General features: G+C 48.5%; 4 protein-coding genes across 4 annotated transcripts; 3 read left to right on the top strand and 1 right to left on the bottom strand.

Annotated features, from left to right (window-relative positions):
* Positions 1–12,956: 12,956 nt before the first annotated feature.
* LOC109731738 (uncharacterized) lies at positions 12,957–13,331 on the top strand. Its single transcript, XM_020290910.1, has one exon. The coding sequence runs from the start codon at positions 12,957–12,959 to the stop codon at positions 13,329–13,331; it is 375 nt and encodes a 124-aa protein (XP_020146499.1).
* A 17,518-nt stretch (positions 13,332–30,849) lies between these two features.
* Positions 30,850–32,657, top strand: LOC141020848 (uncharacterized). The gene is made up of 3 exons (XM_073495797.1): positions 30,850–31,551; positions 31,718–32,321; positions 32,416–32,657. The coding sequence occupies exons 1-3, from the start codon at positions 30,850–30,852 to the stop codon at positions 32,655–32,657; spliced, it is 1,548 nt and encodes a 515-aa protein (XP_073351898.1).
* A 6,813-nt stretch (positions 32,658–39,470) lies between these two features.
* On the bottom strand, positions 39,471–41,423 carry LOC109731730 (uncharacterized). Its single transcript, XM_020290902.2, has 2 exons — positions 41,163–41,423; positions 39,471–40,136 (listed from the first exon to the last, which is right to left on the bottom strand). The coding sequence occupies exons 1-2, from the start codon at positions 41,421–41,423 to the stop codon at positions 39,471–39,473; spliced, it is 927 nt and encodes a 308-aa protein (XP_020146491.1).
* A 14,994-nt stretch (positions 41,424–56,417) lies between these two features.
* LOC109731731 (protein FAR1-RELATED SEQUENCE 4-like) lies at positions 56,418–57,029 on the top strand. Its single transcript, XM_020290903.1, has one exon. The coding sequence runs from the start codon at positions 56,418–56,420 to the stop codon at positions 57,027–57,029; it is 612 nt and encodes a 203-aa protein (XP_020146492.1).
* Positions 57,030–72,089: the final 15,060 nt, after the last annotated feature.

Here is a 72,089-nt window from a genome sequence, read left to right as displayed (position 1 = left end):
ATACAGCCGGAGACTTTCATACTTTCCACGCGGGCGCGGGGGGGGGGGGGGGGTAGGGGAGGGAAAGGTACATGTCTGCGGATTGCTCGCCAGCGTTGATGGGCGTCACCGGCAGCTTGACGGAGGGAGGCGCTGTAGTGCCCCCCCCGGGGGGGGGGGGGGACTTCGGCTGGCCGGCGCGCCGTAGCGGATCCCCAGAACCCTGGTGGCAGGAGCAGGTCAAAACTAGGGAGGCGGGCCGTTGGTGCTCGCCCTCAATCGGGGCCGCCTTGGGATCTCTTGATCGGAGCGGCAAAAAGGGCGGCGACGGCGGCTATGCGACGAGAAACACAATGATGTGCGTGGGGGACGGGGGAGCTAATTCTCCTGTAGAACAGATCGGAGGAACTTTACTATTCTACCCTTTTGACCAAAAAATAATTCTTTAACTAATTTCCCAGATCTGACGGTCAGAAAAAATTGGAGGTGGAGTTACATGAAATTACGAGTTGTAACTCGCCAATCACCCTAAAAGAGCTCATATAATTTTACCTAGAAATATGTGTGGGATGGGGCCGGGGGGGGGGGGGGGTGGTGTTAGATTCTCATATCAATTTTACAAAAGAAGTTGTCAGATGCGTTTGTCACCATAAATATCGTAGATCAGTCTAATAACAATAACTACTTGAAAATTCTAATCAGAAACTAATTGAAGTGTTTAAATTGGTATACTGAATTCCAATTACATGGCTAGTCGAACAATACAAGAATATGAAACACATTCATCGCTTTGAAATCAGTTTTTAAATTCTGCATAGGAAAAAAGACATGAACCTCGAAAATATGTGTTGGGGAACTTAGCATGCAATTTCAAATTTTCCTACGCTCATGCAAGATCTATCTAGGAGATGCATAGCAATGAGAGGGGGAGAGTGTGTCCATGTACCCTCATAGACAGAAAGCGGAAGCGTTAGCATAACGCGGTTGATGTAGTCGAACGTCTTCTCGATCCAACCGATCAAGCACCGAACGTACGACACCTCCGAGTTCTACACACGTTCAGCTCGATGACGTCCCTCGAACTCTTGATCCAACAAAGTGTCGAGGGAGAGTTTCGTCAGCACGATGGCGTGGTGACGGTGATGGTGAAGTAATCCGCGCAGGGATTCGCCTAAGCACTACGACAATATGACCGGAGGAGTAAACGATGGAGGGGGGCACCGCACACGGCTAAGAACAATCGATGTCCTGTGGGGTGCCCCCGCCCCCGTATATAAAGGAGGAGAGGGGAGGAGGCCGGCCTAGGGCGCGCCCCAAGTGGGGGGAGTCCTACTAGGACTCCTAGTCCTATTCGCCCCCCTTTCCTTTTATCGGAGGGGAAAGGGGGAAGGAGAGGGTGAGGGAGAAGGAAAGGGGGCCGCGCCCCCGCCCCTTGTCCAATTCGGAATCCCCATATGGGGGGGGAGCGCGCCACCCCTTGCGGGCTGCCTTGCCTCTCCCCTATGCCCCATGTGGCCCATTACTTCCCCCGGGGGTTCCAGTAACCTCCCGGTACTCCGAAAAATATCCGAAACGCTCCGGAACCATTCCGATGTCCGAATACTATCATACAATATATCAATATTTACCTCTCGACCATTTCGAGACTCCTCGTCATGTCCGTGATCTCATCCGGGACTCCGAACAACCTTCGGTCACCAAAACACATAACTCGTAATACAAATCGTCATCGAACGTTAAGCGTGCGGACCCTACGGGTTCGAGAACTATGTAGACATGACCGAGACACCTCTCCGGTCAATAACCAATAGCGGAACCTGGATGCTCTTAATCGGTCGAACCGTTATGACAACATACATCATTCCCTTTGTCATCGGTATGTTAATTGCCCGAGATTCAATCGTCAGTATCCTCATACCTAGTTCAATCTCGTTACTGACAAGTCTCTTTTCTCATTCCTTAATGCATCATCCCGTAACTAACTCATAAGTCACATTGCTTGCAAGGCTTATTATGATGTGCATTTCCGAGAGGGCCCAGAGGTACCTTTCCGATACTCGGAGTGACAAATCCTAATCTCGATCTATGCCAACCCAACAAAACACCTTAGGAGATACCTGTAGAGCATCTTTATAATCACCCATTTACGTTGTGACGTTTGATAGCACACAAGGTATTCCTTCGGTATTTGGGAGTTGCATAATCTAATAGTCAAAGGAACATGTATAAGTCATGAAGAAAGCAATAGCAATAAAACTTAACGAACATTATGCTAAGCTAACGGATGGGTCTTGTCCATCACATCATTCTCCTAATGATGTGATCCCGTTCATCAAATGACAAGACATGTCTATGGTTAGGAAACTTAACCATCTTTGATTAACGAGCTAGTCTAGTAGAGGCTTACTAGGGACACTGTGTTTTGTCTATGTATCCACACATGTATCAAGTTTCTGGTTAATACAGTTCTAGCATGAATAATAAACATTTATCATGATATAATGAAATATAAAATAACAACTTTATTATTGCCTCTAGCGCATATTTCCTTCAGTCTCCCACTTGCACTAGAGTCAATAATCTAGTTCACATCGTCATGTGATTTAACACCAATAGTTCACATCTTTATGTGATTAACACCAATAGTTCACATCGCCATGTGAGCAACACACAAAGGGTTTACTAGAGTCAATAATCTAGTTCACATCATTATGTGATCAACACCCAAAGAGTACCAAGGTGTGATCATGTTTTGCTTGTGAGAGAGGTTTAGTCAACGGGTCTCACACATTTAGATCCGTATGTATTCTGCAAATTTCTATGTCTACAATGCTCTGCATGGAGCTACTCTAGCTAATTGCTCCCACTTTCAATATGTATCCAGAATGAGACTCAAAGTCATCTTGATCGGTGTGAAAGCTTGCATCGACGTAACTCTTTAAGACGAACTCTTTATCACCTCCATAACCGAAAAATATTTCCTTAGTCCTGGATAATTTTGACCGCTATCTAGTGATCTACTCCTGGATCACTATTGTACCCCCTTTCCAAAGTTATGTCAAGGTTCACAACAGGTTTGTTACACAGCATGGCATACTTTATAGAACCTATAGCTGAGGCATAGGGAATGACTTTCTTTCTCTCTCTATCTTTTGCCCTCGTCGGGCTTAGAGTCTTACTCAACTTCACACCTTACAATACAGGCTAGAACTCCTTCTTTGACTGATCCATTTTGAACTCCTTCAAAGTCTTGTCAAGGTATGTACTCATTGAAAAATCTTATCAAGCGTCTTGATCTATCTCTATAGATCTTGATACCCAATATGTAAACTGCTTCACCGAGGTCTTTCATTGAAAAACTTGTATTCAAGTATCCTTTTATGCTATCCAGAAATTCTATATTATTTCTAATCAACAATATGTCATCCACATATAATATTAGAAATACTATAGAGCTTCCACTCACTTTCTTGTAAATACAGGCTTCTCCGAAAGTCTGTATAAAACCATATGCTTTGATCACCTCATCAAAGCATATATTCCAACTCCGACATGCTTGCACCACTCCATAAATGGATCGCTGGAGCTTGCACACTTTGTTAGCACTTTTAGGATCGATAAAACCTTCTGGTTGCATCATATACAACTGTTCTTTAAGAAATCCATTAAGGAATGCAGTTTTGACGTCCATTTGCCAGATTTCATAATCATAAAATGCAGCAATTGTTAACATGATTTGGACAGACTTAAGCATCACTACGGGTGAGAAGGTCTCATCGTAGTCAACTCCTTGAACTTGTCAAAAACCTTTCGCGACAAGTCGAGATTTGTAGACAGTAACATTACCATCAATGCCAGTCTTCTTCTTAAAGATCCATTTATTCCCTATGGCTTGTCGATCATCGGGCAAGTCCACCAAAGTCCATACTTTGTTCTCATACATGGATCCCATCTCAGATTTCATGGTCTCACGCCATTTTGCGGAATCTGGGCTCATCATCGCTTCCTCATAGTTCGTAGGTTTGTCATGGTCTAGTAACATGACTTCAAGAACAGGATTACCGTACCACTGTGGTGCGGAATGTGCTCTGGTTGACCTACGAGGTTCGTTAGTAACTCGATCTAAAGTTTGATGATCATTATCATTAGCTTCCTCACTAATTGGTGTAGGCATCACTGGAACTGATTTCTGTAATGAACTACTTTCCAATTCAAGAGAAGGTACAATTACCTCATCAAGTTCTACTTTCCTCCCACTCACTTCTTTTGAGAGAAACTCCTTCTCTAGAAAGGATCCATTCTTAGCAACAAATATCTTACATTCGGATCTGTGATAGAAGGTGTACCCAACCGTTTCTTTTGATTATCCTATGAAGACGCACTTCTCTGATTTGGGTTCGAGCTTATCAGGTTGAAGCTTTTTCACATAAGCATCGCAACCCCAAACTTTAAGAAATGACAGCTTAGGTTTCTTGGCAAACCACAGTTCATACAGTGTCGTCTCAAAGGATTTAGACGGTGCCCTATTTAAAGTGAATGCAGCTGTCTCTAATCCATAACCCCAAAACGATAGTGGTAAATCGATAAGAGACATCATAGATCGCACCATATCTAATAAAGTACGGTTACGACGTTCGGACACACCATTACGCTTTGGTGTTCCAGGTGGCGTGAGTAGTGAAACTATTCCACATTGTTTTAAATGAAGGCCAAACTCGTAACTCAAATATTCACCTCCGCGATCAAATCGTAGAAACTTTTATCTTCTTGTTACGATGATTCTTCACTTCACTCTGAAATTACTTGAACTTTTAAAACGTTTCAGACTTGTGTTTCGTTATGTAGATATACCCATATCTGCTCAAGTCATCTGTGAAGGTCAGAAAATAACGATACTCGCCAATTGCCTCAATACTCATCGGACGGCATACATCGGTATGTATTATTTCCAATAAGTCATTAGCTCGCTCCATTGTTCCGGAGAACGGAGTTTTAGTCATCTTGCGCATGAGGCATGGTTCGCAAGTATCAAATGATTCATAATCTAGTGATTCCAAAAGCCCATCTGCATTGAGTTTCTTCATGCGCTTTACACCAATATGACTTAAACGGTAGTGCCACAAGTATGTTGCACTATCATTATCAACTTTGCATGTTTTGGCATAAATATTATGAATATGTGTATTACTACAATCGAGATTCAATAAACCATTTACATTGGATGTATGACCATAGAAGGTTTTATTCATGTAAACAGAACTACAATTATTCTCTGACTTAAATGAATAACCGTATTGCAATAAACATGATCAAATCATATTCATACTCAACGCAAACACCAAATAACATTTATTTAGGTTCAGCACTAATCCCGAAAGTAAATGGAGTGTGCGATGATGACCATATCAATCTTGGAACCACTTCCAACACACATCGCCACTTCATCCTTAACTAGTCTCTGTTCATTCTGCAACTCCTGTTTCGAGTAACTAATCTTAGCAACTGAACCAGTATCAAATACCCTGGGGTTCCTACGAACACTAGTAAAGTACACAATAATAATCTGTATATCAAATATACCTTTGTTCTCTTTGCCATCCTTCGTATCTGCCAAGTATTTGGAGTAGTTCCGCTTTCGGTGACCATTTCTTTGCAGTAGAAGCACTCAGTTTCAGGCTTAGGTCTAGCTTTGGGATTCTTCATGGGAGTGGCAACTTGCTTGTCATTCTTCTTGAAGTTCCATTTCTTTCCCTTTGCCCTCTTCTTGAAACTAGTGGTCTTGTTAACCATCAACAATTGATGTTCTTTCTTAATTTCTACCTTCGTCGATTTTAGCATCACGTAGAGCTCGGGAATCGTTTTTGTCATCCCTTGCATATTATAGTTCATCACGAAGTTCCAGTAACTTGGTGATAGTGACTAGATAACTTTGTCAATCACTGTCTTATCTGGAAGGTTTACTCCCACTTGATTCAAGCGATTGTAGTACTCAGACATTCTGAGCACATGCTCACTGGTTGAGCTATTCTCCTCCATTTTGTAGGCAAAGCACTTGTCAGAGGTCTCATACCTCTTGACTCGGGCATTAGTCTGAAATACGAATTTCAGCCCTTGGAACATCTCATATGCTCCGTGGCGTTCAAAACGTTTTTGAAGTGCCGGTTCTAAGCCATAAAGCATGGTGCACTAAACTATCAAGTAGTCATCATATCGAGCTTTCCAAACGTTCATAACGTCTGTATCTGCTCCTTCAATAGGTATGTCACCTAGAGGTGCATTAAGGACATAATTCTTCTATGTAGCGAAGAGGATAATCCTCAGATCATGGACCCAGTCTGTGTCATTGCTACTATCATCTTTCAACTTAGTTTTCTCTAGGAACATAACAAAAAACATAGGGGAGCTACAACACGAGCTATTGATCTACAACATAATTTGCAAATACTATCAGGACTAAGTTCATGATAAATTAAAGTTCAATTCATCAAATTACTTAAGAACTCCCACTTAGATGGACATCCCTCGAGTCATCTAAATGATCACGTGATCCAAATCAACTAAACCATGTCCGGTCATCACGTGAGATGGAGTAGTCTTCAATGGTGAACATCTCTATGTTGATCATATCTACTATATGATTCACGTTCGACCTTTCCGTCTCCAATGTTCCGAAACCATGTCTGTATATGCTAGGCTCGTCAAGTTTAACCCGAGTATTCCGCATGTGCAAAACTGTCTTGCACCCATTGTATGTGAACGTAGAGCCTATCACACCCGATCATCACGTGGTGTCTCAGCACGAAGAACTTCCGCAACGGTGCATACTCAGGGAGAACACTTATACCTTGAAATTTTATTAAGGGATCATCTTATAATGCTACCGCCGTACTAAGCAAAATAAGATGCATAAAAGATAAACATCACATGCAATCAAAATATGTGACATGATATGGCCATTATCATCTTGTGCCTTTGATCTCCATCTCCAAAGCACCGTCATGATCTCCATCGTCACCGGCTTGACACCTTGATCTCCATCGTAGCGTCGTGGTCGTCTCGCCAACTATTGCTTCTACAACTATCGCTAACGCATAGTGATAAAGCAAAGCAATTACATGACATGTGCATCTCATACAATAAAGCGACAACCATAAGGCTCCTGCCAGTTGCCGTTAACTTTTACAAAACATGATCATCTCATACAACAATGTATATCACATCATGTCTTGACCATATCACATCACAACATGCTCTGCAAAAACAAGTTAGACGTCCTCTACTTTGTTGTTGCAAGTTTTACGTGGCTGCTACGGGCTTCTAGCAAGAACCGTTCTTACCTACGCATCAAAACCACAACGGTATTTCGTCAATTTTGCTGTTTTAACCTTCAACAAGGACCGGCCGTAGTCAAATTCGATTCAACTAAAGTTGGAGAAGCAGACACCCGCCAGCCACCTTTATGCAAAACAAGTTATATGTCTGTCGGTAGAACCGGTCTCATGAACGCGGTCATGTAAGGATGGTCCGGGCCGCTTCATCCAACAATACAGCCGAATCAAAATAAGACGTTGGTGGTAAGAAGTATGACTATCATCGCCCACAACTCTTTGTGTTCTACTCATGCATATCATCAATGCATAGACCTGGCTCTGATACAACTGTTGGGGAACGTAGCATGCAATTTAAAAAATTTCCTACGCTCATGCAAGATCTATCTAGGAGATGCATAGCAACGAGAGGGGGAGAGTGTGTCCATTTACCCTCGTAGACCGAAAGCGGAAGCATTAGCTTAACACGCTTGATGTAGTCGAACGTCTTCTCGATCCAACCGATCAAGCACCGAACATACGGCACCTCCGAGTTCTGCACACGTTCAGCTCGATGACATCCCTCGAACTCTTGATCCAGCAAAGTGTCGAGGGAGAGTTTCGTCAGCACGACGGCGTGGTGACGGCGATGGTGAAGTAATCTGCGCAGGGCTTCGCCTAAGCAGTACGACAATATGACCGGAGGAGTAAACGGTGGAGGGGGCACCGCACACGGCTAAGAACAATATATGTCCTTTGGGGTGCCCCCCCCGCCCCCGTATATAAAGGAGGAGAGGGGAGGAGGCCGGCCTAGGGCGCGCCCCAAGTGGGGGGGAGTCCTAATAGGACTCCTAGTCCGATTCGGCCCCCCTTCCCTTTTATCGGAGGGGGAAAGAGGGAAGGAGAGGGAGAGGGAGAAGGAAAGGGGGGGGGCGCCCCCTCCCCTTGTCCAATTCGGACTCCCCATGGGGGGGGGGGGTGGCATGCGAACCCCCTTGCGGGCTGCCTTGCCTCTCCCCTATGGCCCATGTGGCCCATTACTTCCCCTCTCGGGGTTCCGATAACCTCCCGGTACTCTGATAAATATCCGAAACGCTCAGAAACCATTCCGATGTCCGAGAATACTATCGTCCAATATATCAATCTTTACCTCTCTACCATTTCGAGACTCCTCGTCATGTCCGTGATCTCATCCGGGACTCCGAACAATCTTCGGTCACCAAAACACGTAACTCATAATACAAATGGTCATTGAACGTTAAGCGTGCAAACCCTATGGGTTTGAGAAATATGTAGACATGACCGAGACACCTCTCCGGTCTCATATTGGTTCCCTCATATTCTACGAAGATCTTTATCGGTCGAACCGTTATGACAACATACGTTATTCCCTTTGTCATTGGTATGTTACTTGCCCGAGATTCGATCATCGGTATCCTCATACCTAGTTCAATCTCGTTACCGGCAAGTCTCTTTACTCGTTCCGTAATGCATCATCCCGTAACTAAATCATTAGTCACATTGCTTCCAAGGCTTATTATGATGTGCATTACCGAGAGGGCCTAGAGATACCTCTCCGATACTCGGAGTGACAAATCCTAATTTTGATCTATGCCAACCCAACAAAACACCTTCGGAGATACCTGTAGAGCATCTTTATAATCACCCATCTACGTTGTGACATTTGATAGCACACAAGGTATCCCTCCGGTATTTGGGAGTTGCATAATCTCATAGTCAAAGGAACATGTACAAGTCACGAAAAAAGCAATAGCAATAAAACTTAACGATCATTATGCTAAGCTAACGGATGGGTCTTGTCCATCACATCATTCTCCTAATGATGTGATCCCGTTCATCAAATGACAACACATGTCTATGGTTAGGAAACGTAACCATTTTTGATTAACGAGCTAGTCTAGTAGAGGCTTACTAGGGACACTGTGTTTTGTCTATGTATCCACACATGTATCAAGTTTCCGGTTAATAAAATTCTAGCATGAATAATAAACACTTATCATGATATAAGGAAATATAAAATAACAACTTTATTATTGCCTCTAGGGCATATTTCCTTCAATATGTGCTACCTGCTGAAAGAGAAAAGAGAAAAAAGATAGAAGTTATATTCACACTCTTAGAGAAAACATTGCACGACATTCGATTCCTCCAAAACATGGAGGAGAAAAATTATATCCTATGATGTTCGTGAAATACAATTTCCGATTGCAATCCCCCATTTCTCATTCAAAAGTCCCTTACTCCCTACAGGGCCTTGAGTTTTGGTATTCCTAACAACCTGCTTTCTACAAGTAGTGTTTTTACAAGACAAAGTCATCTAATTATTTTAGATGCTAGACCGGGCTCTAGCATGGGCTGATGACTAGTTTTCTTAATTAAAAGATGATCTCTTAGTAACAATATCTCTCACCACATATTTAGGCATGTCTAGTTATTAATGACAAGACTAGCAGATAGCTTATTTTGCATGATACTTTATTCTCACTACTAGATAGCGTTTCAGGCTTAGGATAAGACTATCTTATGAGCCGTCCTACTAGAGGAGATGGAGCACACAAGACACAACCATCTATGCAGGTACAACTTGTCATAGATATTCATGGAGGAACACGGGAGAGCTAGCAGTGTAACAAAAGAAGCCACCATGCTGACTAATGAAAAAGGAAGGAAAGTAATGGTGGAGCTCCACCCATGCCGACAACGGCGATAGCCGCCGTGCACGGACGGGAGCTCCGACAACTAACAACAGCATAGACATGCCACGTTTAGGGGGAAAGAGAAAGGCAGAGGTGGCAAAAAGGCGATTTAGAGATCACCCATTCCGAGGTCCCTTTTGAGGCAGTTGGGACACGGGCCAAGCTCGCGGTGGAGCAGCACCTTGAGCTCGGAGGACGCCTCCTCCCTGCTGCGGTCGTCGGCGCCGCCGTCCATCGCCTTCTTGACGGCCGTAAAGATGGGTTTCCACCGGTGGGGGTTGGCCTCCACCTCATGGAGTCATGGTTCAGCACCGCGAGCGCCTGCTTCACTTGCTTCACCGCCTCGGAGTTGGTGCTGGCCAGGTCGAAACGGGCGACCGCCCCGAGGGGCTGTACCATTGGCCTCCTTCCGCAGCTGCGCGTCGTCGTCCGTAGCGGCCACTGTGCTGATGCTGTTGCTGACGGCGAACGCAAGCACAAGGAAGAAGAGGTGGAAGGCAGCCATGGCAGTTAAGTACAGTGTACATCGATCCATCTCTTGAACAAGGACGCTAAGAATATATGGTGTGGTGGCAGTGACAACGCGGATCGCATTGCACACCTCAAAGCGACGTGAGTGGCAGAAGAAATCATGTGAGTGGGCGGCTTTTTGACTGCTTGATCTCGCCCATGTTCAAACTTGCTGCAGCAGGCGCGTGGAGAGAAGACGTGCAGGATGCGATGTGACTATGTGAGTACTACGTACGTGATAAAGTGGTCCGAATGGCGAAAATTACAAATGCTGCAGGAGAGGATAGAGAGGAGACACAGCTATCCTCGCATTGCTTGTTTCACTCACTTGTACTCCCTCCATCCTATAATGTAACGGTTGTATGAATTATAGTGCAGGAGAGGATAGATAGGAGACACAGCTAGCCTCACATTGCTTGTTTCACTAGCTTGTACTCCCTCGTACCACAATGTAAGACGTTTTCTGCAAGCTAGTCTTACATTTTGGGACGGAGGAAGTATATTTTAAAACTGTTTGAAGATCACTCATCACCCCTGTCGTACATAAACCAGACATGATGGTAGATATCCTAGCTATGAAGTACGTGGTGGAATAAAGTTTCATCCAAATAATTTTGGGCTGACACTAATAAATCACTAATAAACCAGACATGATGGTAGAAACCGCGTCAAAGAATTATGTCGGTCGGTTGGCAATTAAAACCGACAATAGTTTCATTGCAGCTGTTGTTCACCGAGACCGACAGCATGACCACAGTTGATCCCGCCAACTTACTGGTTGAAATAATCCAGGCCAAAAAGGCCAATTAACTGACTCTATGTTATTCTCCTCAGTGGGAACCCTAATCTCTCCCTTACAATCTCCCACCTCCTACTCCCGCTTGACACAATGACGTAGGTGCCCAACATAAGCAAAATCACCCCTTGCCCGGGCCTGGCCATGTGAGGTCGGTCGGTAGCCAAGCAGCCGAGGATGCCGCAGCGGCGCCACATGGCGAGGCGGTAGCTTCCACCCACACCCATCGCTCAGATGTAAATCAATAGGCACCACATGGTTATGTCAGCTATGTCCAGCTGTCTTTGATTTGTTGTGTTGCTAGAATCATCCTATCTGAGCATAGGTCCATAATACATTATTTGTGTAACACTCCGTAAATATGTTTGCTACCCGCCCATCCCTCAATGTGAATTTTTTGGTTCTAAATAAAGACTCTGGAAGTAGAGTTTTTTTCCTAAATAATAATCAGCAGCTACTCCCTCCATCCGAAAATACTTGTCATCAAAATGGACAAAAAGGGATGTATGTAGAACTAAAATACATCTAGATACATTCCCTTTTATTCATTTTGATGACAAGTATTTCCGGACGAAGGGAGTATTAATTTCCCACACATATATAGCACCATAGCAGCTAAAAAAGCACTTTTTCCACATTTTTTTCGAAAAGAAGGATTACACCTGGCCTCTGCATCAAGCCGTGCACACAACCATATTGAAATGATTTAAGTATCAAGGTGCCAAGAACATCTCATGTGTACATGAACAACCGTAAGCACATATAACAACAAACATATTCATATAGGTACATCCGTTGACAAGTTCCAAGTTCATAACGAAATCACATCATGCACGCTCAGTTCACAGAACAACCATCAGGTACAAATTTAGAAATATAGAAGGTACCCAACCTATAACTATCTGAACACATACGTTAACGTCTTGCATGATCAACTCTTGATTCTCTTGTTGAGGCGCTTATCTGCAAACACATTGTAAGTTCGTAACCTGAATATCGAGGGACACAAACTATTTCTAAGCATACCTAAATGTAACTTCAGACCCAAAGTACCTAAATGTAAATTCTTTTACGAGTATTACTAGCATTTCCCTTTAACCTTATTTTCAGTTGATCGAAAGTACCTAAATGTAACTTCAGACCCAAAGTGCATGTTTAGATGCATAAAACTGGAGCAGTGAACGAAACAGGCAAAACTCCGCTGGCCCGTTATTCCTATCTGTTACTCTGTCCCAAATTACCGGTCATAGATTTGTCTATATACAAATGTACCTAAGACTAAAAACATATTTTAACAAATCTAAGGCAATTAATTATCTAGTGCCACATAGTTCAGACTGCTAGCCTGAAGCAATTGAGAGGAAAACTATGGAACCACAGAACGAGTCAAACCGTCCGGGTCACCTTATCACATCCGCGTGAAGCAAAAGCTGCAGCAGGCATAACAGGTTGGAACATGGGCGCGAGAGCCGCTCCATCTGTCCTCGATCAGCCACACTTTCTGCCAGTCAATCACGCTGCTTTCATGCAAGCCTCAACTGACCCCCAGTCGCAGTTGGGCAATGCGTTCTTGGTGCCACTGCCACCACACCATATATACTTGGCTTCCTCGTTGTGCAATGCACTAGTCTAGTATACTTACTTTCCATGGCGGCGTCCCACCAGCTACTCGTCTTCCTCCTTGTGGCGCTCGCCGCCAGCGGCAGCAACGGCGCCGTCGCCGCTGCGGGCGACGATGACGATGTGCAGCTGCGGAAGGTAGCCCTGTCACAGGCCATCGAGGTCCTTTCCCGCTACCGCCCGGAGACCACCGATGCCGAGACCCTGAAGCGGGCCGTGGCGGTGGTGAACCGGGAGGCGCAGGGGTACTGGAAGCCCATCTTCAACAACGTCAACAAGGTGATGCACAGCGGCGTCGACGACTGCACCAAGGACGAGGCGTTCGCCACGGCCAAGGCGCTGCTCAACCGCGAGCTCGGCCAAGGCCCAGACGCCATCAAGATGGACTTCGAGTACGTGTGACCTGCGTGCAGGCATGACACATCCCCACCTCTGGCTTTTTTTTTTCTTTTCCCTTCGGCCTTAGCGTGCCCTGTCTCCGTCTGTGGTGTTGTTAGTTCGGGTGCTCCCTGCGGCCTGTCGCAGTTGTCCGAGCCTTCGGCTTCCTTGTTGACGCCTGTTGCCATTGTGCTTGCCTGTAGTTTGTGTTCCCTTAATCAGCGAGGTGGGTAAGGTTATTTCGTTACTCCCTGTGTTCATCACCTCATGTCTTCTCTACCGATTATTCCATGCAACAAACTTGAGCTCTAGTTGTGTGATCCAAGAGACTGAACTTCATGGCTATTTTTGTATCTAAGACTTTGCATGCATTGTGTGCTCTGGCTCTGGAGTCCATGTTGTTCTTCATGTTCGTCCATGTTTGCTATGCAACCAAATCCTATATTTATGGAACCTTTTTGAGGAAAATGCTATTCTCTTTAAATAAACAGGGAATTGCGCTAGAGTACACAATATTTGTGGCTAGGTAACAAAAAAATCAACAACAATAGGGGATTTGCAAAAACACAACTCTGGGAGACTAACTAATTACTAACAACAACATAATTTTCTCTGATTAGTCTCTTAATGAGAAATACAACGTGTGAATCCATGTGTTAAGTGACTCGAGGATGACTTACAAAAACTGTCAAAACTTTAAAATGGGTAAGAAAAATAGGCTGAAAATTTCAGAAAATGATCAGCGAAGATTGGTTGAATTACTAGAAATTTTCAGATTTAAAATACAGTTTATATAAAACTTTAAATATTCGCCCCCCACCGCCGCGTCGCCAAACCCCGTACCCTTCGGCGGCTCGCCGTCCCATGTTGCATGCGGCTCGCCTCATCGAGCCGCGACACCTCGAGGTCGGCGGCCCCAGCTCTCCTGCTCCCTCCCCTCAGCCTTCGCCACGCGACATCTCACTGGATGCCGTCGTGCGCTCGCCGCCGCAATCCCCTCCTCCGGCAGTGGAGCTGCTTGACCACCCGCAACCGGTGCCCGTCGCGGCCGCCCCGGTCGCTCCGCCGCTCCTCCTCCCACGGGACCTGCCTTCCTCGCGCAGCTCCTCGCGCCGCTCGGCCTCGTCCGAGTCGGACGTCTCCTCCGGGAGCCGGGTCTCGGTGGCGGCCGAGTCGCAGCGCCCCGATGTTATGGATGTCTTCATGCCCGCGGGTGACCTGGAGGGTGCGCTACGCCTCGCCGTCGTCTCTATCGAGCCTCCCAACGCGTTCATCCAAGCGGCTATGATGCGGGACCTCGGGCACCTCTCCTTCGACACGGTGCCCTCGTCGGTGGGGGTGTGCTACCTCCGCTTCGCCTCCTAGGCAGCTCGGGAGGAAGCCATCAACCGCCAGCCTCTGGACTACCAGGGCGTGCGCATCGACCTCCATCGCGAGGAGCTGTACGGGCGGGAGCCGCAGCGCGCGCGCCAGTGCGCTCTCTTGGCGGCCACGGGCTTCCCCGCCGAGTTCGTCACGCCAACCTGCATCCCTGCCGCCTTCTCCGGCTTCGGGCGCGTCCTGGAGGTCGACCCGCGTGCCCTCTCCGGGCACGAACTCGCCACGATCCGCGCGGTCGTCCTTCTGGAGCGGACGCGGGACATCCCCTGCGATGTCTGGCCGGGGGGGGGGGGGGGGGGGGGGGGGGGGGGGGGGGGTGGTGGCCAACGCGCGTCGTCTCCATTGAGCCGACCGCGGTCTGGCCCATGGCCCGCTCCTTCGACGCCGGTGGGGAATATGTGCCCTTTTTCAGCCACCCCCAGCCTCCCTTCGCCCACAACCGTCCTGACGGGCTTCGCCGCCACGGAGACATCCCGGTGCCGGCGTTTCGCCGGGTCGGGAGGATGGGTGGAGGAGGTGGTGGTAGAGGGGGTTTCGCCCTCGACTCCGTTCTTCGGGTGCTTGGCGCACCCCCCCTCCCCCGCCCGCTGGGTCTGCCGCCGGCTCTGTCCCTCTCTTCCTCGGGCTCCGCGGTGCGCATCGAGGTGCTGGAGGAGGACGTGCCGTGCATGGGGCTGCATGGGGTGGGGCCCGTCTGCATGGGCGCCCCCATTGACTCTACTCCTTCCGCTGCTGTGCCTTCTCTGCCTTGAAGGACTGCTGGCGCTCGCTAACTCCGGCAAGTTCGTGCCAATCGTTGACAAGGCGGTCAAGTGGAGCGCCTTGAAGGACGCGCTGATCGGCTGCTCTCCGAGGCTCCAGGCGAGGGCGGCCAGGGAACGGGTCCTCGACGCGGTGGTGCAGCCGCTCTCGGCTGCCTCTCTTGCCAGCCTGCGCGCTGCCGCGGCTCTCAAGACCTCGGTGGTGTCGGCTCCCTCCCATGATTAGCACGACTTGGTTTGTCTTGGGCTCTAGGCTCTCCCTCACCGGGGCTGTGGAAACCCGGTTGTATCCCTTCTCTTCTTTAGTCTGCTCCATTTGGAGTAGCTTTGTTCCTCTTTCGGGTAGTATGGTGTGCGTTTGTATCAGCCCCTGGGTGCCGGTGTGTGCCTATGGTTAGTCGTGTTCAGAATCTCTCTTTCCTCTTTTGGAATGTGCAAGGGCTTGGGGATTGCGATAAGTGCGACCTCGTTCGTAACTCCCTCTCCTCGGCCGTCCCCTCTGTTGCATGTTTGCAAGAGACCAAACTTGCGACGCTTGGCACTCCGAAAGCCCGGTCCTTCCTCCCTAGCCCCCTTTCTGATTTCGTCGCTAAGGATGCGGATGGCTCTCGCGGTGGCATTGTTACTGCTTGGGATCCCCGGCTCCTGTCTCGGGTCTCCTCTGCCGAGTCGCGTTTCTCCCTCACCGTCTCTCTCACGTCTACCGTTTCCGACTTGGCTTTCTCTGTCACCAACGTGTACGCCCCGGCTGATCGCTCGCTCACTGAGGCGTTCGTTGCCGATATGCTTGCCCTGGCTCCGTCTGTCCACGGGCCATGGCTTGTGGTGGGCGATTTTAATCTCATCCGTCTCCCGAGGGAGAAAAACAACAACCGCTTCTATGCTGGGCGCGCGGGCGCGTTCAACTCCATGATCAATACTTTGGCTTGGCATGAGCTGCCTCTCTCTGACCGTCTGTTCACTTGGTCTAGCAAACGTGTGCCCCCCACTCTTGCGCGGCTGGACCGCGCGTTTTTTTTCTTCCGAAACGGAGGCAAAAGATTTGCCTCATCTCATTAATTAAGAAGAGTTTTGAATTACATGACTGACCGCCCGTAGACGGCCCGAAACCGATAAGTCTACTCTCGCGGCATAAGAGAACTCAGACGTTTGGCCCCTGCCAACCCCCAAAGTCTGACCTCTGCCTTGATTCTAGACGTGATTACATTTGGCATGGCGGACACCATCCTAAATACTCTCGCATTCCGCTCGTTCCAAATCTCCCATGAAACCAACATGACGAGAGATGCGAGGCCCTTTCTCACATTACCATTGACGCCTACCATGTGGTGCCACCAATCGTTGACGCTGTTGAAGCTACTCCAGTCGGTGATGTGCACACCGGTCAAACCCATCCAAGTCTTAATCTCCGTCCAAATGCGTACCGTGTATCGACAGCGGAAGATGATGTGTGCCGCCGTCTCTGGCTCCCTCTTGCATAACTGGCATAGGCCGCAATTTGGCCATCCTCTCCGTTGAAGCCTGTCCGCCGTCCAAACACGGTCTTGAATGATAAGCCAAGCAAAGAATTTGTGCTTTGGCGGTGCCCAATTGTTCCACACTGCAGACTTCATTTTCGATGCAGTGGAGTCGTCGAGTTGAGCTTTGTAAGCCGACGATGCCGTGTACTCACCGGAAGGCGAAAGCTTCCAAACAATCTCATCATCCACCCCCTCATCAAGGAAGACCTCTCGTAATCCAACCCAAAGCTCGTAGTATTCAAGGATGTGCTGAATTGTGAGCCCAGAATTTGTGTTGATGTTGGCAATCCACTTGTTGAGATCCAAAGCCCCATGGATGGTGTCATTCTTGTGTTTGGAAATTGCAAAAATGGAGGGAGCGATGTCTTTTGGCTTGCGACCCCCAAGCCAAGGGGAGTGCCAGAAAGAGGCCCTTTGCCCGTTGCCAACAGTGATGGAAGTGCACTCATAAAACAGCGCCATGTCCTCTTCATCGCACGGGTGCCCCAAATCAACCCAAGCTCTTTCCGCGTCCTTCCAAACCAACCAAGGCCATCTGAGCCGTAAGGCACGTGCAAATTTTTCCATGTCCAGGATGCCTAGGCCGCCCATGCCCTTGGGCGTACAAACTTTCTCCCATCTTATCTTACATTTACCTCCAGAAACTTTATCCGTGCCTCCCCAAAGAAAAGCTCGCTGCAGCTTGACGATGGACGCCATCATTCCTTTGGGCACCACAAGCGAAGTGAGGTGGTGGATGGCCTGCGAAGTGATAACCGACTTTACCCACGTGCTCCTCCCAGCCATCGTAATGTACTTTCCCTGGCCAATCATGATCTTTCCAGCAATCTTATCAAGCAAATGCTGGAAGTCCACAACCCGCAAACGATGAATGGATAGTGGAAGGCCGAGGTAACGCAAGGGGAACTGAGCTCTGACCGCTGGGAAGGCACCCAAAATCATGTCAAGGTCGACATTGGAGCATCTAATAGGGGCCACCAAACTCTTGTTAATGTTCGTAACTTGGCCGGTGACGTCTCCAAAGCTTTGAAGTATGGTGGCAAGCATATCCACATCCTCCTTGATAGGCGCCAAGAATATGGCAGCGTCGTCCGCGTATAGGGAGGTGCGAAGGCGGGCACCACGTCCACGTAATCTGTGTAGGTCTCCATTCTCTATATCCACGTCCAAGATTTGCGGAAGGGGGTCAATTGTTGGAAATATGCCCTAGAGTCAATAATAAATTGGTTATTATTATATTTCCTTGTTCATGATAATCGTTTATTATCCATGCTAGAATTGTATTGATAGGAAACTCAGATACATGTGTGGATACATAGACAACACAATGTCCCTAGTAAGCCTCTAGTTGACTAGCTCGTTGATCAATAGATGGTTACGGTTTCCTGACCATGGACATTGGATGTCGTTGATAACGGGATCACATCATTAGGAGAATGATGTGATGGACAAGTCCCAATCCTAAGCATAGCATAAAAGATCGTGTAGTTCGTTTGCTAGAGCTTTTCCAATGTCAAGTATCTTTTCCTTAGACCATGAGATCGTGTAACTCCCGGATGCCGTAGGAGTGCTTTGGGTGTACCCAACGTCACAACGTAACTGGGTGACTATAAAGGTACACTACAGGTATCTCTGAAAGTGTCTGTTGGGTTGACACGGATCGAGACTGGGATTTGTCACTCCGTATGACGGAGAGGTATCTCTGGGCCCACTCGGTAATGCATCATCATAATGAGCTCAATGTGACTAAGGAGTTAGCCACGGGATCATGCATTACGGTACGAGTAAAGTGACTTGCCGGTAACGAGATTGAACAAGGTATTGGGATACCGACGATCGAATCTCGGCCAAGTAAAGTACCGATTGACAAAGGGAATTGTATACGGGATTGATTGAATCCTCGACATCGTGGTTCATCCGATGAGATCATCGTGGAACATGTGGGAGCCAACATGGGTATCCAGATCCCGCTATTGGTTATTGACCGGAGAGGCGTCTCGGTCATGTCTGCATGTCTCCCGAACCCGTAGGGTCTACACACTTAAGGTTCGGTGACGCTAAGGTTGTAGAGATATGAGTATGCGGAAACCCGAAAGTTGTTCGGAGTCCCGGATGAGATCCCGGACGTCACGAGGAGTTCCGGAATGGTCCGAAGGTGAAGAATTATATATAGGAAGTCAAGTTTCGGCCACCGGGAAAGTTTCGGGGGTCACCGGTATTGTACCGGGACCACCGGAAGGGTCCCGGGGGTCCACCGGGTGGGGCCACCTATCCCGGAGGGCCCCATGGGCTGAAGTGGGAAGGGAACCAGCCCTTAGTGGGCTGGGGCACCCCCCATGGGCCTCCCCCCTTCGCCTAGGGTTGGAAACCATAGGGTGGGGGGGCGCCCCACTTGCCTTGGGGGGTAAGTTTCCCCCTGGCCGCCGCCCCCCCTTGCAGATGGGATCTAGGACGGCGCCCCCCCTCCCAGGGGGCCTAGCAGCATGACAGCCCCTGGCGCCTCCCTCCCCCCCTGCAACACCTCTCCCTCTCGCAAAAGCTTGGCGAAGCCCTGCCGAGACCCCGCTACTTCCACCACCACGCCGTCGTGCTGCTGGATCTCCATCAACCTCTCCTTCCCCCTTGGTGGATAAAGAAGGAGGAGACGTCACTGCTCCGTACGTGTGTTGAACGCGGAGGTGCCGTCCGTTCGGCACTCGGTCATCGGTGATTTGAATCACGGCGAGTACGACTCCATCAACCCCGTTCATTGGAACGCTTCTGCTCGCGATCTACAAGGGTATGTAGATGCACTCCTTTCCCCTCGTTGCTAGTATACTCCATAGATGGATCTTGGTGATGCGTAGAATTTTTTTTGAATTCTGCTACGATCCCCAACAGTGGCATCATGAGCCAGGTCTATGCGTAGTTACTATGCACGAGTAGAACACAAAGCAGTTGTGGGTGTTGATGTTGCCAATTCTTCTTGCCGTTACTAGTATTATCTTGATTCGGCGGCATCGTGGGATGAAGCGGCCCGGACCGACCTTACACGTACTCTTACGTGAGACAGGTTCCACCGACTGACATGCACTAGTTGCATAAGGTGGCTAGCGGGTGTCTGTCTCTCCCACTTTAGTCGGATCGGATTCGATGAAAAGGGTCCTTATGAAGGGTAAATAGAAATTGGCATATCACGTTGTGGCTTTTGCGTAGGTAAGAAACGTTCTTGCTAGAAACCCATAGCAGCCACGTAAAACATGCAACAACAATTAGAGGACGTCTAACTTGTTTTTGCAGGGTATGCTATGTGATGTGATATGGCCAAAAAGGATGTGATGAATGATATATGTGATGTATGAGATTGATCATGTTCTTGTAACAGGAATCACGACTTGCATGTCGATGAGAATGACAACCGGCAGGAGCCATAGGAGTTGTCTTAATTTATTGTATGACCTGCGTGTCAATGAAAACGCCATGTAATTACTTTACTTTATTGCTAACCGTTAGCCATAGTAGTAGAAGTAATAGTTGGCGAGACAACTTCATGAAGACACAATGATGGAGATCATGATGATGGAGATCATGGTGTCATGCCGGTGACGAAGGTGATCATGCCGCGCCTCAAAGATGGAGATCAAAGGCGCAAGATGATATTGGCCATATCATGTCACTTTATGATTTGCATGTGATGTTTATCATGTTTACATCTTATTTGCTTAGAACTACGGTAGCATAAATAAGATGATCCCTCACTAAAATTTCAAGAGACGTGTTCCCCCTAACTGTGCACCGTTGCGAAGGTTCGTTGTTTCGAAGCACCACGTGATGATCGGGTGTGATAGATTCTAATGTTCGAATACAACGGGTGTTGACGAGCCTAGCATGTACAGACATGGCCTCGGAACACATGCGAAACACTTAGGTTGACTTGACGAGCCTAGCATGTACAGACATGGCCTCGGAACACAAGAGATCGAAAGGTCGAACATGAGTCGTATAGTAGATACGATCAACATGGAGATGTTCACCGATGATGACTAGTCCGTCTCACGTGATGATCGGACACGGCCTAGTTTGACTCGGATCATGTATCACTTAGATGACTAGAGGGATGTCTATCTGAGTGGGAGTTCATTAATCAGATGAACTTAATTATCATGAACATAGTCAGAAGGTCTTTGCAAATTATGTCATAGCTTGCGCTTTAGTTCTACTGGTTAAGATATGTTCCTAGAGAAAATTTAGTTGAAAGTTGGTAGTAGCAATTATGCGGACTGGGTCCGTAAACTTAGGATTGTCCTCATTGCTGCACAGAAGGCTTATGTCCTTAATGCACCGCTCGGTGTGCTGAACCTCAGTGTCGTCTGTAGATGTTGCGAAACATCTGACATACACGTTTTGATGACTACGTGATAGTTCAGTGCGTAATGCTAACGGTTTAGAATTGTGGCACCAAAGACGGTTTTTGAAACGTCGCAGAACATATGAGATGTTCCGAAGACTGAAATTGGGATTTCGGACTAGTGCCCACGTCAAGAGGTATGAGACCTCTGACAAGTTTCTTAAGCCTGCAAACTGAGGGAGAAAAGCTCAATGGTTGAGCATGTGCTCAGATTGTCTGAGTACCACAATCGCTTGAATCGAGTGGGAGTTAAGCTTCCAGATGAGATAGTGATGGTTCTCCATAGTCACTGCCACCAAGCTATTAGAGCTTCGTGATGAACTATAACATATCAGGGATGGATATGATGATCCTTGAGCAACTCGCGATGTTTGACACCGCGAAATTAGAAATCAAGAAGGAGCATCAATTGTTGATGGTTAGTAAAACCACTAGTTTCTAGAAGGGCAAGGGCAAGAAGGGATACTTCATGAAACAGCAAATCATTTGCTGCTCTAGCGGAGAATCCCAAAGTTAAACCCAAACCCGAGACTAAGTGCTCCTGTAATGAGGGGAACGGTCACTGAAGCAGAACTACCCTAGATACTTGGTAGATGAGAAGGCAGGCAAGGTCCACAGAAGTATATTGGATATACATTAAATGAATGTGTACTTTTCTAGTACTCCTAGCAGCACCAGAGTATTAGATACCGGTTCGGTTGCTAAGTGTTAGTAACTCGAAATAAAAGCTGCGGAATAAACGGAGACTAGCTAAAGGTGAGATGACGATATGTGTTGGAAGTGTTTCCAAGGTTGATGTGATCAAGCATCGCATGCTCCCTCTACCATCGAGATTTGGTGTTTGCGTTGAGCATGATTGGATTATGTTTATCGCAATACGGTTATTCATTTAAGGAGAATAATGGTTACTCTGTTTATTTGAATAATACCTTCAATGGTCTTGCACCTAAAATGAATCTCGATCGTAGTGATACACATGTTCGTGCCAAAAGATATAAAATAGTAATGATAGTTCCACATACTTGTGGCGCTGCCATTTGAGTCATATTGGTATAGAACGCATGAAGAAGCTCCATGTAGATGGATCTTTGGACTCACTCGTTTTTGAAAAGATTGAGACATGCGAACCATGTCTATTGGTATATATGCATGAAGAAACTCCATGCAAATGGATCGTTTGTACTCACTTGATTTTGAATCACTTGAGACATGCAAATCATACCACATGGGCAAGATGACTGAAAGGCCTCGTTTTCAGTAAGATGGAACAAGGGAGCAACTTGTTGGAAGTAATACATTTTGATGTGTGCAGTCCAATGAGTGCTGAGGCATGCAGTGGATATCGTTATGTTCTTACTTCACAGATGATTTGAGTAGATGCTGAGTGTATTTACTTGATGAAACACAAGTCTGAATTATTGAAAGCTCAAGTAATTTCAGAGTGAAGTTGAAGATCGTCGTGACAAGAGGATAAAATGTCTATGATACGATCATAGAGATATTTGAGTTACGAGTTTGGCACACAATTAAGACATTGTGGAAAGTGTTTCACAATTAATACCGCCTGGAACACCACAGTGTGATGGTGTGTCCGAACATCATAACTGCACCCTATTGGATATGGTGCATACCATGATGTCTCTTATCAAATTACAACTATCGTTTATGGGTTAGGCATTACAGATAACCGCATTCACTTTAAAAGGGGCACCACGCAATTCCGTTGAGACGACACCGTTTAGAGAAACCTAAGTTGTCGTTTCTTAAAAGATTGGGGCTGCGATGCTTATGTGAAAAAGTTTCAAGCTGATAAGCTCGAACCCAAAGCGGATAAATGCATCTTCATAGAAAACCCAAAACAGTTGGGTATACCTCCTATTTCAGATCTGGAAGCAAAGGTAATTGCTTCTAGAAACGGGTCCTTTCTCGAGGAAAAGTTTCTCTCGAAAGAATTGAGTGGGAGGATGGTGGAGACTTGATGAGGTTATTGAACCATAACTTCAACTAGTGTGTAGCAGGGCACAGGAAGTTGTTCCTGTGGCACCTACACCAATTGAAGTGGAAGCTTATGATAGTGATCATGAAACTTCGGATCAAGTCACTACCAAACCTCGTAGGTCGACAAGGATATGTACTACTCCTGAGTGGTACGGTAATCCTGTCTTAGATATCATGTTGTTAGACAACAATGAACCTACGAGCTATGGAGAAGCGATGGTGGGCCCATATTCCGACAAATGGTTAGAAACCATGAAATCCGAGATAGGATCCATGTATCAGAACAAAGCATGGACTTTGGTGAACTTGCCCGATGATCGGCAAGCCATTGAGATAAATGGATCTTTAAGAAGAAGACGGACGTGGACGGTAATGTTACCGTCTATGAAGCTCAACTTGTGGCAAAGAGTATTTTCACAAGTTCAAGGAGTTGACTACGATGAGATTTTCTCATCCGTAGCGATGCTTAGGTCCATCGGAATCATGTTAGCATTTGCTGCATTTATGAAATCTGGCAGATGGATGTCAAAACAAATTTCCTTACCAGTTTTCGTAAGGAAAGGTTGTATGTGATACAATCAGAAAGGTTTTGTCGATCCTAAGGATGCTAAAAGGTATGCGAGCTCCAGCGATCCTTCCATGGATTAGAGCAAGCATCTCGAAGTCAGAATATACGCTTTGATGGAGTGATCAAAGTTTTTGGGTTTATACAAAGTTTGTTAGAAACTTGTATTTACAATAAAGTGAGTGGGAGCACTACAACATTTCTGATAAGTATATGTGAATGACATATTGTTGATCTGAAATGATGTAAAAATTTCTAGAAAGCATAAAGGGTTGTTTGAAAGGAGTTTTTCAAAGAAAGACCTGGATAAAGCTGCTTACATATTGGGCATCAAGATCTATAGAGATAGATTAAGACGTCTGATGATACTTTCAAAGAACGCACACCTTGACATGATTTTGAAAGAGTTCAAAATAGATCAGCAAAGAAGGAGTTCTTGGCTGTGTTACAAGGTGTGAGTATTGAGTAAGACTCAGGACCTGACCTCAGCAGAAGAGAGAGAAAGGACGAAGGTCGTCCCCTATGCTTTAGACGTAGGCTCTACAGTATGCTATGCTGTGTACCGCACATGAATTGTGCCTTGCCATGAGTTGGTCAAGGGGTACAATAGTGATCCGGGAACGGATCACATGACAGCGGTCGAACTTGTCCTTAGTATCTAGTGGACTAAGGAATTTTCTCGATTATGGAGGTGAAAAGGAGTTCGTCGTAAAGGGTTACGTCGATGCGAACTTTGACACTAATCCGGATGACTCTGAGTAGTAGACCGGATTCGTATAGTAGAGCAGGTATTTGAAATGGCTCCAAGTAGCGCGTGGTAGCATCCACAAGATGACATAGATATTCGTAAAGCACACACGGATCTGAAAGGTTCAAGACCCGTGGACTAATAACCTCTCTCACAAGCATGACATGATCAAACCAGAACTCATTGAGTGTTAATCACATAATGATGTGAACTAGATTGTTGACTCTAGTGAACTCTTTGGATGTTGGTCACATGGTGATGTGACCTGTGAGTGTTAATCACATGGTGATGTGAACTAGATTATTGACTCTAGTGCAAGTGGGAGACTGTTGGAAATATGCCCTAGAGGCAATAATAAATTGGTTATTATTATATTTCCTTGTTCATGATAATCGTTTATTATCCATGCTAGAATTGTATTGATAGGAAACTCAGATACATGTGTGGATACATAGACAACACAATGTCCCTAGTAAGCCTCTAGTTGACTAGCTCGTTGATCAATAGATGGTTACGGTTTCCTGACCATGGACATTGGATGTCGTTGATAACGGGATCACATCATTAGGAGAATGATGTGATGGACAAGACCCAATCCTAAGCATAGCATAAAAGATCGTGTAGTTCGTTTGCTAGAGCTTTTCCAATGTCAAGTATCTTTTCCTTAGACCATGAGATCGTGTAACTCCCGGATGCCGTAGGAGTGCTTTGGGTGTACCCAACGTCACAACGTAACTGGGTGACTATAAAGGTACACTACGGGTATCTCTGAAAGTGTCTGTTGGGTTGACACGGATCGAGACTGGGATTTGTCACTCCATATGACGGAGAGGTATCTCTGGGCCCACTCGGTAATGCATCATCATAATGAGCTCAATGTGACTAAGGAGTTAGCCACGGGATCATGCATTACGGTACGAGTAAAGTGACTTGCCGGTAACGAGATTGAACAAGGTATTGGGATACCGACGATCGAATCTCGGGCAAGTAAAGTACCGATTGACAAAGGGAATTGTATACGGGATTGATTGAATCCTCGACATCGTGGTTCATCCAATGAGATCATCGTGGAACATGTGGGAGCCAACATGGGTATCCAGATCCCGCTGTTGGTTATTGACCGGAGAGGCGTCTCGGTCATGTCTGCATGTCTCTCGAACCCGTAGGGTCTACACACTTAAGGTTCGGTGACGCTAGGGTTGTAGATATATGAGTATGCGGAAACCCGAAAGTTGTTTGGAGTCCCGTATGAGATCCCGGACGTCACGAGGAGTTCCGGAATGGTCCGGAGGTGAAGAATTATATATAGGAAGTCAAGTTTCGGCCACCGGGAAAGTTTCGGGGGTCACCAGTATTGTACCGGGACCACCGGAAGGGTCCCGGGGGTCCACCGGGTGGGGCCACCTATCCCGGAGGGCCCCATGGGCTGAAGTGGGAAGGGAACCAGCCCTTAGTGGGCTGGGGCACCCCCCATGGGCCTCCCCCCTGCGCCTAGGGTTGGAAACCATAGGGTGGGGGGGCGCCCCACTTGCCTTGGGGGGTAAGTTTCCCCCTGGCCGCCGCCCCCCCTTGCAGATGGGATCCAGGCCGGCGCCCCCACTCCCAGGGGGCGTATATATAGTGGGGGGGAGGGAGGGAAGCAGCATGACAGCCCCTGGCGCCTCCCTCTCCCCCTGCAACACCTCTCCCTCTCGCAGAAGCTTGGCGAAGCCCTGCCGAGACCCCGCTACTTCCACCACCACGCCGTCGTGCTGCTGGATCTCCATCAACCTCTCCTTCCCCCTTGCTGGATCAAGAAGGAGGAGACGTCGCTGCTCCGTACGTGTGTTGAACGCGGAGGTGCCGTCCGTTCGGCACTCGGTCATCGGTGATTTGGATCACGGCGAGTACGACTCCATCAACCCCGTTCATTGGAACGCTTCCGCTCGCGATCTACAAGGGTATGTAGATGCACTCCTTTCCCCTCGTTGCTAGTATACTCCATAGATGGATCTTGGTGATGCGTAGAATTTTTTTTGAATTCTGCTACGATCCCCAACATCAATAGCAAGGACAAACAGAAGGGGAGACACTGGGTCCCCCTGCCGGAGGCCCTGCCCATGCTGGATAGGATTGCCAGGAACACCGTTGAGAAGAACCCTCGATGTAGACGTCCGAAGAAGGGCCGTGATCTACTCACGAAACCTCGAAGGAAAACCTCTCCTCTGCAACAGTTCGAGAAGATATTCCCATCTAACTGAATCAAAAGCCTTCTTGATGTCCAACTTGAGCAAGAGTGATGGCGTGTTTGTTCGTTGGAGTCGGCGAGCATAGTTGCGAACATACATGAAGTTGTCGTGGATGCACCGAGATTTGATGAATGCACTCTGAGCACGGGATACGAGGATATTCATAAAAGGGGTGAGCCTCATCGCCATCACCTTGGCCACAATCTTGGCGACGGCATGGATCAAACTGATAGGCCTAAAGTCCGTGATCGCCTCAGCCCCCTCCTTCTTTGGCAAGTTGTCCGCATGCAAACTCGAGAAGGCGGAGATGACCTTCATAAGATCGTCCTTTATAATTGGCCAGCAGCTCTTGAAGAATGCCCCAGTAAAGACGTCAGGCCCGGGAGCCTTGTCGCTAGGCATAGCCTTGATGGCTGCAATCACCTCCTCGTCCGTCATCTCATCCCCAAGACTGGAAAGATCACAATCTGTAAAGTGGAGGAGTTGCCAATTGAAGTCTGTGGTTCTGCGTGGCCCTTTGCTCAAAGCGGTGGTGAAGTGCTGGTACATAATATTCTCCTTATCCTCATGCTTCGTAACCCAACCAGCCCCGTTGCTCAACTTGTGTATGAAATTCTTGCACCTCCTCCCATTAATCTTCAAGTGAAAAAATTTGGTGTTGGCGTCCCCCTCCTTCAAGTTACGGATGTGGGCACACTGCCTTTTCCTAGCCCTCTCAAGAACCGCCAAACTGATGACGCGCCTCTTAAGCCGCTTACGAAGGTCAAACTCCTCCGGCGAGAGGGAGCGCGACTCCTGAGCGATGTCCAATCTGAGAATAATTTGAAGTGCCATGTGAAGGTGCAGCCTTGCATTTGAGGAGAAGGATTGACTCCATTTTCTCAACCGGACAGCGGTTGTCCGAAGCTTATGGAAGAGGATTTGACAAGGCTCGTAGTGGGGGGGTCGAAGCAGCCCAAGCATCAGAGACAGTCTCTTGAAAACCCGGCATCTTGATCCAAACGTTCTCGAACTTGAAGCTTCTAGGCTTTTTGGGGCCAATTATAGGTGCCAACAGCATGGGACAATGGTCAGACAGGGACGAAGATAAGGCATGCAAGATGTGATTTTGGAATTCAATGTCCCATTCGGCGTTGCAAAACACACTGTCAAGTTTGCTCATGGTGGGATTTTGCCGCTCATTACTCCAAGTGAAACGACGATTTTGAAGGTGAATCTCGCGTAGATCACAACCATGAAGCGTGGCGCGGAACCGGTTGATACGATTGCGGTTGACGTTCCTCTTGTTCTTGTCTCTTGCACGGTAAATTTGATTGAAATCCCCATTTACAAGCCACTTTCCTCCATGCCCCGGCTTGTGAGCCACAAGCTCCTCGAAAAAAATCTCTTTTTGATTGCTCTCAGTTGGGCCATACACGGAGGTGAGGCGAAAGGAGCTCTCCTCCCGGACAGTGGTAACTTTAAGAGAGAGGCAGTAGATGCCCATGATGATGTCCGAGATGCGGAAGAGATCGTCATTCCAAAGAATTGCAATTCCTCCTCTAATGCTGGTTGCCGGCCTCTGTGCAAATCCTCTCATCCTAAAACCGCCGAGATAAGCTGATGTTGCCGCGTCCAAGTCCTGCAATTTTGTCTCCTGGAGACAAGCAATGTTGCAAGCCGATGCGACAATGGACTCATGCACTGCAGTCCGCCTGGCCGGACAGTTTAGGCCTCTGACGTTCCAGTTGACAATAGAAAGATCGTCGTCATTCATTGGGAAACTTGGTGGTGTACCAACAGGCCAACAACAAGGAGAACAAAGTAACACGGGCAATCTTGCTTTGGGCAAAACAGATCAGGAGACATAATACACCCATACACGGCCCAAAGCACAAAAGCATCAGTCCAGCAGACTTGGGCGTGCTCACTAGCACATACATAGTATGTTGTGTTGGGGAACGTAGTAATTTCAAAAAAATTCCTACGCACACGCAAGATCATGGTGATGCATAGCAACGAGAGGGGAGAGTGTTGTCCACGTACCCTCGTAGACCGACAGCGGAAGCGTTATCACAACGCGGTTGATGTAGTCGTACGTCTTCACGATCCGATCGATCAAGTACCGAACGGACGGCACCTCCGAGTTCTACACACGTTCAGCTCGATGACGTCCCTCGAACTCCGATCCAGCCGAGTGTTGAGGGAGAGTTTCGTCAGCACGACGGCGTGGTGACGATGATGATGTTCCACCGACGCAGGGCTTCGCCTAAGCTCCGCAACGGTATTATCGAGGTGTAATATGGTGGAGGTGGGCACCGCACACGGCTAAGAGATCTCAAGGATCAATTGTTGTATCTCTGGGGTGCCCCCCTGCCCCCGTATATAAAGGAGCAAGGGGGAGGCAGCCGGCCAAGGGGAGAGGCGCGCCATAGGGGGGAGTCCTACTCCCACAGGGAGTAGGACTCCTCCTTTCCTTGTGGGAGTAGGAGAAGGGAAGGGGGAAGGAGAAAGAAGGAAGGGTGCGCCCCCCTTCCCTAGTCCAATTCGGACCAGACCATGGGGAGGGGTGCGGCCACCTTTTGAGGCCTTTCTCTCCTTTCCCGTATGGCCCATTAAGGCCCAATGCGAATTCCCGTAACTCTCCGGTACTCCGAAAAAACCCGAATCACTCGGAACCTTTCCGAAGTCCGAATATAGTCGTCCAATATATCGATTTTTACGTCTCGACCATTTCGAGACTCCTCGTCATATCCCCGATCTCATCCGGGACTCTGAACTCCTTCAGTACATCAAAACTCAATAAAACTGTCATCGTAACGTTAAGCGTGCGGACCCTATGGGTTCGAGAACTATGTAGACATGACCGAGACACGTCTCCGGTCAATAACCAATAGCGGGACCTGGATGCCCATATTGGCTCCCACATATTCTACGAAGATCTTTATCGGTCAGACCGCATAACAATATACGTTGTTCCCTTTGTCACCGGTATGTTACTTGCCCGAGATTTGATCGTCGGTATCTCGATACCTAGTTCAATCTCGTTACCGGCAAGTCTCTTTACTCGTTCCGTAACACATCATCCCGCAACTAACTCATTAGTCACAATGCTTGCAAGGTTTATAGTGATGTGCATTACCGAGTGGGCCCAGAGATACCTCTCCGACAATTGGAGTGACAAATCCTAATCTCGAAATACGCCAACCCAACAAGTACCTTTGGAGACACCTGTAGAGCACCTTTATAATCACCCATTTACGTTGTGACGTTTGGTAGCACACAAAGTGTTCCTCCGGTAAACGGGAGTTGCATAATCTCATAGTCATAGGAACATGTATAAGTCATGAAGAAAGCAATAGCAACATACTAAACGATCGGGTGCTAAGCTAACGGAATGGGTCATGTCAATCACGTCATTCTCCTAATGAGGTGATCCCGTTAATCAAATGACAACTCATGTCTATGGCTAGGAAACATAACCATCTTTGATTAACGAGCTAGTCAAGTAGAGGCATACTAGTGACACTCTGTTTGTCTATGTATTCACACATGTATTATGTTTCCGGTTAATACAATTCTAGCATGAATAATAAACATTTATCATGATATAAGGAAATATATAATACTTTATTATTGCCTCTAGGGCATATTTCCTTCATGTTGTACTAACATTTGAAACTTGGACGACCCCAAACAACAGCATAGCTGCAAACATTAGCTCACTGGATCATCTCCATGTACCTCCTGGTCCAGGGCGTCCTGCCCACCCCGGCGCATCAGGGCTTCCTCCATGGCCCCGACTTGCTCACAATCCAGGCGAAAAAGGGCACGCAGGGCTGCCACAGCTGTAGAGGGGAGCTTCTGCTTGAACATACAGACGAACTCGTCAATGGCATGCTCGGTGACCTGCTCCGCACCATCCACTATGCCAAGACGACGACACAAATTTCGCTCGGCCATCTTCGCTATGGGCATGCCCCGGTGGCTACTCTTGATCCTGATACTGCTCCGTCGCACCGTGTATCCAACAACAAATGCCTTCCTCCTGTTTTTCAATGCTGCCTGGGACGTGTTGTTTCCCGACTCGTCTCTCGCGTCCCGTCCCCGCATCACCTCTGATCACTTCCCCCTTTTAGTCTCCGTCTCGACCCGCCTCCCTCCTGCCGGTCGCTTCTTCTTTGTAACTTCGTGGCTACTGGACCCTGGGTTCCTTCCTGCGGTTTTGCCCTCCTGGACCCACGTCCCCCGCTCCCCCTGCGCCGCGACCCGCCTTGCTCGTCAGAAGAAATGCCTCAGGTTTGCTGCCAAGGTATGGAAACGACAACACAAATTCCTTCCTGTTTTCGATAACAACTGCAAGTTTCTGATTGACCTTATAGACTTCTGGGAGGAGTGCCGGCGGCTTTCCATGGCAGAAGAGGAGCTGTGGCGTGACGCCCGGCTGCAGCTGGCAGGCTCGGTTGCGCGGCAGGCGGCCTATTGGCGTCAGCGTGGGAAGTGCTGGGCGGTGGCGGAGGGGGACGAGAACACCGGCTACTTCCACGCCCGCGCCTCCCACCGTCGTCGGTGCAACGCCATCCGGGTGCTCGCGGTGGATGGCGTCGAGCATGTGGCGCACCAGGCCAAGGAGGCGGCGCTGCGTCGCTTCTACTCCGCCCTGCTGGGTCGAGCCCCGGTTACCACCTGGGGTTCGACCTGGCTGCCCTCTACGCCGCGGCGCCCCGGGTGGAGGCGCTCCCCTGGTGGCTCCCTTCTCCCGGGCGGAGATCTGAGCTGCCGTTTTCGCCCTGGACCGGACGAGCGTGCCGGGGCCGGACGGGCTCGGCCCCGCTTTCTACCAGGCCGCCTGGCCGGCGGTCGCGGACGACCTGCAGCGCCTCTTCGACGACGTCCACCGCAGCGTGGCATCCCTTGACGGGATCAACCGTGCTCTCATTGCCCTGCTCCCGAAAAAGGAAGGGGTGCCGGGCCCTGGCGATTTCCGTCCCGTTTCGCTTCAGAACGGTGATGTGAAAATCCTCTGCTGGGGGCTGACCTCTGGGCTTCAGCTGCAGATCGGGGCCATCATCGATGAAGATCAGTCAGGGTTCTTGTCCGGGCGCAGCATCTCGGAAAACTTTGTCTATGCGGCGGAGTTGGTGCAGTGCTGCCACCGTAGGGGGGCGCCCACGCTTGTCTTCAAGCTGGACTTCGCTAAGGCGTTCGACTCCATCACCTGGCCGAGCCTTCGCCGGATCATGGAGGTCCGGGGGTTCCCGGCTCTCTGGTGTGATTGGATGGACCTCATCCTCCGTTCCTCCAAGGCCGCGGTCCTTCTCAACGGCGTGCCGGGGTGCTGGTTTGCGGTTCGGAACGGGCTGCTCCAGGGAGATCCCATCTCACCGTACCTGTTCCTCCTGGCCGCGGACGTCCTCCAGCGCATGATCAGGGGCGACGGGGCTCTCTGTCACCCCTTGGTGGGGGGGGGGGGCGCCGGCGGTGGTCCTCCAGTACGCGGACGACACGCTGATCATCATGCGTGCTGACCCCGCGGCTGCAGCACGGCTTCGGATCATCCTCGACCTCTTCGCGGCGGCTACCGGCCTCGTCATCAACTTCTACAAGAGCACGCTCGTCCCGATGAACGTCGAGCACGGGGTTCTCGCCTCTATCCTGGCGTCCTTTGAGTGCACTGTGGGGTACTTCCCCCAGTCGTACCTTGGCTTGCCTCTCTCGTCCGACAAGCTCAAGCTCGACGACTTCGCGGCCATGGGGAGGGAGATCCCATGCTTGCTAAGGTAGACCGTTACCTGGCCGGGTGGCGGGCTCGGCTGCTCTCGCCGGCTGGCCGGTTGGTGCTGATCAATGCCGTCATCGACTCCATCCCCACGTACGCCATGGCGGCCATGCGCCTTCCGCAGGCGGTCCTGGCTCGCCTGGATGCGCTGCATCGGGCGTTTCTCTGGAACGTGGTGGACCGGCCTCGGGAGCTCAGTGTCTCGTCACCTGGGAGCGCGTCTGCCGCTCCAAGGCCGAGGGAGGACTCGGCATCCGGTCTCTCCGGGATCAGAACGACTGCCTCCTTCTCAAGCTGCTTCACAGGCTGCACTCCGGGTCGCCATCCCGGTGGGCCTGTGGGGTCTGGGGCCTGACAGGAGGAGGGTCTCTCTTGGCTCCCGGACGATCCCCCCTTCCGGGCGAGCATTGGCAGTCCCTCCTCGAGTTGTTGCCGGCTTACCGGGCCCTTACAAGGGTGGAGGTGGGGGACGGGAGAATGACGTCATTCTGGCAAGACCGGCGGCTTCCGTGCAGGGCGCTCATCGTGGCCTTCCCCGCCTTAGTCTCGCATGCGCTTCGCCGGGAGGTGTCGGTCTGGGAGGCCCGTCGCAGCGGCGTCCGTGCTCTTCTCGTGCCCCGACTCACCCCCATGGCGGTGCGCGAGTGCGCCGCCGTGCAACGCCTCTTGGAGGAGGTGCCGCCCCTGGATGGACCTGATTCCCGGGTGGCTGTCCTTTGCTCGGGACCGGTTCGGGGGGTCTACGGCCTGGTCCGATTCGGGGGGGGGGGGTCACGTGGTCACCGGCGCCCTTCCTCTGGTCGTCCCAGGCTCCATCGCGCGTTTCGTTCTTCGGTTGGCTGCTGTCTCTGGCTGGCATTCATACGCGGGATGTGCTCCTGCGAAAAACCATCCTGACGGTGGCGGAGGCTGGGTGTCCCTGCTGCTCGGCCGCGCTTGAGACTGCGAACCACCTCATCTTCGGGTGCCCCTTTGCGGCATAGTCCTGGCGATGCCTCGGCATATCGACGGAAGGGAGAACGGTGGAGTCCATCCACCGCCTGGACGCGTCTCCCGCTGTGGGGGGGGGGGGGGGGGGGGGGGGGGGGGCGTCGCCCGCTGCCTTCGTCCTCCTCTGTTGTTGGAGGCTTTGGAAACGTCGGAATGCAGTCGTCTTCCGCAATGACCAGCAGTCCCTTGCAGTCACCCTCAAAGCCTGCCGCGACGATGCCGTACTCTGGCGAGCGAGGCTGCCCCCCGGCGACCGCGCTCATATTGATGTTTGGCTATCCGTTCTTAGGGTTTGAGTAGTTTCAGGCCTCCCCCCCCCCCCCCCCCCCCCCCTCTCTCTTTCGCTTTGTACATCTATACATCTCTGTACTCAGGGCCGTGGTCCTTTTTTTGGGTAATATATTCAGGTGGTGGAGGGCCCCCCCTCCCCCCCAGTGAAAATTCAAAAAAAAGCTTTAAATATTTTATTTTTTTCCAGAAAGGCGACCCTGGCTTGCGGGGCAGTTCCCCTAGCCACATAACTGATGGGACCTGCACGCCATATTTCTCATTAAGCAACTGGTCGGGGCACAATTTGTGTTTTTCTTACCGATTAGTCCTTGAGTTGTGTTTTTTATTTGGCAAAATTCCCTAGTTGCGCATGCAAACTGGGATTAAGCTACTAAAAAGCAAAGTTGTTTGCTCGATGAGGCACTCCACTTTCATGTTAACCTCATTTCCACTCAATGTCTTCTTAAAGGGGATTTTGTGCAAGCCAGAAAATGATGTCAACAAGTAGAAAAAATGTTTATTTCCAAATATAATGTAAACATTGTTTAGCACAAAGTAATACTACTATATTGAAGACGCAAATAAAGCTTGATCACACGGACAATCTTGATAAACGTACAATGGTAATATTTTACCAGAAAAAACTACCTAACCACTAGCTTGTTTTACTCATGAAAAGAAAGAAAGACAGAAAGGAGTAGCACTTTAAAGAAAGACAGAAAGACAGAAAGAAAGGCGTAGGACCTTGGTCCATGGGGCGCCATTATTCTAAGGAGTCTTGACTCTTGACTAAGAAACCAGCATGCATGCATGCATGCATGTTACAGAACTTTGAAGTGGACCGTGATGGTGTGAGCTCCAAACCTCAGCACCACGATATATGGTGTGGTAGCAGTTGCAACACACATCGCATTGCACAACTGATAGTTAGTTGGTGCAGTCAAAGAGCGTGGCCAGCGCAAGTAGTGTGACTTATCTGATCTGATGCTGGCGGCCGGCATGGAGAGAGAAGACGTGCAGGATGGCAGGTAACAGGGATGGCATGTGAGTACTACTCCCTCTGTTCCTAAATATAAGTCTTTGTAGAGATTCCACTATGAACTACATACGGAGGTATATAGATGCATTTTAAGTATGGATTCATTCATTTTGCTTTGTATGTAGTCCACCTAGTGGAATCTCTACAAAGACTTACATTTAGGAACGGAGGGAGTACGTACTATGCATGGTGCAGTCGGTTGATGATTCCATCCTCTGCAGTAGTCGCAGGGTACTTTCATTTTTGCTTCACAAGGATGTGACTGAGCGGTTGACTGGTGGTTTCCCTCTCATTTTCTTTCCAAATGATAGCATGAATTAGTACAATGCGCTACATATAGTGTTATGCAGAAGCCTGCCGGGGGTTATCCCCTTTTCGAAAAGAATAAAACTAAAGGAAGCGCAGTTTGCAGTGTGTTGCCTGTTTAAGTCGCTGTTCGTGCCCACATGATTCAATATATTGCTTAACTTTATGCATATAAACTTGCATTTTGGCTGTGAAGTTAGCGTTATGGTGGACAACCATAATTAAACTATTGTGGAAGTTCCACGTTATCTTCTTCGGGTGTGTTCTCTGTTAATTCCTTGTACACAGACTTGATTAACATTGGATCTGTTATCCGGTCCCTACATATCTGGAAAACCAAAAGTTTCATGGAATGATTCACACCAAGGAAAATTTGGCTAAGCATAGATGGCAAGGTAGTAAAAAATGTTGTTTTTGTAACCAAGAGGAAATAATTCATCATTTGTTTCTAGCTTGCCTGCGTGTCAAGATTTTGTGGCGTACTATTCATGTGTCTTTTAGTGTTCCTTGGCCGACTAGCATATCAAATATGTTCGGTAACTGGTTTGGTAGGGTGGATCGCAATGCTGCGGCGTGAATTCGGTGGGAATTTCTGCACTACTTTGAGATAGTTGTAACTACCGAATGATTTTGTGCTTAACAAAACAAAGATTCATTTTTTTCAGCTTATCTGCAAAGCATTTGGATGGATCAGTATGTTGTCATTACTTCACCATGACGACGCGAGGGAGCTTATGGCATCTTGGCAACCGATGTCATACAATAGCATGGAATATGTACAACTGATTTTGGCGATGATCCCATACTAGGATTTGTGTTTAGGCATTTTATCCTATTTTTGCTGGTTATGGTTTCTAGTCATGTAATTTTCCTTTTACTTTTGTTGGAGATTATTACTCTGTTCTTGTTCATAAGTGGTTGTGTGCATCATGTGATGCAGAGTCCGGGGGTATTCCTCCTCCAAAAAAAATTGTGGCATTGTGTCGGAATCATGTGCTAATTGTTTTATGTTTTCTGGATTCTTGCTTAGGCAAGATGTATTTCCCCTTGGGTCAGGGACGGAGCCAGGATTTGAGCATTGGGGAGGGGGAGCGAAGACAATGGCACAAGAGATTTTTTTTCCTTAGGTTAACACCTTTACACTAATTTCTCAATAGAACTAACCCACCTCTTGCAATGATAAGAGGAAAATGTATATAGCAAACTAATAGGAAGACAGCGACACAAGAGATGTAGATTCATGAAATTTTATTAGTGGCATAATTGTTTGGTTTGGAGTGCATAAGAACTAAATTATGTTCCGGCTATTAACTTGGTTCTTGGAATCCCCATATTCATCATTTCCTCTGAAGGGAGATGATTTGGACAGTAACCACCTGATGCAATCAATAGAGAAAAATTATTAAATGTCATGTATTATGAAATTCTAAATGTTTGAAATTAAATACTTCTTGCTTACACCATGGCATCAATTGAAGTGTTGCACATCGTTTGCAGTAGCATCATATTCCGACAGTTGAGAGCTTGAATCAACTGGGTTTAAAAAATATAAATTGATTCTGCTCTCTTCCTCTTGATATCTACACAAGCACAAATAAATAACTGAAAATGACATAATTTGATTCTTAATGCCTACAGTTTATGATTATTCTTCAATACTTTGTAAAGCGCGAACTAATCTGATGCGAAAATACCATACCTTATCCCCTCATGTTGTTGCCGCACATCCATGCGTCCGGCCTGCCGGCAACCTGTCCGTGGTCCGTTGATCGACATATGTATGTCCTGGCGTCCCCTTCCCTTCTCTGCTTCTAGATGGCGGCGTGACAGCGCGCGCGCGATGGACAGATCCGATCGCAGCAGGCCTACAGTTCCTGGCGGCTTGGAAAGGAAGAGATTAGCAGCGATAGATATGTTTTTCTAGATCTGTGCGTGAGTAGTGGCTGCAACTAACAAGCCACTTTGCCTTCCACGATGGCCTTTTGCTATTGAAGAGACCACGATGGGCTGCATAGCATTCTTCTTTACGTGGACTTTGTGCTTTTAACTTGCAAATGGACTGTATATGGGCTCAGGCTTCACGTTCATAAAAAGGCCCAAGAGGTATAGGTGGGGCGAACGAGCAACGATCAAGTGCGCACGTAAAAAAATTTAGCGAACAAGCCAGCCATCGCTTTCAAGGGACGAAGCGATCGTTGGGCTCGTCCCCCCTAGATTCGTCCCTGCCTTGGGTTGTTAAGGTTTTTGATATTTTTTTCGTATAAATTGGACCAATCTACTTTTGAAATGAGACCATATTCAGATGGGATTTCTCCCCTTCCCTGATTGTTGTTTCAAAAACAAAACAAAAAGGCAAAGGCTGCTGGTAAGGCATAATTATCCGAGGTTGTTTTCGGTCACGACTTGCCCTGAAAAGGTACCTATCTTAGTTGGGCTGAACAACAGAAAGGGTATCAATTTGTCCTCGTAGCGGTGCCAACCTGGCTGGGGTAGCCAATTTAGTCCCGCCTCAGGCGATGTCCTATAGTATGCAAGTTGTTTTTCTGTAGTACTTACTTTTAGTTGTGACCTTACTAGAAAGTGACGTGCCTTGGTAGTAAGAAATGAACTGTAAACTGAAAAAGGTAGCTTCTTCAGTTGGCAGAGTTTATGGTCAGGAGTTCAAACATTTAAAAGAGGACATATATAGCGTGTAGGGGATTTATTTGGAAGGACCCATGGATCCGTAGCAGCTCCATGCGGAGCATTGTTATAAGAAGAGTTTGTGCTTATTCGCAAAAAAAAAGAGAAGAGTTTGTGCTAACCAAAGTTTCAAAGATGATTGATCATAATTGAATAGTTTGGGATAAGGATCTTCTTAGAAATATTGTTTAGCCAATTGGTTCTAACCGTATACTCACAATTCCTCTGATTGTGGGAGTGATGGAGGCCTTTGCTTCTTGGCACTTCAATAGGAACGATAATTTTTCGGTCAAATCATCATATCAAGTTGGGTGGGATCATCAACATGGAATGAAATATTGACGTACCCGTCAATCTGGGAGCTCACCAAATAACAAGGTGTAGGAAATTGTTTTGTCTTTTAAACTGTTGGAGAGTTATGTTGGGTGTAATTCGTTGCTTGAGTATATTGCAAAAAATCCCATTCAAAATAGTTCCCAACTGGCGGCCATTATGCATGCAGGATTGTGAGAGTGTTTGTCATGCTATGATCAAATGTTGTTGCATAATATCTGGATGAATCTTGGGATTGCTGAAATAATTGAAAGTGCTCATGCTGTCGATGACGAAGGACTGTCGATCTTGGAGAGAATTCTATTGGGCAGGTCTACTACAACACCTCTCTTGCCGGAGATATTTTGCAATCTAGTTTCTATAGCCATTTGGTATATTTGGTGGGAATGCTCGCAGGGAACTCGCGGTGAAACGATCCAATGTCCGGCTAGAACTACTCATGCAACTGCGGCTTTGGTGACAAATTACACAAGAGGTCGAAAGAAGCAATCTCCGGGGTTTGATCAACATGGATGGCGAAAGACCAAGGAGTACTACATCAAACTTAACGTCGACGCATTCTTACACGATGACTCTTGTACTGGAGGAACGGGCACGGCTATAAGAGATAATCATGGTCATTTAGTCGCAGCGGGAAGTAGTGGCATTCGGTTTGTTAATGTTGCCGCGACAGCTGAGGCTCGTGCTCTCATTAATGGATTAATTCTTGCAGGACAAATTGGTTGCAATAGGATCATAGCATCATGCAACAAGGTGGTAACTCCCTTGGATCGGCTGTGGTGATTTACCAAGAGTGCTCTTTTCTATGTTGCAATTTTGATGATTTTATCATTAGTGACTGTCTTAGAGAGGCCAAAAGAGCAGGTCAGTTGTGTTGAAATTTGGCAATGACAACTAATTCTTCTTGTATTTTAGTTAAATTCCCTCTGCAGTAGTAAACCAATCAGACGTGCATGGTTGCTACTCATGGAAAAGACAGGGACAACAAATAGAGTAAGAGAATAACCACCTCGCTGACTAAGAAATGCAAACACAATCACGAACGAAGTCGAAGGAAAATAATGGTGGAGCTCCGACAACTGCGACAAGCCGCAGCGCATGGACGGGAGCGCACCATGACTAACAACACCACAGACATCTAGGGCGCGCTAAGGCCGAAAGAGAAATTAAGGCAGAGGTGGCGAATTGGCGATGCATGTCACAGAAAGCGGAAGTCGAGCTTGAGGGCGTTGGGACCTTCTTGGCCGAGGTCGCGGTTGAGCTGCACCCTGGCCTGGGTGAACGCCTCCTCCTTGGTGCGGTCGTCGGCGCCGCTCTCCAGCACCCTGTTGACGGCCCTGAAGATGGGCTTCCACCGCTGGGCCTCGAGGTTCACCACCCCCATCGCCCGCTTGAGCGTCTTGGCGTCGGTGGTCTCTGGACTGTGGCGGGAGAGCACGGTAATGGCCTGCGCCATGGCCTCCTGCCTCAGCTGCAGGTCCTCGTCCCCAACGGCGACTTCGCTGTTGCTGGCGGGGAGGACGAAGTCGACCTGGATGTTGCGACCATCATGTCTGAAGAACGCGCCGACCTTCTCCTTGTACATCAAGCTGGCCTCCTCCTTGAGCGCCTTGGCGTCGACGGTGGCTTCCGGGCACGAGGAAGAAGTGGATGCCATGCAGGCCTCCTGCTGCGGCAGCGGCTGGTTGTCAACCGTTGCGGCGACAGCGCTGTTGCAGCTGAAGGCCAAGGCAAGCACGAGGAAGAGGAGGCGGAAGGCGGCCATGGCGAATCGAGACGATTGGGTCCATCTCTTCTCCTGAGCAAACGGATGAAGTATATATGGTGGCAATGGAAGAGGTAGCACACCAATTGCATTGCACAACTGAAAGCAGCATGGTTGAATGGGAATAGAAAGCATGTGACTGATCTAACCTGGCGCTCATGCTCAAACTTGCTGCAGCAGGCGCGTGGCGAGATAAGACATGGAGGATTGTACCGCTGAGTACAAGTTGGTTATTTCCAATTCAAACAACTTGCAGCTGTTGCTTCATAATGATGGATGTGAGAGGACTGCGTACATGATAAAGTGACCCGGCTTCTGCTTGTAACGGTGGACCTGTACGGACAGTGCGGCCCTAGGTAGGGCGGCACGCGACGCCGGCACGGGCCGCGACGAGTGTCGGAGGGTGGATCAGGGCCAGCGCTGGACCGACGGAGAATGTAGCTCGGGCAGGGCGGCATCGTCAGTGGCTGGGACCAGTGTACTTCCAACTTTATTGAGGTTCAAACTATCTCAAAGTTTGATCGAGTATGTGTAGAAATATATCAATGTTTGTAAAACCAAATAGGTATATGATGAAAATATATTTTATCATCATGAATCTAATGCTACTAATTTGATGGCATACATGCTGGTGTATTATTGTATAATATGGTCAAACAGAAACAAGTTTGACTTTTCAACAAAGTTGAAAGTACTTTCAAGGATGCATGCAGTATTTGAATAATAACACAAAGGGACAAGATGATCATTTTATCCCAAACGTGTCAGGATGTTATGGTTTTTTTATCTGTTTTAAAAAAACATATTTTGAATAATAACACAAAGGGACACAGATTTTTAGAGTTACAAAATCGTAATGGAAAACAAAGAGCATGAATTCAATCATCAAATGTTGTCACATAATAGTGAGTTGTTGAACTGATCGTTCGTCAAAACCTACTCGAAACAATAAAAATGCACAATGACCGGTGTACATGCATGTATAATGCATTGAAGCTAGTAATCCTGACATTCTACATATCTGGTGGGAGGAGCCACACTGGAGGTTCGTCACCATCCACGTGGTACCCCACTGACGTGATCCCATTGAAATTGCCCCATACGCTGTTTTCTTCCTTGTAATACACATTGCTGAATGAGGGTGAGTTCGTCCAGTGCACCTTTGCCCTGTGGTCGAAATAGTAGATGTGGTTTCTTCTCACGCCGCCACACCCCGCCCGCCACCACGTGCACCACCTTGGTGCATGTCGCCCCCAGAAACAAGGCATAGTCGCCTAAGCTCGTGGCCTCCACCCACTTGCACATGGAATTTGTCATCCTGTCGTCGGCTTCAACTAGTTCAAACACGGTGAAAAAGGGCCTGCGGTTACAATCCCTGGTCACCATCAGCACACTACCGGAATCGCACCCTATGCCGACGGCCAGGCCTATGCCGACGGCCCCCGTCGGCATAGGGCCGTCGGCAAAATATCTGTCGGCGTAGCCAGGATGACCGCCGGCATAGAAAAGACGTCGGCATAGACCCTATCCCGACGGTGGCCGTACATCTATGCCGACGGCCCTGGCCGTCGGCAACGTCATGGCCTAACGGCGGCCGCCGTCACGTGCTGCCCAATGGCTTCTCGCCACGTGGCGAGACGCCGTTCAGCATGGGCGTGTCTATGCCGACGGCCTAGCCGTCGGCTTAGTTTGAAATTATGCCGACGGCTAGGCCGTCGGCATAGACAGGCCACGTGTCAGAAACTGGGCGCTCCTGGGGCAGGTCTATGCCGACGGCTACGTGCCACGTGTCGGCCACTGGGAGCTCACGCCAGGCCTATGCCGACGGCCAGGCCGTCGGCGTAGATTCTGTCCAGTTTTTTTTTCTTTTTTCTGTTTCTTTTCAGCTCAATTCATTTGAATATATAACAAACAACATATATAACAAACAGCATATACACAGCATCACACAACAAATTGGCATCGCTAAGAAGCATCGCAAAGCATCACACATATAAGTATCATCACCACAAAGCATATAAGAATCTCACAAAGAACATAGCATCGAGAACCGGCACAATGTGCCCGAAAGGCTTAAGCGCCAAGACCGCCGAAGCCCAGGTCGTCACTGCTAGTGGCAGCGCTACCGCCAAGACCGCCTCCACGTCCGCCTCCGCCTCTGGCTCCGTGGATCGGAGTGGTCGGGCTCCGTGTCTCGGGAGTGTTGCGAAGACCACCGCCAACGGTAGATGCACCTGTTCCCTGGATGTTGAAAAGATATATTAACGGGATATAAGACTGTGTTGAAAGGCATGACATGCTTTGGGTGAATTGATTGGGGATGAACTAACCGGCGAGGGGCCAGCGTTCTGTGCCACAAACTCCTCAAAGGTCAGCAGCACTGGTTGTGCTGGAGGACCCTCTGCTGATGGCCATTGAGGACACCTGCCGGCCGCCATTTCCTGAAAAGCGTGCTGCATCTCGCGATCCCTCTGCTGATGGTATGCATGAAGGCGGTCGTGCCACGCCATGGTCTCCTGGCGTGTGTACTCCATGTAGGCCTACAGTATGACATGATGAGACTCATAAAACTACTAAATGCGGAAAATAAAGGGAACAATGAAGATAAAAGGGAAAATACTTAAAGTTTGCTGCTCCTGAAAGAGGGACAGTGACGGTGCACTGCTCATGCGCGTGCTCGTGCGCTGGCTCAGGGTCGGGTCGATCCGACGGAGCTGTGTGTAGGAGATAGACGGAGTGATCACAGCATCGAGAACCGCCTCCCGACCGTGCTCCTTCGGCCCCATGCCCACCACCACCCTTTCGTCCAGATCCGCCACAATGGGGTCAGGTGTGTCAGGATGTAACGCCAGATACCCATCGGAGTAGGCCTTCTTCCTATGCGCGGTCTTCTTGCCGTAGTACTTGGGCTCGCCAGGCTTGGGGTCCTTCCGCGTATGGGCGATCTCCCACGCCTGCATGTGTGAGAGCGGCCGCTTCAGTTTCTCCTCCTGCACCACCAAACAGAGGTTAGTCATACATAAGAAAGTAATGGTAAATAGAAGAAGAATGTTTAATGGGGTTAGTCATACATTAACTGCCTTGTGGAGATAGTGGTTTCGGTTTCCCTGAGCATGTACTCCCTCCTTCCCTCGGTTAGCCTTGTTTTTGACTCTCATAGCCGCCCAGGCTCCAGCCTCATCACACCAAAGATCCACCAATGCCGCCCATGACTCGTCTTTTCCATAACACCAATTTGGACACACCTACATAATAAAAGCATAATGGCATGTCAACACGAAACGGTGAAATGTACCACAAGGTAATGAAAGCATAATGAAAAATCTTTTATACTTACCGCCAAGAACTCGTCCCTCTCCAAGGTAATGCCCATCCTCCGCGCTTCTTCCTTGGTCATCTTCACACCAAGATAGTCGTGGTAGTATGTCGAGATGGCCACATAGCGCACCTCGTACTGCATCTGGCGGGCCTTCTTCTTGCATTGGCGTAGCACGATCTGGCCCGCTCTGCCCCTGTGCTCCGGGAGAACTCGATAGAATTTCTACAGTCATGCACGAAACAAGAATGGAAGAAGCCATGAGTTAAATCATTCATGAAACTAGAATGGACTTGTGCTTCTGAAGAGAACTCACCCAGAAAGTGGTGATCACGGCCTTGGCATGGGTCCCATGCTCCGCGTGGAGGGCCGCTTCCCAGTGCTCCCAGCTCGTGGCCAAGACCTGATGGTCCGGGTGCCTAACTGGATCCGGACAATACCACCCCGGCCAGTGTAACTTCAGCAAGACGGTGATGAGGCCGTTGGGAATACAGACCCCTTTAGAATATATCCAGTTGCTGCAAAAGAACGAACTATTAGCATGTGACAAGCAAAATAAATAACAACCAGAATGAGCATGTGACAAGCAAAATAATGAAATTATTATGAAGTGGCACTTACTCTTTCCCCGTGGGCTCAATGAGCCACTTCTGCTCCTCAGTAGCAGGAACCTGCTTTGGTAGCTTTGCGTTACCACGCAGCCACCCCTTGTTGTCAACCCCCTCCCCGCCAGCACCATCATCCCCGCCACCACCCTCCTCCTCGCCTGCCTCCCCCTCCCCAACCTCCTCCTCATCCTCCTCCTCCTCGTCCTCCTCCTCCACCTCCTCCTCGGCCCCATCCCGAACCTCCTCCTCCTCGCCTGCCTCGTCCTCCTCCTCCTCCTCACCAGAGGAGGGTACCTCACTAGAGGATGGTACCTCACTAGAGGATGGCCTCGAAGACAACACCCCTAAGTCGGTGAGGGTGCGCTCTTTCTGGCCGCGACCCCCTGTAGTGGCTCTCCCCCACCACCTCGCCCTCTAGGGGCTCTCCCCCCGCCCCCTCCTCCTCTAGGGGCACCTCTCCCTCGACCTCCCTGTGAGGAGTCATCGTCAAGTAGCCGGGGGGGGGGGGGAGGATTACGTGCTCGACCACTCCGACTAGGCAGGCCAACGACCTTGCGTAGGAAACCCACGACGTCGGCCTTCCCCTTGCCCATGTTCCACGAACCTGCATTGAAAAGAGAATAAGCAATTAGTAAATTAATGAAATGAAGGAAAAGGCATGATAATAAACACATTAATAAAAATGCATAAAAGGCATATTCCTAAACTATAGAAAAAAAAGACTTGACACGTACATCTGCTAGAAACCATATGAATCATCACTATTGTAACCTCTTTCTCGGTCCGTCTCATCATCACTATCAATCATATCATCTTCGTTGTCTGACGGAGGTGGAGGCTCTTCCTCGTTGTCAGCGTCTTCGTTTAACTTTTCTAGCATAAGTATGTCATTTTCATTGACAATGGTCTCACCATCATTCCGTGCTTCGTCGTCGTTTGGATCCACATCATCTTCACCCAATGGTCTAGCGTCATCGTTTCTAACCACATCATCATCATCAGGTTGCTCTTGATAGAACACTCCCTCGTATGTCATGGGGTTAATGTTGTAGTAATCGTCTTCATTCGGGTTCGGTAGCTTACCATGTGGCGACACCTTGAACACAACTTCCCAACCCTTTAGGTACTCTTTCTGGCATGGGTAAGGCAGATAATATACTTGTGTAGCTTGGGTAGCCGCAATGAAGAGATCGGCTCCGGCATAGACGGTTGATGGTTTAACTTCGACCAAACCAATGGAAGGCGTATGTTTTACCCCCTCCCGTGGATCGACCCATCGACATTTGAACACAGGCAGACTTAGGGTCTCGCGCCCCTGGTGGAATTTAATCTCGTATATATTTTGTACCCTTCCGTAGTAGTCTACTGAATTTTGACCGGGGGTGTACACTCCGGTATTTATAGTTTTGGGATCAGGCCGGCTGTTCTGGTGATCCTCTGTATGGAAGCGATACCCATTCACATCATACTTTTTACATGTCATGACGGCAGGGTCAAAACCCATAGAAACCCATCTCAATTCATCATCCATAGATATGTTCGGATCTTTTCCCTACAAGTATAATTGAAATTGTTGCGTGCATTAGTTAACTAATAAATGTTGAACTAGGTATTTAATAGGGGAGTGTGGACAATTACTTTCTCCATGAACCAAGCAACAAATTTTTTACGTCCAGGGTTTCCATGACGGAGAAGAGTAAGTGCCTCCGCCTCAGTAGGAGGATTCATTCCCGTCCATTCCTCTTGAACGAAATCACTAAAAAAATGAAGACCGGTGTTAAACCGGGACTAAGTGAACATAAAACATGATGATGTGGAAGACATAAAGGAATGGTGTAGTGGTATTACCTCATCCACACTTCCTCAACTTCCCTGATGTTGTGCAAGATATAGAACATGAGGTCCTCCCACTCTTGTCGTGGCATGTTATAAGGTTTCGAGGCCCCAGCCCTCCCACCTTGCGCGTTGAACAGATGGAGCTTGGGTTGATAATTCGGCTCTTCTATATTGTATCGAGGCACCTTGTTATGCAGATGGGGAACGTGGTCTGGATAGTATGATGTCCTGAGGTCTGACACCTCCTCTAGGATAACTGCCTCAGCTATGGAAGCTTCAATCTTAGCTTTGTTTCCACATTTCTGTCGGAGATGCTTGTTCTGTCTCTCAGGGCCGTACTGCCAGCGATTCTGCACAGGCCCCCCCAACAATACCTCGTTCGCGAGGTGCAGAATGAGATGTGTCATCGGTGTAAAGAAGCCTGGCGGAAAGATCTTCTCTAGCTTGACTATCAACTCCGGTGCCTTCTTATGCAATTTTTCAATCACGTCTTTACTTACTTCTTTAGCACAGAGCGTGCGGAAGAAATGGCTTAGCTCGGCAAGCACTCGCCAGACATGCTCGGGGACATAGCCTCGAACCATCACCGGCATTATCCGCTCAATCCATACATGGTAGTCATGACTCTTCAGGCCGGTCACTTTGCCCGTTGAAAGATTGACTCCCTTACTTATATTCGATGCATAACCATCGGTGAACTTCAAAATGTGTTTCAGCCAGATAAGTACTTCCTTTTTTTCTGGCGGTTTAAGGACAAAGTCAGCATCTGGCTTGAACCAGTTTTTTCGACCGCCTGTGGGAGGCTTCATGTTCAGACGTGGTCTATCACAAATTCTCTGTTGATCGGCTCTAGCTTTAACGTTATCCTTCGTCTTATCAGGAATATTGAGGATCGTGTGGAAAAGGGACTCTGCCACATTCTTTTCGGTGTGCATCACATCGATATTGTAAGGAAGTTTGAGGTCCTTGAAATAGGGAAGCTGTGAGAAGGGGGTAATGTGAGTCCAGTTGTGCGTCTCACCATATCCCTCGAAGCCTTTGGCTTTGGCTTTGCCTTTGCCTTTGACTTTAGGCTGGAGAGCTTTTAGCTGAGCAAGAACATCTGCCCCCGAAAATGTTGGAATCTCGGTTACTTCATGAACAACCCGGGCTTTCGTGAAGTTCTTCTTGTCTTCCCTGTCTGGATGGTCTGGAGGGAGGAACTGTCGATGCAGGTCAAAGGCTACATACTTGCCACCCTTACTCAGCCAAATCATTCGCAGAGCCTGCATGCACACTGGGCATGGCATCTTCCCACTTGTACACCATCCGCAGAATAGAGCATAGCCGGGAAAGTCATGCATGCAATAGTGCAACCAAACTTTCATCAAGAAATTTCTCTGCGGATCCCGGTCGTATGTCAACGTCGGAAAGTACCAAGAATGGTGCAAAGCATCCACCAGCGGCTGCATAAACACACCCAATTGCTTCCCCGGATAATCAGGACCCGGAATGATGAGCGACAAGAACATGGTCTTGCGTTGCATTAGGGCACCGGGAGGAAGATTGAGCGGAATTACAAACACGGGCCAGCAGCTGTATGGATTGGACGACATACCATATGGGTTCAACCCATCACCTGATATGGCTATTCTGACATTCCCAGCCTCCGCTGCTTCCTCGGGGTATTCTTCATCGAACGACTTCCATGCTTCCCCTTCCGATGGATGTACGATTTTTTTGGATTGTACCTTATACCTTCCTTGTGCCACTTCATCATTTTGGCAGACTCCTTCGTGATGAAAAGGCGCTGCAATCTTTTTATAAAATCAAGATACCGAAGAACCTTAACGGGGATGGTTAGCTGCTTTTTCTCACCATCCTCACCGACCACCTCAATGTACCGAGACGAACCGCACTGCCTACAGTACTTGTCATCCGCATACTCGTGCCTAAACAAAAGGCAATTCTTCGGGCAAACATCTATTTTCTCATAATCCATAGAGAGTGCCTTCATGATTTTCTTTGTATCGTACATGCTTTTCGGTAGTTCATGACCCTCAGGGAGGCTGTTAGCCCATACTCCCAAGAATGCTTCGAAGCATTTCTGGCTACAGCCGTACTCAGCCTTGACTGCAATCAGTTGCGAGATGGCATCCAACTGAGATATTTTCGCCCCCGCATAAAGAGGTTTCTTCGACGAGGCCAATACCTCCAAGAAGGCCTTTGCGGTTGCCTCCGGCTCCTCCGGTTCATTCTCTGAAGGTGTCGCATTTCCCGTTTCTGCAACAATGACATCATCTAGCATGTCCCTGACCCCGTCGTCCTCATATCCATCGATGCGTTGTCGCATCACCTCTTCTCTACCACGGTCCTGCTCGGCTATGTTTATCGGCGGCATGTCAAAGTTTGGCATATATCCGTGCGTGCGAAGGTGCTCACTCATGTCCATCTGATTTCTACGGTGACGTCTGGCACATCTCGCACAGGGGCATGGTGGGATAATTCTCATTGGACGACGGAATATCTCCTTCAAATAGACATCGGTTTTCGCGATCCACTCTGATGTTACTCGATTCCGACGGATAAAACCACTGTACATCCACTGATTATTTGCCATCCTCTGCTTTTTTGCAAGCCACACAACATAATTAAGGATTCATTTAAATTAATCACATCAAATTTTCAGTTTCTACCGCGTTTAATCCACCTACATCTCTAATAGGTAAAGATGGGTCCTACTCCCACCCGAGGATGTGTAGATTGAGTACGTTCTCCATTCTACCCTGTTCCGAGACAAAATTTCGGCAGCACCTCCCTGCTGTTTTCCAGATACACGTCTCGGCAAATAGCCGAGAGAATGTGCTCCGGAGAACAATGGGGACGGGGGCCCCTGGGGGGTAGCAATGCCACCCGAGCATCGCACCGGGCCCTCATACATGCGGGGTGCTGTGGTGGCATGTCCCAAGAGGCGGCATGCGTCTCCGGGGTGTGCCCCCCTCACGGACGGCGACGCCGCCAGCACTTGGAGGGGGGAAACGGGCGCGTCGGGTCTACATGGATGGGATCTTGCCGTGGGTCTGGCCCGGATGTTGCTCCAAAGTGTTCCTATGGACTGACCTAACACAACCGGGTGGATAGGTCCACTGCTCAAAGCCCGTCCGTGCAAAGTCAAAGGGCTAGATCCCGTGGTCAAACGCTACAGGGTTAGGCGGGACAGGGGCCCTGGGGGTAGCAATGCCACCCGAGCGTCGCACCGGGCCCTCATACATGCGGGGTGGTGTGGTGGCATGTCCGAAGAGGCGGCACGCGTCTCCGGGGTGTGCCCCCATCCAAGTGACGGCGGCACTGCCTTGCGTGCAGGGGGCACACCGCGGAGCCCCAAGACGGGCGTCTACGCATGCCTGAACACTTTCACATTGCATCGGGACCCATGTGATGTTTCGGTGACATAGCTACACCCCGAATCCCCCCACCAACTAGAATTCCCTCCGTGTCGACCGTTTCCCCCTCCGTGACACGGCGATAGCGGCGTTCGTAACGGGGGGCAATCGATATACAATCAGGGTATGTTTTTTTAGATAAGGCATAATTATCTTATGCAAAAACAAAAACTAAAATAAAGTAAAATTGAGAAAATAAAGTGAAAATAAAAAAAGTATGCCGTTGGCATACCTGTGCACACACGGAGGTGCAGTCCCACGGATCGATGACGTGGCATGGCACACGGATCGATGACGTGGCAGAGGGGCCTATGCCGACGGCTATACCGTAGGCATATATTTGCCATAGGTAGTATAAAGCGAAATTTAAAATAAAACTAAATAAATGTATGCCGACGGCTAGGCCGTCGGCATATCTGTGCACACACGGAGGTGCAGTCCCACGGATCGATGACGTGGCATAGCACACGGATCGATGACGTGGCAGAGGGGTATGGGCCAGGTCTATGCCGACGGCATAGCCGTTACCACCCGTCGGCGTAGGCTCAACGTCGTCAAACGGTCAGCGCTGACGGCAAGGGCTATGCCGACGGCCGCTCCTATGCCGACGGGCCCCGTAGTCGTACCTCGAGCGGTCCCGACGGCCTCGTATATGCCGACGGCCCCGTCGGCATATATGGATTTATGCCGACGGCTTTTCTACGCCTACGGCCTGCCCTTGGCCGTCGGCATAGCTGCATTTCTGGTAGTGGCAGCTTTCCAGGTAGGGCAACGATGTACCTGTTGTACTCAAGAAAACGTGTCTCCGGGTAGGGATTTGGTATAGTCACCAACACGACAGTCTTAAGCACGAGCGTGCCACGTTTGTTCACGCTGATGTTGATTTTGGTGAGCCTCCCGCTATATTTTGTGAGGCCATGGAGCTCGCCGCCATAGAATGCGATGTCCATGAGCTTCCGGTCCTGAAAATATTTCCTTGTCGACCACCCAGCCTTCGGGTGGCTCAGCCTGCAGACTACGACATTATTCATGCTAGTGATGGCGGCGAGGATACAACCGTTTGAAGTGGGCGGTGAGGAGAAGATGATCTTGCGCGTCTTCGGTGGAGTATTGTATGCGGAGCTTCCTCCTTTGCTTGGCGGAGAGATCCACCTTCACGCCAGAGAAGAGATTCATGATCCGGAGCTCATCGTCGTACCAGGCGACCCAGCCGCCATCGTGACAGCCGATGAGTGACCTCCGGACGAAATTGCCCGGGAGCGGGAGTTGGACGTACGGCAGGACCTTGTCGCTTTCAGGGCAGTAGCAGCGCATGCGTTTCGCTTTGTCATGGCCGCTTGAGTCAAGGAGCAGCCACGGAAAAACAGGCCGCCGCGGGTGGGTCGAGGCAAAGGAGGTGCACGCGGCGGCGAGGCGGATCCGGTCGAGCGGGGATTCGAGCCTGGCGTAGACCTCGCGGAGGAGATCTGGGTGGAGGTTGGGCCACCCACCTGCCGCCGCCGAGCGCCTCTTGACGCTGCCGTCACCTGCGGTCGTGTGCGGCGGCATGTTTCTTCTTCGTGCCAAACCTGCATACCTCTCCTAACCTAGCCTGGGCAAATATGGAGATCACGATCAAGCCTGGGCTGAGCGATCTTTCGGGCTGCTCGGAGCCCAGTAGGGAGAAGGAGGCCGCACCGAGTTGTAAAAAGGGGCCCAAAATGAAAACGAGCAGTACTGTTTTTGGCCAGGTCCAGGTCCAGCTTTGATTGTCACAAAAGAAGAAAGGTCCAGCTTTGAGAGTTCTATATATATATATACTCCCTCCGTTCCTAAATATAAGTCTTTGAAAACATTCCACTTTGAACCACATACGGAATAAAATAAGTGAATTTATACTCTAAAATGTATCTATATACGTCCCTATGTGGTCCATATTGAAATCTCTACAAAGACTTATATTTAAAAACGGAAGGAGTATATATAAAAAGGAAAACTCTTCAAATTGCCTGACTAATTTCCACGTTCTATAAAAGCAAGTACACTAAGGTGACATAACCGACAGAAGCGTTTTGGAGGCCGAGCTCCATGGAGGCCTTTATTTAAAAAAAATCAAATTCAAACTTTTATGGTTCAAAAAATTATGAAAAAATATATGCGTGTATGTAAGGATGTAACCCACATGTGTGTAAAAATTCATGATGAAATACCTTGATTTGCGACTTGTACAAAAAAACAAATTCATGACATGGGAGGATGAATAGTATCATGTGTTAAACAACCCCATATTTGTCTTTTTTGCACAGCCCTCATTTGAACTGAAAATTTACACACATGTGTATTATGCCTTCATGTACATCTATATTTTTTCAGAATTTTTTAAAATGTAAAAAATATGAATTTCAATGAAATTCCAAATTTGAATTTAGAGGCCTCACTGGAGGCCGAGCTCCAAAAGGGATTTCTGGACATAAGCAGACTATAAGGAATAAAATATTACATCTTTACTTAGTTGAAGGAGAGAGAAGAGGAGAGAGAATATAAGCGGGCTCTTGGACAGTAGCCAGCTGCAACATGAGACCCAAGACACTTTGTGAAGATATAAGATAGACCGACTAATAATAAAGTAGTACACATTTAAAACTTACTATTGTACATGCTCTAGATGACATGTCAACTCCTTATTGCCGACCGTTGGCCGTATTATTAACCATGCTTTTAGCCGCCCAGAGGGATCAACACGCGTCGCGTGGGCCCTACCCACCACCCATCTAGTGGACCTTATCTCCCTTTCTCAACAGACAATCTTCTTCCTCTGGATCGAGAGACCAACTCTCCTATCTCTTCCCATTCCCTCCTTGCTCTCTTCTCTCCCCCATGGCCTTTCCCTCTACCCATGCCCACTCCCACCCCCGTCCAGCGGACCTGCTGTTGCTGCGAGAGCCATCGCTATGCCGCGACCACTGGCGTTTGGCGACGCGCGGCTCCAGCAGGATTGTGTGGTAGTAGTCGCCGATGCTGCACATGACGACGGTGTAGCAAGGCGCTCGCCGTGCCCGCGTATGCTGCAATCGGAGTTAATGCATGCTGGCTGGCGGGTGTAGCAGCCTGTGATGCTCCAACTCAACACCGGCTCGACAGTCGTTGTTGCCGTAGGCGGAGGCAAGCTTTGTGCCGACGATCTGCAATGACGCCACAACCTGTGCTTCAAGCGAGCAGTGGGTCTGCAAAGAGGGGCTCGTCGTCGGTGCATCTATGCAGCTTCATCGGGGCCACCGGTGCTGGGATGCAGCATCGTCGGGGTCGCTGGTGTTGCTATGCAGCGTCAACGAGGTCATTGTTGTTTCTATGCAGCGTCGCCGGGTCCGTCAGTGCTGCAATGTAGCGTCGCCAGGGTCGCCGGTGTTGCTATGCAGCGTCATTGAGGTCGCCACTGTTTCTATGTAGCGTCGTCAGGTCCGTCAGTGCTACAATGCAGCGTTGCCGGAGTCGCTAGTGTTGCTATGCATCGTCGTCGTTGTTTCTATGCAGCGCCGCTGGGGTCGCCCGTGCTGCGATGCAGCTTCGCCGGAGTTGCTATGAATCATCGTCAATGTTTCTATGCAGTGCCGTAGGGGTCGCCCATGCTCGATGCAGGTTCGTTGGGGGTCACCGGTGTTGCTATGCAGCGTCGCCGGGGCCATCGATGTTGTGATGTAACATCACCGACGCTGCAACGAAGCATTTGTCGTGCCGTGGGCTGCTGTGCTGAAGCGACGCATGTGCTATGTGGCACATGAGCACGGGCTTTTACGGGGAAGCTTAGCTGGGAGTTTTTGATTGGAGGAAATAGTGATGAGGGGCAAACCTCCTGAAAATCAGGTGGGGTGGAGATTAGTTAACGCAACAAACCCTGTAACAGGCCCGTAAAAGTCCGTTGGTTTAGAATTTTCGCTATGTGGGGGTCCTGTATCGCTCTGATCAGTGCCAACTTGTGAAACAGGGGTAAGATGTGAGATGAAGAAGACGAGCTGCGTTTGCCATGCATGAGCCTGTGATCGGACGGCTTGCCACACGGCTTATCTTTGTCCAAGATCAACCGGTTGATGGATAGCAGCCGCCATATAAAAACGGTCCAGCTTTGACCCCTGACAGCGCATGAGTTCAAAAAAATAAGTTTTTTGCATGATGCAATTTAACAATTTATATGTTACATATGTTGAAAATAAATTAAATATTATTACATCTAAATATTTTTAAGCAATAATGTCGTGTGCGGTGGCGTGTTTCTGTTCGTGCAAATTAAACATGCCCAAATATATCTCTCCTGACAAACTTATATACCCAGGAGTGAAGGACGATCATGATCATACCCAGGATGTAATTAAATAGTAGTTAGGAAACCTAGTCAATTCCTATGCTTCATGCAATTTATGGTGAGATCATCAGTTACGAAATTTTACAAGTAACAAAATTTTCTTTATTTTTAGGAGGCTATAATAATCACCTGACATCCCTTCGATGGTGTCTAGGGGAACGAACGAACACTTTCATTTACTCAGAGATACGAGTTAATTGCATACAATTATACCATAATTAGGGATACTAGTCATCAACCCGTGCTTCTGCACGGGCTAGACATAGTTGTTCTTAACGTTGTTATGTTATTCAATACTATTTCAATAATGAAATTTTGGAATGAAAGAGTCAACTATATGTACAAATAAGCAACAAAATTTACATTCTGATGTATTAAAGGCACATGTTAATTTTTATATTTAAATATTTGTAAAATTAGTTAAAAAGGAAATTCATTCAAAATATAAGACCTTTTATATTTGAAATGATGTCCAGTTTGTATATATTAGAAGATTCCTTTGCAATGAGATTTGTAACTGCAGTGTATTTCTGACTAACAATATCAACATTTTTGGACAAATATATATTTACTTCAAATTGTTGAAGAGAAATATAGAAAATCCTAATATGTTTCTGTTATTCGAAAATTTCTTGCCAAAATAATTGAAGTAATGTCCAACCTTTGATAAACATCAAGGGTAGGCACAGTTTCATACAATTATTGTGATACTCATCGCTATTTGCTTCAATTTCCCCTAAAGAATGGTTGGCGGCAATAATTTTTGTAATTGCTTAGCATATTTCTATATAACTATTCAATTTTTGAACCATAAGTATGTACACCAGGTAAAGGCTTCTAAGAAGTTACTCCCACAGTCCATATTAAGTGTGGCTCCAACGGATGTATCTAGGCATATTTTAGTGTTAGGTACATCAGTTTGTGCGACACTTAATATGAAACCGAGGGACTAATAAAAATCAGGACGTGCACACTTTTTATCCTGATGCTTGAACGCCATGGACTCTTGCCTGTATGTTGTTGCACTTATTTTTTTTCCCACCACAGCAACATAAATTGTAGTTATCATGTCGGGTTGTCTTTATTTTTCATCACATAGGTACGTAAGGTTGGAACTTGGAGGTTGTCCGTGAGGACTCTTCTTTTTTTACACGTCATTGAGGACTCTTACATCTACATGATCCTTTAATCTCTATATATGTTCTCGTCTTTTTTATTTTTAACGGGAACATGTGTTTTTCTATGAATTGGGACGTGCACACTTTTTATCCTGGGCCTTGAACGCCATGGACTTTTGCCTGTACGTCGTTGTACTTATTTTTTTCCACCAGAGCAACGTAAATCGTAGTTATCGTGTCAGGTTGACCATATTTTTCATCACATAAGAACGTAAATCGTATGGTTGAGATAAATCATTATATAGATTGAATGGTTTAGATATTTTTAATGATGTGGATTAACATGGCGATTTGTATGGTGCCTCCAATTAGTAAATATATAAGAAGAAGGTAATGAATTGGTACCATTTTATGTTTGGCCCTTGCTTCGGTAGACCCCCCCTCCCCCCCCCCCCCCCCCCAAACAAAACGTAGAAGGGCAGAATGGTCATATGGAAGAAACGTATACCCACCTCGTATTGTACAGCTGTGCCGGGCATACGTATACCACGCGCATGGAAAAAAAAACTACCCACGATCTATGCCCGCCCCATCTTCTCGCCCGCCCATCTGGTCGCCCGTCCGTCGATCACGGTAGTTCCAAAGTGGCCGATCGCCGCCGTCCGAACCTCGTCCGACGCCGCCCTCGCCGTCCCAACGTCTCCCGTCGCCGCCCTCGCCGTCCCAACGTCGCCCGTCGCCGCATCTCACTGTCGTCCGTCGACGCGGACGTGAAGGGCCCGACGTCTGACGCCACCCTCGCCGCCCGAACCCCATCCGACGCCGCCCTCGCCGTCGCAACGTCGTCCGTTGCCGCATCTCACCGTCATCACGCCGCGGACATGAAGGGCCCAAAGTCTAACGCCGCCTCCGCAGCACTGTCGTCCCCCCGCCAGGTATCCTGCCAAGCATCTGGCCGGTTGCTCGTCGTGCACATCGCCGCCTGAAGGCCGTCGTCGAACGCCGGCGACGTCTACACCGCGGGCCAAGGTTTGTCATCTAAACCTAGCGGGCATGGGGCGGGCATGATGGATAGAAGTGAGGGCTAGTTCGTGCATGTACTGATTTAGGGTTTAGAGTTCATCAAAACCTCCCGCCGCAGCGCCTCCTCTACTGACTAGCACATGATTTAGAGAACTAGTGTTGCTTTGGGCATGATGCATTGTACTAAACCTGAGACACGATGTTTTGCAGTTATGTGAGTTAGGCGTGTTGGCATGGACGAAGAATCCGCATTCGGGAGGGATGATAATGATACTGATAAGGTGACTAAGACTGATAACGATAATTTGAACGAAGATGATGACAGCAGCGACAACGATTCCGTCTCGTCATATGATATCTTACCTCCGGAGGATTTTGACAATAATGAACATGGCGCAAATAGTGAAAACGTAAGTGGCGTATATTTTGATTTTATTTTTGAATTTGCAAAGTATTTCATGGCTAACTATATATCTTTGTGTACAAATTTGCAGGAAGATGTGGATGTTGACAATGTGCAACATAGTTGGCAGGAATCATTTGCAGATAACTTGAGCCAGGTTAGTTGATAGATGTTGTACATCGATCAATAGTATGAATTAAATGATAGTAAATGACATATATATATTCAAATGAATGTTGTAGGAGGAGTCAGACGATCACTAGCGGTGATCACGATGAGGGAGAGATCGATATTGAGGAGGCTCAAAGGCAGCAGAAGATGCTGGAGACACATTGGAAGGTCATGGATATGACGTTTCGGTCGCAAGGGGATGCATACATATTCAACAAGAATCATGCCAGAGAGCACGGGTTTGGCATCAAGAAACAGAAGGTGAAACGAGGTGCTGCAGGAATGATACGGTACCGGCGGTTTCTTTGCTCCAGAGCAGGGAGAAGGCAGAGCAAGTTCATAACCATGGAGGGCCGCAAGCGCAGGCTTAGACCGGAGACTCGTTGCGACTGCGGTGCACATATGGTGGTGAAGCTGGACAGAGAACGTGGAGTTTGGTTCGTCGCGTCATTCGTGGATGATCACAACCACGCGATGGCTCGGCCGGACAAGGTTTGTTTTTTGTGGTCACACGGACGGATTGGAGATGGCAAGAGGGCCGAGATATTGGCGATGGAAGCGGCCGGGATAAGAAAGCATATAATAATGGAAAACTTCATCAGCAGATACGGTTCATACGATAAGTGCGGGCTTATCAGGAGGGACATTTACAATCTTTGTTGCAGAGAAAAAATGAAGCTCATTGCAAAAGGTGATGCAGAGACGGCAGTTGGCATTATGAGGAGCAGGAAGGAGAAGGACCCTGAGTTTTTTCTTTGATTATGTGCTTGACAAGGAAGGGAGACTGAAGAGTATGTTCTGGTGCGATGCACAGTCGCGGAGGGACTATCAGGATTACATAGATGTGGTCGTGTTTGATAGCACGTATAAGATGAACCGATATGGTATGCCATTCGTCCCCTTTGTCGGAGTTAACAACCACCGTTGCACCATAGTGTTTGGTTGTGCCATCATTGCTGACGAGACGGAAGGGACATACGTGTGGCTGCTGCAGACATTTCTGAAGGCAAACTGTCAGGTGAAGCCAAAGTCAATAATCACAGACGTCGACGCTGCAATGATCCGGGCTATTCGGACCGTCCTTTCAGATGTGTTCCATTGCCTTTGCTCCTGGCATATCGAGAAAAATATGCAGAGGCACCTGAATTACAAGTCACTGGATGAGTTCAGATCGCTCCTGTACTATGCCACCTCTCAAGCCAACTTTGAGCAGAGATGGACCGCTTTCTATAATAAATGGAAGACGGATAAAACTGAAGAGTGGCTTGACAGGATGTACAGGAAGAGGAGACTTTGGGCAGCTTCATATCTTTCCGATGTTTTTTTCTTGGTATGCAAAGTAACCAGAGGAGTGAAAGCCTCAACTCCTGCCTTCACCTTCACCTGGACTACGGTATGACAATAGTTGATTTGGTAGTGCATTATGAGAACTGTATAGTTCGCCTGCGTGAGAACGACGCGTACGATGACTGCAAGGCACACCAGAAAGAACCACCGTCGGTTACTGAATATAAGGCCCTTGAGGAGCATGCTGCCAAAGTATTCACACCTGCTAATTTCTACATCCTGCAAGATGATTTGCATAAGATGGGCCAGCTGGAGATATTTGAGACGCTCGTGGGAATTGAGCGTCAGACATTCATGGTGACATGGAAGGATAACCACAAGTTCAGGTACAATGTTGTTTGTGAACCAGGTAACTCAGAAGAGACTATTACATGCAGTTGTCTTAGGATGGTTCGGAAAGGGCTGCCATGCAAACACATTCTCTTTGTTCTTCATCATCTGAACTTAACTAAAATACCGAAGTGTTGTGTCCTTCATCGGTTGTCCAAACATGCGAGAGATGGGTTGCCTGTGCAGCGGAAGAGTGATATGTTTGGATGGGGTTGGTCAGGGCCATTGGAGAGAGAACGGTATAGTGCAATAACCATTAAAACCGCAGAAGCTGCTCATGTTGCAGCAAATGATCCCTTCTTGTTCGATGAGTTGATGAAGTGTCTGGACAACATAATAGCACAGAAAAAGATTTTAGAGGAGGAACTTATAGGGAGTAGAAGGTATGCTATGCTTAAGAAGCAGACAAGTCACGCGCAACAAGTTGAGCCTGGTATTGGTGATCCTCAGAAAGTTTCAACGAAGGGTGCACCTAAGAAGGGGCGGTCAAAGGGGGGCCCCGACATTACAAAGAATGGTAGGCCAAAAGATTTTACAGAGAAGAAAAGTGGTCCTTTGTGCAGTCTGTGTAGTTTCCCAGGTCATAACAAGGCTACATGTCATTTGAACGAGAAGTAAGATGTTATCTTCATATTTTAGTTATGTTGCTACTTTGATTTACCAACTATATTTTCTCACCCATTTCTTTATCTTTTGTTCAGGAACTGGGCGTAGAGATGCAGCTTGGTTTGTAGGAAGAATAAAAGTGGTCGCACGAACCTATGCTGTTTTTTATTCGTAAGTGTGTGCAAGAAAACTTGATAAGTTATTTGTTTATGTTTTGTCAAAATATTTATGTAATAAATTTGTATTTTGTACTGTCCTATGTGAAATAGTCTGCAATTTGAACATTCCGTTTATTTTGTTTGGATAATCACTGTATCCGGGTTGACCCCGCTGCGATTTTGTTTGATGTTGTTTCATGATGATGACATTGCATATGTTATACTACCTGGGCATATGAGTTAAGTTTGCTGTTTGCTACCTGGGCATATATGTTGTACTACCTGGGCATGATGATGATTTTGTTTGCTGTTTGCTGCTGTTTCCGGCCGCTCCTTTCTGTCAATTTTTTTTCAAAAAGTGAAGTTAAAAAAAAAATAGCCCAACCACCGCTGCTGGGCCCATAGTACCTTACAGAACGTACCCAAATCAAGCCCAAAGGCGACTCGGGCGGCTGATCGAGCCCACTAACGGGCCCAGAAACGGGGTCCAACGGGGCACTTGGGAGTTAGACTAGAGGAGTTCGAAACGGGGGGCGGAGGCAGCTATTTAAGCCGCTCCTCGCGCCCCCCCGCTTCCGAGGTGGGACTAAAAAGGGCAATGCTGCCCCGCGCGAGCGAGGGAAGGGGGCGTGGGCCGGGGGAGGAGGACGAGTGGCGGCCTGCCTCTAATGGGCCGAACTGGGCCGGCCGGTCATAGTGCAGAATACGGCCTCGTGAGCCCCGCCGAGGCCGCGTGCAGTGCAGTCGCGACGCAACGCCATATTTAGTCCCACCTTGGAAGCGGGGGGGGGGGGGGGGGGGGGGGGGGGGGGAGGAGCGACTTAAATAGCTGCCGTCGCCACCCGTTTCGAACTCCTCTAGTCTAACTCCCCAGTGCCCCGCTGGACCCCGTTTCCGGGCTCGTTAGTGGGCTCGATCAGCCGCCCGAGTCGCGTTTGGGCTTGATTTGGGTAGCTTCTGTAAGCTACTATGGGCCCAGCAGCGGTGGTTGGGCATTTTTTTTATAACTTTACTTTTGGAAATTTTTTATAACTTAACTTTTTACACAGAAAGGAGCTGCCGGCCGGCCGCATTTATAACACAGTACAAAATAGCAACGGCCGGCCGGGCACGGTGGCGTAATCATCACACCATATACATCATAAAAAGTGCGAATATAACATGTTCAAAAATCATCACCCACAATGCTGCAAATACGAGTGATATTGTAGCAGACCACATCACATATATTTAGTTGCGATAGTGAGCCTCTAGTTGACTAGCTCGTTGATCAACAGATAGTCATGATTTCCTGACTATGGACATTGGATGTCATTGATAACGGGATCACATCATTAGGAGAATGATGTGATGGACAAGACCCAATCCTAAGCATAGCGCAAAGATCGTGTAGTTCGTTTGCTAGAGCTTTTCCAATGTCAAGTATCTTTTCCTTAGACCATGAGATCGTGTAACTCTCGGATGCCGTAGGAGTGCTTTGGGTGTACCAAACGTCACAACGTAACTGGGTGACTATAAAGGTACACTACAGGTATCTCTGAAAGTGTCTGTTGGGTTGACACGGATCGAGACTGGGATTTGTCACTCCGTATGACGGAGAGGTATCTCTGGGCCCACTCGGTAATGCATCATCATAATGAGCTCAAAGTGACCAAGTGGTTGGTAACGGGATCATGCATTACGGTACAAGTAAAGTGATTTGCCGGTAACGAGATTGAACGAGGTATTGGGATACCGACGATCGAATCTCGGGCAAGTAACGTATCGATTGACAAAGGGAATTGTATACGGGATTGAATGAATCCTCGACATCGTGGTTCATCCGATGAGATCATCGTGGAACATGTGGGAGCCAACATGGGTATCCAGATCCCGCTGTTGGTTATTGACCGGAGAGTCGTCTCGGTCATGTCTGCATGTCTCCCGAACCCGTAGGGTCTACACACTTATGGTTCGGTGACGCTAGGGTTGTAGAGATATTAGTATGCGGAAACCCGAAAGTTCTTCGGAGTCCCGGATGAGATCCCGGACGTCACGAGGAGTTTCGGAATGGTCCGGAGGTGAAGAATTATATATAGGAAGTCAAATTTCGGCCACCGGGAAAGTTTCGGGGGTTATCGGTATTGTACCGGGACCACCGGAAGGGTCCCGGGGGTCCACCGGATGGGGCCACCTGTCCTGGAGGGCCCCATGGGCTGAAGTGGGGAGGGGAACCAGCCACTGGTGGGCTGGTGCGCCCCCCTTGGGCCTCCCCTGCGCCTAGGGTTGGAAACCTTGGGGTGGGGGGCGCCCCACTTGGCTTAGGGGGCAAGCCACCCCCTTGGCCGCCGCCCCCCCCCCCCCCCCCTCAGATGGGATCATCAGGGCGCAATGATATCGCACCGTTTTTTGATGGCATGATGAACCTTTTCCTGTCCAACGCATATGATTTAATAATGAACTTCAGCAAACATTTTCGCATGAGCACACTAGGAATCATCAACCGTTTTTCAAGACTAGTGCTTGCAAAACGCTTTTCTGCCTAGAGTTTAGTTTGCTGACCAACAGACACCACTTCTCAACCGAACAAAAAATCTCTCCGTACTCCTCCATCACTACGAATACGAGCAAAAATAATATTATCTACTTTATATGGGTACATGATAAACATGATGAATGCATAGTACCTCGTGCCATGGGATCAGGGCCGGCCCTGGGGGACGACGGCGCGGTGGCGTTGGTGGCAGATGGCGTCGGTCGCAAACTGTAAATAAAATTCATAGATATATAAGCTCATTCACATTAGACATAATCAATTACACATTCCAAGGTGCAACTTAGGGTGTGTTTGGGAGCAAAGTAATTTTGAAGTTTTTTTAGGAATACTATGATTTCTGAAAAAAGCTTTGGTATTAAATACTTTGAGGTGTTTGGACCAAAACAAGAATGTGGTTTAAGATGCCATAGTATCTTTTATACCATGGTTTTTCTGCTGTATATACCTAAAAAAACTGAATTAGGTTCAGCTGTCATGCATGCATAATTATTACCAAAACTATAGCAAAACTACACTATAGCCAAACACTTTGGTGGTTTTGACAGAACTAAAAAAACTATGGTTTCTAAAACCCAAAGTATTTGTTGCGCACACATTAGAATACTCTGGTTTTAAATTACTACGGTTTCTTAGAAAATGTTCTGCCAAACTAAATACTACTATTTTTTTAGATACCATAGTTTTATTTACAGTGACATGTTTGGCTAGCACTAAGGCCTAGTTTGGCAGCACTGTCTTTTTAAAACTGTGGTAATCCAAAACCTCAGTTTCTCAACCCGAGGGCTATCAATACCTCGGTTTGTCTAAACCATGGTTTTTCTCTGTTTTGCGGAAACCACCTATTCGTTTGGCAAATGTTGTTTTCTCGTAATTTTTGGCTGACTACAACAAACTCAGCTACACTTAAGCTAGCTGATCAGCATGTAAAAGCGGCCGTCCAATGCATGCAGCCATGCCATGCCATGCAAGCCAAGTCCTCTCGGCCACTTCTAGATGCTAGTGGGACTAACTAGATGCATGCTAGATCCCTGATCGGACGGAGAAATCGCTGGCAACGAGAGGAAGGCAGCGTGGCAGCGCGGAAGGCAGCGCGGCTGGCAGCGGCAGGCGGCGCGCAACTTTTTCCACACGTTGGCATCACCGTTGACAGCACCCACGTCATTTTGCATATTTTTCCGACGCTCGATGCATTTTCTAGGATTTTCCCGGTGAAAATGCCCTAAAACACGGGCCGGACGTGACGCAACGTCCGTTTTGTGTCCGTTTTCATTCCAACCTTGCGTCGGTCCCTACGTCAGCCGTGCCCACATGTCTGCCCACTTTTGTGCAATTGCATGCATGCGATCACGTAACCCTAGTGCGACGAGGTTAGTTTCGGTCTACCGGAGGGGGTTCCCAACTACTTTTTTTTACTCCGCCAAATGGCACAAAGCTTTTTCCACACGTTGGCATCACCGTCGACAGCACCCACGCCAGTTTGCATATTTTTCCGGTGCTCGATGCATTTTCTAAGATTTTCCCGGTGAAAATGCCCTAAAACACTGGCCGGACGTGACGCCACGTGCGTTTTGTGTCCGTATCCGTTCAAACCTTGCGTGGGGCCCCACGTCAGCCGTGCCCACATGTCTGCCCACTTTGGTGCAATTGCATGCATGCGATCACGTACCCCTAGTGCAACGAGATTCGTTTCGCTCTACCGGAGGGGGTTCCCAACTACTTTTTTTTTACTCCGCCAAATGGCACGAAACATTTTCCACACGTTGGCATCACCGTCGACAGCACCCACGCCAGTTTGCATATTTTTCCGGCGCTCGATGCATTTCCTAGGATTTTCCCGGTGAAAATGCCTTAAAACACTGGCTGGACGTGACACAATGTGTGTTTTGTGTCTGTTTTTGTTCAAACCTTGCGTGGGGCCCCACGTCAGCCTTGCCCACATGTCTGCCCACTTTGGTGCAATTGCATGCATGCGATCACGTACCCCTAGTGCAACGAGATCCGTTTCAGTCTACCGGAGGGGGGTTCCCAACTACTTTTTTTTGACTCCGCCAAATGGTACGAAACTTTTTCCACACGTTGGCATCACCGTCGACAGCACCAACGCCAGTTTGCATATTTTTCCGGCGCTCGATGCATTTTCTAGGATTTTTTCCGGTGAAAATGTCCTAAAACACTGGCCAGACGTGACGCAACGTTTGTTTTGTGTCCGTTTTCGTTCCAACCTTGCGTGGGGCCCTACGTCAGCCATGCCCACATGTATGCCCACTTTCGTGCAATTGCATGCATGCGATCACGTACCCCGTAGTGCAACGAGGTTCGTTTCGGTCTACAGGAGGGGGGTTCCCAACTACTTTTTTTTACTCCGCCAAATGGCACTCAACTTTTTTCACACGTTGGCATCACCGTCGACAGTACCCACGCCAGTTTGCATATTTTTTCGGCGCTCGATGCATTTCCTAGAATTTTTCCGGTGAAAATGCCCTAAAACACTGGCCGGACGTGACGCGACGTGCGTTCGGTGTCTGATTTCGTTCATATTTTGCGTGGGGGCCTACATTGGGCATGCACACACCCTCACAAAAAATGGTTTCATTTCATGCATGCGATCAGGCTTCCGTAGTGCAACCAGCACCGTTTCGGTGTGCTGGTCGGGCTACTCTCAAAGACGTTTTTTTTTCATCTCGACCGAACGACCCCCAACTTTTTCTACGTACTCCAGGCATCATCGGGAGCACGCACGACAATTTTTGTTATTTTTTTACATCCGATGCTTTTTCTAGGGTTTTTTTGGGCGAAAATACCCTAAAACACTGCCTGGACGTGACGCGACGTGCATTCGGTATCCGATTTCGTTCATATCTTGCATGGGGGCCTACATTGGGCATGCACACACCCTCACAAAAAATTATTTAATTTCATGCATGCAATCCACGCACGCCTAGTGTAACCAGCACCGTTCCGGTGTGCCGGTCGCGCTACTCTCAAAGACGTTTTTTTTTCATCAAGAACGAATGACCCCCAATTTTTTCCACGCACTCCAGGCACCATTGGGAGCACGCACGCCAATTTTCGTTATTTTTTGACGTCCGATGCATTTTCTAGGTTTTTTTGGGCAAAAATACACTAAAACACTGCCCGAACATGACGCGACGTGCGTTCGGTATTTCACGTGTTTCTTTCACCTTTTTAGCAAGTGAATCGGATAATCCCATACTTTTTTCCACACATTCATGTCTGCTTATATACCTAATCTCACATAAAGTTTTTCATTTGCTCCATGAAATTTAACGTAAATCATTCCGCTATGACGGAACGGTCCGTTTCGATGACATTTATTTTTTTGACATCTGTTTAAGGATTTTTTTTTCCTTTATAACATATTAAAATTCATAGAAAATAAGAGCACACATGTCTTTTTGATTCAAACATTTCTAATTTCATTCATATTTTTAGGATATTTTACATAAACTTGAACGGAATTTGAAATTACACATAAAAAACAACCTAAACAAACTACTCCTCCATGGAAAGGTCGATGACCTCCATCATGCCGCCGTCGCCTCCGTCATCATCGTCGCTACCGTCGTCGCTCTGCTCTGCCTTGAGCGCTGCCTCAACAGCCGCCAAGGCTGCCGCCTGCTCCTCGGCCTCCCGCGCCGCCGCGGCGGCGGCTTCTTCCGCTGACCGCGCCAGGGGCGCGAGCAGTCCGGGCGTGTCCTCCGGGTCGCCATCCTGTCGGAGCGCCGCCACCTCCGGCGGGATAACGGCCTCGGCTGGGGCTGGTGGGGCGGGGCCAGGAGGCGGGGCGCGCCCGCGCCTGCTCAGGCGGGAGGGCCCGGCTTCGATGTCGCCGACGGGGAGCTCACGGGCGGCGCGCTTGAAGTTGCTGATAACGTTGTTGAACCGCTTGCCCCTACAAAATCGGCGGCTGTTTCTCTGGTTGAACCGCCCACCGGGGTGCGCGCTCAGCTCAGCGTTCGTCGCCGTCGGGCCCTGCGTGGGGTAGCCGTCGGCGGAGATCCTCCACGGCCGCGGCAACTTCGCCGCCGGCGGCACGAGCAGGCCGAACCGGAAGAGATCTTTCGTCTGCCCTAGTGTTAGGCTCGAAGGCCAGACGCTGCCCGGTGCCGCGCCGTCGCTGTCCGAGTGGCTCGACGCCATTTTTGCAGGCCGGTGGAGATGACGCCGCGGTGGGGGGCGAGAGAGGGGAGAGATGGACGGGCGGTGTGGACGAAGGGCGGTGTGGGCAGGGCGGGCGCGACGGGAGTAGATTTTATAGCCGGGGGCGCGGGGCGGGGCATTAAAGACGGTAGGTGAGAGGCGCGGCAGGCGAGGAGCCGGCAGGCGGCGGCGTGCGGCAGGCGCGGTCGGGGGGAGGGGGGATAGGGACGGGGGCACCGCGCGGCAGACGATGCGTTGCAGCCGCGTTACTGCGCGGGTGCCGCGTTGATCGCGGGCGGGCGGGGCGGCCACGTCTGGACGGTTGATTTTTTTTCCAGTCGGGCGGGCGGGGCCTGTATTTGTATACGTATACGCTCCGGCATTTTTTTCGGCCGGGCGGGCGGGCCGACTCTTTTCAAAAAATGCCCACCATGCCCTCTGTTATGAAGAGGTATTGGACAATCTCAGCCGTCTTTGTGTTAGAAGGGGTCTACCGAAGCGGAAGTGTTTATGATTTTTTGCAGATCGGTACCAAGTCTGTGGCGGGCCACAACAAATTAAGGTTATTCTTGTAAAAACAGTTTTTGATTGGAAAACTGACCAGCGGAGCCCGCTTGTCAGGTGCCAGCGTGGCGTGGAGGCATGTGCAGGATGCTGACTAGGCCGAGTTAATTTCATCTAAGTACCACATTTGTAGCTAGAGTAACGAATTGGTACCCTTTTATATTTTTTTGCAGATCAGTATCAAGTTTGGGGAAGGCGGCAACAAATCACACTGACACGCATTTAAACTGGTTTAGACAGCGGAACTGACGAGTGGAGCCCTCTTATCAGGGGCCGACGGGGCGAGTCATATGCGTATTCTTTTGCAGAAACCACCTTGCTTTATATTTAATCAAGCAAAAGACAATCATTTGCGGAAATGAGGGGCTTTTATGTGATTAAATATAAAGCATGGGAATATTCTAGGATACATTTATAACTCCAATGAAAAAGGTAAAATACATTTGTAAAAATTATTCTAGGAAAGAAATTTTGTATAAAATACATTTTTTACTTGAATGACAAAGATAGACGCAACGATGCAATTTGCCTTCCCTTCCCCTCCAAAGCAGCAATTATGATATACTCTTCCCACCCACGCTCCACCAGCAGGCCCGTAGATTAACCTCCTATGTGATTGCCACTCTAACGGCAATGTGGCGGGGAGGGGAATCCCAGTGCCTCTATTTCGGCTAGTAGTTTATGTGAGGGTTTTTTGGCATTGCAGGGGAGATGCTCCAATGGATGGCGGGTCTTGTTCTTTGAGTTGATCTCCTGAGCTCTGATCCTTCTTGAGTTTGTTCTTCTAGATGGAGTTAGCAGAGCTTCGTCGTAGATTCCTGTCATCTTCTTCTGGCGGCGAGGTTACTGTTCTTGCCAGGCACACGCTAGGTGAGATCTGGTGACATGCTCTTGGAATTGATTCAATGGACAAACGGAGGCGACTGCAACTTGAAAGCGTTGATCCTTAGGGCATGTGCACGAAGACTTCATGGCTACCATCGAAAAGGTCAGACCGGTTTCTGTAGGAGAGAGCCACATCGGTGCATCAATGGCTTGTTTTGGCGATGGTAGTGGCCGCTTGGTGGTCCATAGACCTCGGTGTAATTTTTTACTATGTTTGCGGATTTTTACTTCTGGTGAAATTTTATAGTAAGATATCTAGATCTTTTTGGGAGAAAAAAACTCCTATAATAAGGAGGCCATGGCAGTGATATATATCCTCTATTTCTTGGACAATACGGGATTATGTGGTTTCGTAGGTAAAGCCAACCACATATAAGTTCGTAAAAGAACCTTGCACAGTTGCACGACACCGACACCAGTACCGTATTGTTATCCTGATCGTGGGAGATCGGTACTCCTCTCTGCTGTTGTGCGCCAGTGATAGATCGCAGGCAGTATATTAGTTTGATTTTTGTTGTGGAGTGCAATAAGGCTCTTGGATTAGGAGCTTTGGAATGGTGGATGTGCATGGATGTGCACCCCTTTATGATCGATCGTCCTGATCAAACTCAAGCTGACCTCGACCTCCTGGTCCAGTGAGGTTCCTGCTATCTTAAGGACTACTTTCTGTTTCGGCGCGTGGTACATAATCAAGATCACTTCATGGCTAAACTACTTCTATATCTGCTGCTATGCATCGGCGAGAGAAATAAGTAGCTAGCACTCGTAAGCCTAGTTACGTACATGAGGAGGAACAGTACAGCAATAGGTAAATAGCGAAGAGGACAGGGTGTGGCTGTGGCATGCATGCATCTTTTTTTCGGGACTGAACATGCATGCACATGCAAGTGGAATCAATTAGTCCTCTGGTTCTCAACGGGGAAGAATAAACAAAGTGAAAATGAATTAAGGAGTACCAATTTCATGTCACATGACAGTAAGTTGTTGAATTAATTATTGATAAACAAATGTACTCAAAAAACTATCAAGATGCACAAGGAACGGTGTACGTGTATAAGTGTATATTGAAGCTATATAAGAATCTTGACCGGCTAGATATCTGGAGGGAGAAGCCACATGGGAGGTTCAGCGCCATACACGTAGTACCCGTCCGATGTGATGCCCTTGAGATTGTTGCCCATGGTTTCGTCTTCTTTGTAATACACATGGCCACCTGAGTTCGTGGGTAACACTTTGGCACCAAGGTTGATGACACCTAGATGGCTTAGGCCGCTGTGGTGAGAGTAGTAGATGTGGTTTTTCCTCACACCACTGCCTTGGAACACGTCCGCCCCAAAAACAAGGCATGGTCATCTAAGCTGGTGGCCCCCACCCACTTGTACGTTGACCTTTGCATCCCTCTGTCATCTTCAACTAGTTCAAGGACCGTGAAGAAGGGTTTGTTGGTACTCCACGACCCCCACCTACGGTTCCTGGTCACCATGCACTAGTAGAAAAAGAGGCTTCCATACGCCCCCATTAGTCCCCAAAATAATCGAACCGCGACCAAAGGGGTCTTTAGTCGCGGTTCGGGAGGAGACCCGCGACCAACTATCTGGGCCCAGCGCGCTCGGTCGACAGCTGGCGGACGGGAGGGGCTTTAGTCCCGGTTGGCCTGGCCAACCGGGACTAAAGGTCCTCAGGCTGGCCCGAAGGCCTTTAGTCGCCGTTGGCCAGACCAACCGGGACTAAAGGTTAGTCCTGTAGTCGCGGTTGGCCAGACCAACCGGTACTAAAGGGCCCATCAAACTCTACACCCCCCCGACCGCCTTTTCAGTTTTAGAAAAACCAAAAGAAATTGATGGAAATGTCAAAAAAATAAAATAAAATAAGTTTCTCATGTGATATGTGGTCTAGTTGTTGGGAAAATTAACAAATATGAATTTCGACTTTATTTGCAAAATCTCTCTGGAATTTCTTAAAATGGGCACAACTTTTGCATACGAACTCGGATGAAAAAGTTTTTTATATGAAAAATCATCTACTCGAAAAGTTACATCCGAATTTAACCGGGGGAACCCCGTTAAACATTTTCAAAATCCTCAAAAACCTAACAGAAAAAAAGATACGGGGCTTTTAAGATCTGGAGAGGCAAAAAAATTCAAAAATTTTCAAATTGTGGTGAAACTGTGGTCAAACAATGGTCAAACTAATTATTCTAGAATATTAGTGTTACTAAATAATTATTTCAGATTTTTTTAAATTTTGGTCAAATCTGGTCAAACTATGGTCAAACAGTGGTCAAACAATGCTCAAACTAATTATTCCAGAAATATTAGTGTTACTAAATAATTATTTTTTTAAAACAATAGTTTCAAACTCAAACAGTGAAATGTGTCACTTCATGCTCAAGCTAAATTCCTGAGGGTTAATAGAATTGACATCCTACTATTGTCAGGAAAGAAACAAGTGCAGAGTTGGAAACGAGGGAGAATAGAACTCGGAAGTTAAGCGTGCTCAGGCTGGAGTAGTGAGAGGATGGGTAACCGTCCGGGAAGTTAGATGATTTGGAATGATGAGGGGTGATTAGAGATTAGAGGATAAATTGAGCAGTGATGAGGGGTGGTGATTAGAGATTAGAGGTTAAAATATTTCAGAAATTTGACAATAAAAAAAAATTAAAAAATTTCGCAAAAAAACCAGGTTTAGGGGGGCTAAAACCCTAAACCTGCGGAGGAGGCCTTTAGTCCCGGTTAGCCACGAGGACCGGGACTAAAGGACGGGCCTTTAGTCCCGGTTAGCCACGAGAACCGGGACTAAAGCCTTTAGTCCCGGTTCGTAAGAGGCGCGACTAGGGGGGGTGTCTTTAGTCGCGCATATTTAGTCCCGGTTGCACAGCCGGGACTAAAGGCCTTTGCGAATCGGGACTAAAGGCCTATTTTCTACCAGTGATGATCAACTTGCCAGGTAGTCCCGGTTGCACGTCGTGTTTCTTTACGTTGATCTTGATTTTGATGAGCCTCCCGGTGTGTCTCGTGAGGCCATAGGGCTCACCGTTGTAGAAGGCGATGTCGATGAGCTTCTCTTCATGATTCAATTCTTGTGTCGTCCAGCCTGCTTCCGGGCGGCCAAGCCTATAGACGGCAACGTCATCCGAGTAGGTGATTGCCGCAAGGATACAACCGCTCGAAGTGGGCGGCTCCAAGAAGATGATCTTCCTCCCGCCAGTGCTGATACGTTGACCTGAACGGACCATCCTCCTTTGCTTCTCTGAGGGTGCCACCTCACCGGAGAAGAGGTTCACAATCCTGAGCGAAGATGCCTCGTACGAGACGACCCAGCCACCGTTGTGGCAGCCGACGAAGTTGAGTGTTTGACAAAAAGCTATCATTTTAGAGGTTTGCGTTCCACAGAATTACCATTTCAAAAAAAGTAATCGAAAACTACCAAAATTTTCTAATTTTGTGACTAAAAACTACCATTTTCAGATAATGACCAGTTTAGACGATTTAAACGTGTTTATGACAGGCGGGACCCATCCATCAGCGCTGACGTGGCGTCAAAGTCAACTTCTCAGGAGAGCGGACACCGGTCGCCTCGCCTATCCCCGAGATCTGGGGCGTCAATGGAGTTTCGCCGGCGTTCCACCCGGTTGCGACGACCGGACCGCATCAGGGCCCTCCCCGACGACCTGCTCCTCGTCCTTGCCCGCTTCCGCTGCGCCCGGGCCGCCGCGGGCACCGGCCTCATCTGGCGTCGGCGGCGCGCCCTCACGGCTCGCCCGCGTCAACTCGCTGCTCCGCGCTGCCGCGCGGCTCGGGCCGGAGGAGCTCGTCTTCGACCTCCGCTCTGATCTGGTCGACGGCTCCCTCATAGTCGACCTGCCCTGCCTGCGCCGCGCCACCTCCTCCTCATCCTCCGCGTGCCCGACGGCGCAGAATTCGGGCAGCAGCAGTCTCGCCCAGCAGCAAGGGCTCGCCGCGATGGTGGCCTTCCTTCGAGCTGGAGCTCGTGGTCAGCGGCAAGGAGCAGCAGCACCATGGCTCCGGCCTCCCTCTCGCCTACGGTGACGACCGCCGGGGAGCCGGGATGCACAGAAGCTGTTTGTGAAAATGCCACAGAAAGATAGAGAGAGGAGGATGAAGAATGACGTGTGGGTCCCACCTGTAATAATGGTCAACTGAACGGTCAACATGTTTAAATCGTCTAAACTGGTCATTATCTGAAAGTGGTAGTTTTTAGTCACAAAATTAAAAAAAATTAATAGTTTTCGGTCACTTTTTTTTAAATGGTAGTTCTGTGGGACGCGAACCCCTAAAATGGTAGTTTTTTGTCAAACACTCGACGAAGCGCCTCCGGGTGTCCTTGATCGGGAATGGGACGTGCGGCAGGACGGTGCCGTCTTGAGGGCAGTAGCAGCGCACGTGATTCGTGTCGCCGAGGCCGCTTGGGTTGAGGATGAGCCATGGAAGGTGAGTCGAGGCGAAGGCACGCCATGACAGGCACGCAGGGCCGGCCCTAGGGAGGGGCAGGGGGGGCGGCCGCCCCGGGCCCCCACAATCGAGGGGCCCCCTCCTGCGCAGGTTTGCGATAGAGAGGCAGGCGACGCAGCAGAGATTACACCACGAGCAGCAGTACGTTTTCTTTTTTCTGAGGCAACGAACAGCAGTTTGTACGTTTGGCTGTTTCTTGCGATCACACAACAGGGCCTACCCAAGAGAGCAGCGGGAGATATTGGGCCTGGCCCTGCACACCTTCGTCCTGACCATTGTTCCCGAAGCCCTCCTAGCGTAGAACGCCCACCTCTTATTCCCCAATCGCCGCAGTCGCCAGTGCCGCACGGCAGCGATGGAGGAGGCGCACGCCAGTAGGCCTGTCTTCAGATTCTGGTAAGGATCCTTTGGTTCTTGATTGAATCCTCTAGGGCTGTGTGGATTTTGAGATTTAAACTCTTCCTTGCTACCTCGGGAAAAAACGGTAGTCACTCTGAAGTGGATCTACGCTTTGCATTCGAAAATTAGGAGCCATGGTGTTGTTGTTGGATTATGAAAACTAGGAGCATTGGATGATGTCTACTGAAGTGGGATTAACCACTAAGTTGTGTCGAATTCTTTATGAACTCGTTTATTTAACTGGATAATCAATTTTTTGGTTTTATGGTGATGCTCCGAAAGCATTTCTCAAAGCCATTCATATGGTTCTCCATAAAAAAACCATCTTAGATCTTGAGGATAAAAGTGGACATGATGTTTT

The sequence above is a fragment of the Aegilops tauschii genome, chromosome 3 (genome assembly GCF_002575655.3).
Source record: "Aegilops tauschii subsp. strangulata cultivar AL8/78 chromosome 3, Aet v6.0, whole genome shotgun sequence".
NCBI classification, from domain to species: Eukaryota; Viridiplantae; Streptophyta; class Magnoliopsida; order Poales; family Poaceae; genus Aegilops; species Aegilops tauschii.
The sequence above is the reverse complement of the archived record's forward strand: the minus strand, read 5'-3'. Positions and strand labels throughout refer to the sequence as shown.

Coding starts and splice junctions, on each gene's coding strand:
- LOC109731738 (XM_020290910.1), top strand. CDS start 12,957: ATGGCGGCGTCCCACCAGCTACTCGTCTTCCTCCTTGTGGCGCTCGCC.
- LOC141020848 (XM_073495797.1), top strand. CDS start 30,850: ATGCCCCGGTGGCTACTCTTGATCCTGATACTGCTCCGTCGCACCGTG. Junction 31,552..31,717: donor CCCTGCTGGGTCGAGCCCCG/GTTACCACCTGG, acceptor GCTTTCTACCAG/GCCGCCTGGCCGGCGGTCGC. Junction 32,322..32,415: donor CAGGGGCGACGGGGCTCTCT/GTCACCCCTTGG, acceptor CCGCGGCTGCAG/CACGGCTTCGGATCATCCTC.
- LOC109731730 (XM_020290902.2), bottom strand. CDS start 41,423: ATGGTGACCAGGGATTGTAACCGCAGGCCCTTTTTCACCGTGTTTGAA. Junction 40,137..41,162: donor TCACCCTCATTCAGCAATGT/GTATTACAAGGA, acceptor TGCTGCTTTCAG/TTGTGCAATGCAATTGGTGT.
- LOC109731731 (XM_020290903.1), top strand. CDS start 56,418: ATGCTGGAGACACATTGGAAGGTCATGGATATGACGTTTCGGTCGCAA.